The sequence below is a fragment of the Lygodium microphyllum genome, chromosome 6 (assembly GCF_053477565.2).
Source record: "Lygodium microphyllum isolate KBCC chromosome 6, Lygodium_microphyllum_v1.1.10, whole genome shotgun sequence".
Taxonomy (NCBI): domain Eukaryota; kingdom Viridiplantae; phylum Streptophyta; class Polypodiopsida; order Schizaeales; family Lygodiaceae; genus Lygodium; species Lygodium microphyllum.
Window position 1 is genome coordinate 146,854,170 of NC_141140.1, and position 72,089 is coordinate 146,926,258.

General features: G+C 38.2%; 1 pseudogene; it reads left to right on the forward strand.

Annotated features, from left to right (window-relative positions):
- The first annotated feature begins 16,502 nt into the window (after window positions 1-16,502).
- Window positions 16,503-24,245, forward strand: LOC148035265 (uncharacterized; annotated as a pseudogene).
- The last annotated feature ends 47,844 nt before the right edge of the window (window positions 24,246-72,089 follow it).

A 72,089-nucleotide genomic window follows, 5' to 3' on the forward strand; every position in this document is an offset into this window, starting at 1 on the left:
TTAACATCAATGGCTATTTGTCGATATTGCTCCGTAATCATGTTAGTATAATGCTTCATCATGTCCTTAACCTCGCCAAGAACCATTGGAAGCGCTCGACTCGTAGCCTTGATCATTACCCTGTCGTTCCATCGGCCTGACAATTCGATTAGGCACTAGTTGTTGAACCACAGGCATGGTATTAGGGTTAACCGTCTAGCTTCCACCATTTGGAGCCATTTGACTGCTCATAGGCATCGACATGCTAGGGGGAGCTGGTAATAAAGGCACATTCTGCATCATGTTCCCTCTCCCATTAGGTTTAGCCATCGCTATCCCTTGGCTACTACTGCCATTGGCCGTCGCCATATTATTTCCCAATGCTAGACCCATATTCAAATTGCCTTGAGAGGCATAGGCTGCTTGCAGTTGGGATTCCACTTCTTGTGCTCGTGTAATGGCAGTATCTATATCCCCCAAAGGGACATTACTCAACTGCAACTAGATATTAAAGTCCAAACCATGCAGAAAATATTGCAATTGGGCGACTGCGGGGATAGGAATAGAGGTGTCCAACTTACGAAAAACCTCTTTTATTTTCTTTGTGTAAGCACGAATATCCTCGTGTGGTTCTTGGCGGGTCACGTTGAGCACACGCAATCAATATTGCCCACCCCTTTCAGGGCAAAACTCCCTTCAAAAAGCTCCATAAAATGCATCAATATTCAATATGGTTTCGGCTTCTAAACCATGATATCATATGGCAGCTCTTCCTTTGAGAGTCATGTTGAAGAACATCATTAAATGTCCTTCTTCTTGAATGCGACAGTTAAACATCAGCTTTTGAAACTCCCTGATGTGGAGTTCCGCATCTTCCTCAACTAGTCCATTAAAAATGGATAGCTGGTAGCCTAGATCCGGCAAATCCATCGTTCCTGCAGGAATTGCAATAGGCTATGCCATTACGGAAATTGGATTTGCACCAGAAATAGGGGACGGTGGGGTTACACCTCCTGTTCTTGATGTAGACTGGCTTATGGAAGAAAGGGGAGCACTAGAGCTTCCACCTTCTCCTAACTTACTGCTTGTGGCACCAAGACCACTAGATCCACCCCCTCGTAAGGGTTCAGCACCGCTACGCTTAGGGGAATATCTCCTAAAGATTTCAGCACATGGCCTAGCTCTTTCGTCTCTCTCTTGCTTTTGGATTTCGGCTAGACGATGCTTATAGATGAATAACGGATCAATCTCAGTGTCCTTTGGCATAAACTGCTAACTGGTCCCTAGATAACCACGATTCGAGGACCGCCACTTCTAAGCGGCTCTCGGCAGATGCACCACTGATGGGACCTAAAATGGGCCGGCACTGACTCATGCACTAGCCGGACCTCTATCATGCGCTCAACAACCCTAAGGCCTCGCGGCCAGGAGTGTGGATGACACATACATCATCTTCCTAAACATCTTGCATTTGTATCACGTCTTGTAGTCCAACTCTAACCCAATTAACACTCCTCAGAGGGAGTCCCAACACATTGCCAAATAGCACGAAGCACAAACATAGGAGGTCCTCCCACGGCTGACTGCTGCTACCTCATTGTGACTCTCCTACACCTTGGGGATTGGCCCCTCGATGCGTCGCTAAACATATATGACATATGAACACAAACTTCTCTCTTTTATGATTCGCGTATTTCCAGGAGATATACCATGCTTCCTCACTTTACTTTCCCCTAGACCCAATGCCTAACCTACAGCGTGGGACAACCTTACTCACTCAACGTTGGTCATATCTCTAGAAAGCAATTGCTATGCATCTAGGAGGTATTATCTGATACATTTTAAATTTCATGCTTCATGCAAATGGTGAATGTCCACGTGCTCAAACAATTAAGAAAATCAGCATTGGTGCTTAGTGCAAAAGCATTCTTTCAATGAATTTGACTATTGCTCGTATGCTACATTGCATGAACCTAGCACCGAGAAACCCTCATGCTACTAGGTCCTTAATTTTTTAAATATCGACCAATCTAAATGGTATGTATAAAAACCAGCAAGCTTTTCATCATTTCATTCAACATTTAAACACTTTTCATACACTCTACCCCCTCACCCGTTTAGGTTGTGCATCGTGCATAGGTTTAGGGTTCATTTTCCACATTTTTATTGTATAAAAAGCCATAAAAACTCACTAAAACATAAAGGTAGGGCTGAACTGAGGCTAAACCTCATACTTCAGACCCCCCATACATCCACAAACATGAATCTTATTTTTCCTTAATTTTCGGCACTCAAAATCCATTTTTCCCCTATTTTTTCTATTTTTCTTATATTTTTTGCAATATTAAACGACTGAAAATACAAAATAAGTTGTGGGCTATGGCCCTTAGGTTCATTTGCAAAAAAAACACAAGTTTAGTTGGTGTGTCTTACTATATTTTCCATTGATATCTCAAAAACACCCAATTTTCCCATACTTTGCATGTTTTACGGGTTTTACACTACTAATTTAATCCACAACACTTATGATTTTCTGATTTTTTGAGCATAAACAGTTGAAAGGCCTTGCAAACAACATTATAATGCATAATCATCTCATGGGAACAAGTATTCATGAAGCAAATTGCATAAAAACACCATTTTCCTTTGTAAAAATAAGATTACCGTTCTTTGCGGGTTGCAGGTTTTTATTTGCCATATCTCGGGACTGATTTTCAGCCACCATTAATGCTCATGACAGTCCAAAATCAGCAATCTTCAATCTTCTTACACCACGGAGCAATCCGGTCTTCATTGGACAAGCATCCATCGTCCATTCTTCTTCTTCCTCTTCACCACATGAATTTGCCTTTAGGGGAGAGAGAGGGAGGAGAGAGAAAGACTGAAATCAGAATTCTTCACAGAGACCGTCAATGGAGGAGCAAAGCACGGCGATAGAGTCAGCATCCAGGGAGAATTGAAGCCCCATGATCACTTGGGTGGGTTGTGTTGAGCAGCCATGATGCCTCTCCATCCCTTCAAGCGAAATTTGCGCCCTCTTCCTTCACGCCTTCTCTCCACAATTCTTCATCTCTCATTTGCATGAAAGTTTCATGCCACATTTAAATTTGGGCTCCTAAGGGTCACTTGCCCATTTTGGCTAAATTTTGTCCACCCCTTCGCATCTTGACCAGTTTCTTGGCCATTTCCTCGTCCGGACTCTGAATTGAGCTCTGAAAAATCATGGGCGTCGGGCTTGGCATTCCACATTGACTAGTAACTCGTTTCAACCCGCACGACTGTCGAAAAAATTATGAAAAATCAACAAGTATCGCTCGGGCGCCTTTAAAGCACTTTGGCGCTTAAAATCGTCCTAGATCGAGCCGCCGCCTTCGACATTGAATATTTTTCCCTTGATATTCATAATTTTTAGCTATTTTTAAGCACTTCTCGGCACCAAAATTCTGCTCTCACCATCAATCTCAGCAGCATTAAGGGTAGGAACAACTTCCTATGGTATCGTAAGATTTTCTCTCATTAGCTCTACAAATGTTATCATATAATTTGCTCGTATCTTTTCAAAAAGAGAAATCATTTTAGAAGGATAGAAATGATTTATATTAAATTTTCAAAGAAGGTTACATCATGATAGAGTTTTTCGAATGGACTTAAGGAATCTAACCATGGATTTTAGATATATCTACTGACTCGTAATTCTTAATTGCTAGAATGGTAACCAAATTCATATTCAATGCATAGACAAAATAATTTCTTTTGTTGTAGGGAAAAAATACATGGTTTATTTTGGGATGGTTGGTGATTTGGGAGAGAAGATTTCCTTAATACAATCTAAGCATGGCATTTGGATACATCCATTGGGTAATAATTGGGCTTTGAAGAATGGATATCTAAAAATTAGTTATTTAAAGAAAGATCAGGAAGTCCATCTTTGACATAGTTGCGGTGTTAAAAGTGGCCAACAACTATGATTTGGTCTATTGGGATGACCTTTGTCGCTTCCTCGTAAATATATCGATTTAGTTTAACCTGCCAACCTGTAGTGAATAAAGTTGAATTCACTCTGGCTTCATGCAATAAATAAACCTTCACAACTTTGAGGTTTTCTATCCATCTTATCCTCTTCAATTGGTCTGAAGGAAGGCAAGATGGTTTGCACCGATATAACAAATTCCACCACTTATCATCGAGCGTCTTTCTCGGTATAGTGGAGAATGATCGTAGATGCGATCCAGAATTCACATTACTTGCATTTTCCAACCATAATCTATTCAATGCATTGCCGATATAAACATTGCTCGAAAGACTAGGAATTGCTTCAATTCTTTGTCTCTCTATGGTATGATTTAAAAAAAACACATATCAGCAATAGAAACATCTCACATCTCATACTACATTTATCAAGTTTTTTTAATTTCTTTTCGCTCTAATACCACTTGTGGCATACTCGCCTTGATTTCTTGATGCATAACATTTTAGTAGTTGCCCAGAGTTTACCTTCTAGCTGTCACTATCCATACTCTAATCAAAATGATTGGATTTTGTCCAACTAGTTAGCCGTAGGTCTACCCCGTAAGGGAAGCATCCTACCATTACCCCCACGGAGGATTGACCTAAAGATTCCTAATTGACCTAACAGTCACCTATCAACAACTAACTCACATCCGGAGGTATCCTTTGAGAGGCTTCTTGTCCCGAATGAGTGAGTAACATTACCCTTGGTTCATGGAGTACAACACTTTTTTCCAGTAGCAAACTAAGGATTTATGAAATTCCTCGCAGTGCTCTGGCACAGCCGCCATACCTTTCCCCCAAGATAATTTACAATTCGAGTTCTAAGACCAAACCCTAAGTAAGTTGGAGAATCGGCCCTTCCTAGTGTTTATTTTTGGGGAAACCTCTCAACTAACCGAGACCACCTGCCATAGGAATAGATTTGTCGGGAATCCATCCACCCGCTTCCCTCTATGGAAGTTCTTAGTTATCTAATTATCTACCACATTATGTGAAACATATAAAAATAGCTTCATTAATTAAAATCCATTTATGCACAGTTGTTCGTTTACGTAATTTACTCATGGACATACAATCAGAATAAAACAATTTCATTGATTATATTCCATAATGTGCGTTCTCCTACCCATCCAAGAGAAAATTTACAATTTCACATGCTGCCTCATCCGGCACATCTGCACGTCACCAAGATCAAATCCACCTATAGCTAGCGTTTATAGGTGTCCCAAGTAGAACTCAGGCCATATAGGGGACCAAGTAGCTCCTAGGTGTGAAAAAGAGATTTACTAACCAGAGCCCCCCTAGCACCCTATCCACCTCCTACTTAAATATGATCCTCGCTGGGAGACCTGTCGCCATCGAAGCCAGTCCATGCTTCCACGACAATAAAAACATCCCCTCTTGGTATGGGGATTCAGCACCTATCCTTGGGGGAGCTATAGGGATCCTTAATTTTAATCTGTTTTGATTCTCAATTTGATCACGATTTATAATCTAGAAGATCACAAATAATATTGATGTCTACAAGAAGTTATGACTTCAATCAATCATGCAACTTTCAAGTGATGCTTAATTCTAGTAGCAATCAATACTTGAGTTTCACATAATGAAATCCTCCCCTTGGAATTTAACTAGGGGTATCTAGATTTTGGGGTCTCTAACTTCCCAATTCTTGTAATCAAGTTTCTTGGCCTTAAGTCAATATTTCTCAAGAGACTTATCTTATTTCTATTGAATTTGGATATAACTTTTTAAAAAAACCTGTGGTATTGCGGTTGGTAAAGGATTGTTATCCGCACCCATGACTCCATAGTGACTCCGGTGCGCACAACTCCAACTATTGCTTCCATGTTAGTAGGGTTATTCACAATTTCTGCTTTTGAATTCTTTTTCTTCGAGGACATGACATAAATACGATTCGTAGAAGAATAAGAAGAACACAGCAGTAATACCGGTTGGCAAGGGTATAAGACTCTTGATGATGATGATGATGGATATTGCAAGATTCGATGATGTAGGCCTCGCGGATGATTATTCCTGCCTCATGGAGAGCAATACTTCACTCTCTAGTAGATGGAATAGAGAGGAGAGTAGAGGTATGATAGAATATGATAGAGTTCTTCAGTGTCTTCCCTTCTCGGATCAGAGTAGAAGAGGATGAGAGACCTTCGGTGTATCCCCTTCCTTGGGTTGAATGGAATGATGTCTCTTATCATGTGGAATAGAGTCTCCTCCTTCTCAATCAACGTCTCACCCTCAATAAGATTGCTCTTGTTGCTCTCTCTTGGTGGTCATCCCTAAGCCCTCAATTTATAGTTTTGCAAGGGGGAAGGGGTAGAAGAGAGGAGCTTGCTTTTTTAGCGATTTTTTATGACATCATCGATGACAAAGAGATAACACTTTCTTTTAGCACTTAGCTTTAAAGCTTATGCTTTTTTTTTCACTATTTTCATTTTTTTTCTACCCTACAACTTGTTTGGATTATAGCTTTGTCGTATAAACTCCAAATATAGTTGTCCGAGTACTCAAAATGATTGGAACATATTTGGTGGTCGACAAGCTAGCGCGGATAGAATTGCAAAAATTCATTAAAAATAGGTAAAATGACTATTTTTGTAAATTGTATTATTTTTATTCATCTTTTGTCTTGGACTACTTATCCCCTTCAAAATAAGTCACAATATATATTTGGATCCATCTAAAGTGAGGATTAAGTCATCTAAACATGATACTAGAGATTTCAGACTATTCTAGTAAACCAGTCTTACTTCTTGTAAATCTTGTAAAGATTCTGCAGTTTTTTTTCATGTGTGGACGTGCAACACCATGTATACGCACCTTAAAATAAACTAGGTAATGGGAACATTACACAACATGAGGACCATAGTGTGTGTGAGAGCATGCCCAACATCATGTATGCCAGGGTAGTATTAAGCCATTGCATATCACACCATATACTTATTCCATGGCCAATATGCATGGTCTTTGCCAAGGATACCCTAGGCATTGCAAGAGACTTCTTACAAAGGTTTGTCAAAAATAGACATGAGGGATATTTTTAATGCATCAACAACACCAATCTAGCAAGTCTTTTACATCCTTAAGCAACCAACCAAATGAAGTTATGGGTAGAGGGATGCTATCATCCCAGATCTTAAGAATAATCTAGATTGTTAAATGGTGGGAGGGCCTTCAATGCATTATCGCTCATAAATGACGACATCAAAACCAAGGCATACATGCCACAAAGTAAATAAGGAGAAGGATGGCTATTAATAGTGTAACCTCCTAATAGCCATAGTAGATTTTAGATCATGGAGGCTATGGAAAAAGCCACCTATCATAAAGGAAGCATTGAATGACCTGGGCTTAAATGTGGACCAGGATATTAACATGGACCTATCCATTAAAAAATAATGGAGAAGACTGCCTACTAGAAAATAAATCCATGGCAACAAGGATAGAGACCCACAAGGTGGTCCAAGGTGAGAGGAAGAAGTAGCCCATTAGAGAAGGCATGATCATACAAAGGTAGCTTAGCAAAGCTTGGCCCACATGGTTACATTGTGGGGACCCCTAGGGGGAGAGGGAAAGATGATGATGATTGCTCAATAATGGTTGGGTCATTGGCAGGATGAAGAAGATTGTTCGTACAAAGAGGTTTGAAAACAAAAGGGAGATCAAAAGTGAATGCGCTTGCATAAATAGCCAAAGAAATCCAAGGGAATCTAATGAGAGGGAGGTATTTTAAGCAGATAAAAAAAAGGTTAGCACATAGGAATATTAAAAAATATCAAGGTGCTTAATGCAAACCAACAAGCACCTATTTAGTGTGGGTCAAAGAAGGGAGAGGACACTTGGACTATAAGTCATGATCGACTTAATAATGAGTGACTGTTAAAGATCAAGGCCTATGGATTCAAATGAAAAACATAGCCAAGGAGGAAGGGAGGAGGGCAAAAATTTTTCAAAACATAGCCAAGGAGGGGGAAAAAAAATCAAATCATAGGGATAAATCATATTAAGCCATGTGCTAAAACTTAGCAAAAGTAGGTGTGCATTAGGAAAAACTCAAACACCAAAATGAGATGACAATATAGCATTATATTGTGTGTTTATGTGTAATAACAAGGCCAATTATCATAATTACCAAACACAAGTGCAAAAATACAATTTAGGATATTGTATATCACTATAGTACTTCATTTAGAATGTGTATATTGGCAATTTAAATAACTTGCACAACCCCAAGGTTTTCATTTGTTGCATGAATAGAGGTAATAATACATAGCTATTAATGTACTATATTAGGATTACCATAACAATTCATAGGATAATGGTTATCTTTATGTTGAGGTGAAGTGTGAGCCTAAGAGGCAAATATACCAACATCCTAGGGTCAATGTTTTTTGTTATCACCATGGAATCTCCTATCTAATAGAAACAACTCTCCCTTAATCATTACACTAGCAAGGCTCCACACAGTATGGGCTACACTAACATTGACTAGGGGGCTAATCTTGTTACATAAAGGATCATTGTCAATTATGTCATTATCTTGATTAGTGCTCCTAACTCCTAGACCACAAAGTAGTAAAATTTTGTGCCTTTGTCTACCATGTACATAAGTATGTGGCTACCTCCATCACTTGTGAAAAGGATCTTTTGGATATGGAAGATGCTACAAGATATTGGTATTGAATTTTAACCACACAAGACCATTATTTATTGCGGCAATAAGGCATGTGTTGACATTGCAACACATCCTTGTCTCAACCAAAACCTCAGTCACTTTGACATGCCACCTTGTTTGAGAGCTAGTTAAACAAGGATATGTCATATTTGAGCATGTCAACTCAACTAAAAAATTAGTAGACATTTGCAACAAACCTATTGCTCACAAGCATTGCACTCATTGTATGGCTCTTGCCCTTTCATGGAGCAAGAAATGATTAGTACATTATTGAATTATATGTGGTATATCCTTAACTTCATTAGTTTGATGTGACGAGTGGATGTAAAGAATGTAGGTTTGTAACAACATTAATATGATATGTTTTAAAATCAAAACAATGCAATTAAAAATGCCAATAAGGATTTATCATAGGAAGATTGAATCCTTAATATAGAATAAAAGATAGTAAAAGGTGGTAACGGTATGGATACATAATGAGAAAATAGAAGATAGTGATGTGATTATACAAATTGTATCAAAGGAAATGCTTGAAGTAGTTGGGTGTGGGAAGCCCCTTTTCAAAACATTCTATCTTGTTGTCTTGAGATATCCTGCCACAAGAATTCAACCTACATCTAATTACAACTAGTAGGTTTGACATCCATATCATGAGTAGTGGATTTTTGGATGAATTTGAGTGCTATCATAATTATGCTTGACAATTTGGAGGTGAACTTTTATATCATGCTAGTTGTAATATTATGCCTACTTAGACATGGAAATCCAATCAATATGTTCTATGATGGTTGTATAGTGAAGTTTGGCAAAGTCTTATAAACATGCTAGTGTACTTGTGTTAAATATATCCACTAGTTCATCGTAGCACTCTTTACCTCTCTTCACACATACACATGCAATACACTCAAGTTCTCACATGGTATCAAAGCCATAGCTCTCTTTACCTCTCATCAGACCCAAAATCTCAAGTCCTCTATGCTCATTTCAAACACATTCATTTTCCATTTACTTCAATAGCTTCATTCCCATTCATTGAAAGTCATATCTTTGATGACAAATCATAGTGGTTCGTTTGGCTCTCACAATTTAGTCATTGTGTTAGAGATAGCTTAGATTACACTAGGGTCATCAACTTCAATTCATCTATCCATTTCACGTAAATAATAATTGAGATAAGGTTAGTCTACTCAAGCATGCTTTACATATGAAAATTTAGGCAGTTGTAGTCAACATGCATCAAGCTCTAAGAAATCAGAAATATCTTAGACTGTACTTCGTTATTTCCCAATCTTTTTGGTTCAAAAGAAAACCTTATTCACAGCATTCCAATGCCCTTATACAAGGAATGTAAATTGTACCGTCATGTAGTAGCATTTGCTCTATCTCTGAGTTCGAGCAGTTTTAAATAGCTAGTTTTCAAGTCTTATGGTGATTCAAGCAACACAACCCAAACTTGGGCAAAATCCCTCTTGGGGTAATAGCACCAAGACCATTCCAATACTTTGAAAGTATTTCAAGCTCAAGCATTTAACCACCAAGTAGGTGTGGTTTGACAAATAGAACATTTTGATTGCTACAAAGCTTCAACTTTAGGATTTGAAGTTGTTTTTTTACTATGGCATCTATTCTATTGTGCAAAGGAAGTTCTCTTATTGACTCCCATCACGACATTAAGAGCACTTATGGGAATTGTCTACATGAGCTCAAAGTGTATTTAGCATCCTTAGAGGTTCAACTTAGGCTTACAATGTCGCTTGTAAGATTTTGCTAAGGTGTACCTACTTACATCATTGTAAATGCCTATTTTTCATCAATATTTTTTACAATGTGATCACATTTTTAAAGAAGAAATGAAAGCAAGCATTTCATGTGGTTAACCTAGATGATATTTAGCAAAGCATGACAATAGTGAAGATATCTTCCTATTATATCTATTGAATATTACACTTTCCAAACGTCCATTCACTTTTTGATCATATAGGTATTCAATTAACAACAATTATTGTAGGTTGTAGGTATACAAAAATTGCACAAACAGTAGGCTTGTTTTTTAATGGCTAATAATGACAAAGTCAAAAACTAACTCAATGTGATGCAAAAGGTGATGAATTTGTAGTGTATTTTCTACTTTGACTTTAAATTTTGTTACTTTGCTTTAAACCATAAGTCTCAAATAATCCTATCAAGTTTAGCACATATGCTTCATAACTATGGCTAAAACCACAACATTAACTCCTAGAAAAGCAACTCTTCTACAAAGCATCCATATCAAAAACAAAATATAGTGGTCTCTAATATGTACAATGCATTGTGCTACATAGTTATCTAGTTTCTACTTGTTGATTCATCCTTCTGTGGATTCTAAAAATCAAAAGTAGGTTATGTCAATCCACTATCAAAATGATCATACAAAAGAAAGCAACGTAAATAATCTAAAAATGATAAATGATATTGATTGAGAGAGAGAGAGAGAGAGAGAGAGAGAGAGAGAGAGAGAGAGAGAGAGAGAGAGAGAGAGAGAGAGAGAGAGAGAGAGAGAGAGAGAGAGAGAGAGAGAGAGAGAGAGAGAGAGAGAGAGAGAGAGAGAGAGAGAGAGAGAGAGAGAGAGAGAGAGAGAGAGAGAGAGAGAGAGAGAGAGAGAGAGAGAGAGAGAGCTAAGTTGCACTAATCATTTGAATGAACATGGGGACAATACCTTGCTTATCTAGATTTTGCAAGGATCCACTACAAGATGAAGTTGTTCACAGAATCCCCTTCAATCTAGAATAAACACATTGATTCTCTCCACCTTCTCAAGTTTGCAATGACTTGGTAGAATTATCCAACTTAAATGATATCCTTAATGACATAGGAAAATATAATGTGGTGATACAATCATATCTACTGTGACTAGCACTCTTGTGACTAAGGTTGTATCGTATGCTAATTGTACCTAGTGCTAATTGCATAATCCCTTCGTCTAATATAGGATTGATTCCTCCACACTCCGCCTCAAGCCCAAGTGATTGATGTAGCTCCAAGTAGCTTCCTAAAATACATCATCTTATATTTGCCTAATGACCTAGTAAAAATATTAGTTAATTGGTCTTGAATCTTTACACGAATTAAGTCTATATTGCCTACCAAATGATTTTTGTGAATAAAATGAAAGTGTACTTCAATATTACTTGTCCTAGCATGATAAACTAGATCATTGGTAAGCTAAACACTACTCTTGTTGTCACAATACAACTTAATTGCTTTGTCATTGGTGAAGATCCAAGTCTTGTAGTATCTCAAGTAACCAAGCCATTTCACATGTAGCTCATACCATACCTCTATATTATGCTTCTATGTTGGACAAGGCAAGTAGGTTGCTTTTTGCTACTCTAGCTAATCATTTTACTTTCCTATTCAAATGCATATCCGCCACTTCATTTTCTGTTATAAGGATATGTTGCTCAATGATTATCATTGCAATCAATATGCCCAATAAGTTTTCCACAAGCAAAAAAAAAAAGTCGTGTTGTGGCCTTCATATAATTGATGGTCCTTTTGAAAACATCTAAGGAGTTTTTGAGATTTTTGCATAAATTTTACAACTTGAATTGAATAGATGAGATCTAGCCTTGTAATATTGAAATAGATTAAGCTACCAATTATAGCTTTATATGCCTGCCATCAAAACTTAGATTTTGATCATTGTGTATGTAGGTGTATATCCTAGCATACCATATTTTGCTAATGTGTTAAGTCTATGCTGCCTTTGAATTAACCCGATGCCATTAGAGGTTCAAATAACTTCAATACAAACACAATAATCCTAGATCTTCTAAGTCCTTCATCTCAAACTATGTTAGCTCCATTCTTGTCATCACTAGTTTAGTGTTAAATCATCCATGTAAAAATGATCAAAATTCTTATGAAAGTAGACTATGTGAAGAAGATATTATCAACTTTAAAACCAATGCTTTGTAGATACTTATTCTTGGGCTTCATTGTTTTCCTATGTTTTGATGACTTGAATTGGGGTTGCATTTCTTAGTCCTCTTGTTGTGGCTTGTATCTAGATGGAATTTATTATTATTATGTGATCTTCATTGGAATTGTAGAGCCTTTAGTGGGTATGGACATCTCAATTATTTCATAACTTACCAACATATTCTATGATCTTCATTGGAATTGTAGAGCCTTTAGTGGGTATGGACATCTCAATTATTTCAATACTTACCAACATTTTCAATGACCATGAAATCTTGATAACGATTGGTGCTTGATGTGGTATAATCTCTTGATAAAGTGCTCAAGGGCTTGATTATTGGTTTGAAAAAGTCAACACGTACTCTCTTCTTCTTGATAGACCGAACCTTCTTGATGATAATAGCCCTTATGATGGACCAAATCTTCCATGTAGGCTTAGTAATGCCCCACAATCCCCCAACTTGTTTGCACTTGATTATGGAGTGGAAGCTAGTCTAGAATCCCAAACTTCTTCCATATTCCTTTGGCTAACAAGCACCCCCAAAATGTGAAACATGTCCTCCTCCTTCTTTCCATAGAAGAGACAAATAGGATTGCATTTGCTAAACCTCCTAACCTTCTCCTTTGCTATCCTTTGTGGGTAGTTTTTGGAATAGTACATGCCATAGAAATAGATTGAGCTTACTCAAAGGGGTTGCTTTTCACACCCTTAAGCTCTTGTGTGCCCACAGTTTAATCAAGTTGTTTGGGAAGAAATTGTCCCGTCGACTTTATACTTTGACCAACAACATATTGTCAATTTGCTCAAAGCTTCTCCACTTCTTTACTTGCACTCGCTTGCATTCCCAAAGTATTTCAAGTTAGCCAGTGCATTGCCAATGTATTTTTTTAATAAAGAATTCAAAGTTAAGAAAATGTTTTAAAATTTATAGCCTTATGTAGAAGAGTATCAAGCTCTTTTAGATATTTGTAGCTTAGCAATCACAACATTATAGCCTTCAAGTTTTTCCTTGGCTCTCAAAAGACTTAACATCCAAAACCAACATCAACAAGATAAAAAAGATCCATGGCTTCCCCTAAAATGAAAATTGGTTCCTTCAATCTCGTATGTTAATCAGGTGACAATTCTAACTTGCTACACCTCATGGACTATCGTGGACATTTTGCCTTTTTGACCAATGATCGCTAACTTCCAAGTAATGACATCATGCAAAGTGCATGATTAAGGCATTCCTAGACTTTATTCCACATCCTCCTAACCATGCTATGTAAATATGCCTTCATGGAAGGTTTATTTGTCTTAAAGCATTTACATCCCTTCATCTCATTGATATGAAAGGCTTACTAGCATTCTACACGCACTTTACATGCACGTAACACTAGCCTACTTCACACTCGTGTGAAGTTGTTGTACTACCACATGGCAACTTCGCTCAATAATCTATTTCTCCTCTTTCTCTCCCCTCTTTCCCCTCTCTGTTTCTAAGTTGTTTCATCTCCTCTCTCTCTCTCTCTCTCTCTCTCTCTCTCTCTCTCTCTCTCTCTCTCTCTCTCTCTCTCTCTCTCTCTCTCTCTCTCTCGTTATTTATAACGGGATGGCACGATGGCCATATTTAGGAGGTCTTACATGCTTCCCACATGGGGGGGCGAGAGTACTGTAGATTATCTACTCAGACCGATCGATGGGATGCATACTATCGAGTCCTTCAGCCTTGGGAGACTTCCACTCGGTGCCGATCACACCTTTCTCAGTTTCTCACTCCTCACCTCATTACCATCACCACCTGTAGATATCATACCCCACATGCATACTACCATACACTTCACTCATGAGCTCTCACATGTTTACTCACAGCATCTGGAGGAGCACATCACGTCACTTGATCCATACGCACCCCATGATACACTGACCACTGATATCACATGCATTTTGCATGATTCTGCTACACTCAGTTTTCCACATCACACATACACATACCCCCCTCGGACCGGTACCATGCCACAGAACAGGTGGTATGATGATGAGTGCAGAGATCTACGTCGACAGCTACGCGATTTGGAGGCCAGAGGAGAGATCACACACAGACAGGTGCAAAGACGCATGCATCGCTTGACCCCCGTAAAAAGCGGGAATAGGAGGAGGAGAGATATTGGGATATATACCACCTTCTTATGAGCAGAGATTGTGCAGAGGCATGGAGGCAAATCAGAGAACCACGCTCACCCACACCGATACATGACCCTGCAGTATGGCATGGATACGCACAGAGTTTATATCATGTACCCGCACAGCCCGTTGATACCCACACCATGTACATCGAGACCGGGTATTTCATCCTTTTTCACCACTAGTATGGTGAAACATGCTATCTCACGGTTACAGCATGGCCGCGCTCGAGACCAGTTTGATCTTCAGGCAGAGCATATTATATATGGCAGAGACACATTGGCTCCACTCATTGCTCACCTCTTCAACCGTGCATTGTCTGAGGGGTTCCCTGACTCGTGGAGACAGAGCACACCATTGTACCTATCCACAAGTCAGGGGACCCTATGGATCCTAACACGTATAGGACCATCATGATTGGGCTAGTTTTGGCCAAACTTTATGGCACGGTGATGGAGGAGGAGCTCAGCACGCTGGCAGAGAGAGAGCGCATGCGCGCACCCAGACATGCAGGGTTTAGATGGGCATTTTCTACCATAGACCACATCTTCACTCTCCGTTGTTTGATCGACCAGACACGAGTGAAGAAACAGAGATTGTATTGTTGCTTTGTGAATTTCCGCAAAGCCTTTGAGATGGTTCCGAGAGAGAGGCTTTTCAGACGCCTACTTGATCTGGGGGTGGATGATGACATGATGTGGGGTATTTATGCACTATATGAGCGGGTTACTAGTAGAGTCAGATGTCTGGGAGGTATATCAGATCCCCTTGTGAGCACCATTGGTGTGAAACAAAGATGCCCACTCTCACCGACTCTATTTGGGCTATACATTGATGAGATAGCAGAGTTTATTCAACAGCGAGCCTGTGGAGGTATAGATCTTAGTGGAGCCACAGTTCATATCTTACTATATGCAGATAACATTGTGTTGGTCTCAGATTCAACTCAGGGATTACAGCAGCATTTATTAGCATTGGATGATTTTTGCATACAGAGAGGCATGACAGTGAACCTTGGTAAAACCAAGGTTCTTATATTCCATACATCAGCTCAGATACGCAGACATAGTATTTTCATGGTAGCAGGAGGGAGTATTGAGGTCACTGGATCATATGTATATTTGGGAGTCACCTTTATAGCAGCTTCAGGGATTTTCTCGATGACACAGGCAGCTCGTGACCGCCTCACTAGAGGATACTCAGCATTGGCTTTATGGAGCGACAATGTCATCAGGCACATTTCCAGGAGCCCCGCACCAAGGGGTGGCTCTTTGATACTCTAGTCACTCCAGCACTGATATATGGAGCAGCTATATGGGGGCCAGGCCTTGCCGATTATGTATGGACATTGATGGAGAGACCTCAGGTGATCATGATATCTAGATTGATTCGCAACAAGGCCTCAGTCCCACATGACATTGTGCGAGCAGAGCTTGCCACACCGCCCATGCTAGTCAAGGCATTATTTCAGACAGTCTGCTTCCTACACAGATTTCAGGATATGGACAGAGATCGCATTGCATACAAAGCATATATGGCATCTCAGGAGATGGCTCGAGCGGGGGATACCACATCATGGTATGCACAGACTAGAGCTTGGTTTGACAGACATGGGCTGGACATTGATAAACTCCCACCTCTTCTATATGATACTCAGGCTCCCACTTACACCCTCTCTCTCTCTCTGAGAGGAATAGAATCATTAGACAGGAGATATGGCATATTTATATACAGAGGACATGGGTCAGCCTTGCACAGCCCCCATTGCCATCGAAGATGGCACATTATTATACACAGTTCTTGAGCATATCAGAGCAGGGATTCATAGAGATTCCGAGATATATGCAGATCTATATGCCACATCGATTGAGAGTTCTTATTGGACAGCTCAGGGTATCATCACATCAGCTTATGATTGAGAGTGGCAGAGCCAGTGGCATCCCACGGGAGGAGAGGATATGCCCCTTTGCAGATTAGAGGTGGAGAGTGAAGAGCATTTTTTTCTCATATGCCCGGCATACTCAGAGTTGAGATCTAGATACACATTGAGAAGCTCACTTTAGGGATGTATGACTGATATGGATCAGAGATCATTTGGCCGTTTTCTGGGAGAGGCATGGCACATCAGAGAGCAGAGCACACAGCGGGTCCCAGTCAGAGAGGGGCCCACCCAGACGACTATTACACAGTTCTTTCAGACAGACGGAGTGAGAGCTACTGTACCAGCCTCCAGCTAGACCTCCGGGCTCACACTACAGCAGGCTGAGGACCAGCGTACCCGACGCCGCACGAGGATACGTGGGTTTCGGACCCCACAGCCACACCGACAGGAGATCCGGAGGATTCTTGATCTACATCGACAGCAGACTGAGATCCGACGACACACGACACATTGGATCTCAGACCTCCAGTTTGCTCTTTCTCCACTGCCGATGTACCACATCCTGCATCCAGGAGGGATCACCTGCTATTAGCGACTTCGATGACTACTACTACATCCCAGGATAGCATATCTCCCTGCATCTGTTACATATACACATTGCACCACTTTATCACAGCCGACAGTTGTTCCCCTATCATAGCCGACATTTGTTCCCCTTTTATAGCCATTATCTGGAGTACCAGAGCTACATACGCACATACACATACACGACACTTATCACACTCATAGCACCGAATTTTCAGTTTCGAGTTTTTAGCTTTTCATTCAGCACTTTTATTTTGGATAGCTGGACCTCATCAGTTGTATCACAGTTTGTCTCATAGGCCAATTTTGGTCTTTAGAAGACGTTAATATAACTTTCTTTCTTTCTCTCTCTCTCTCTCTCTCTCTCTCTCTCTCTCTCTCTCTCTCTGTGTGTGCTACCCCCACCCCTGATTCCCTATGTTTAGATACTTATTTTCCACTCCCTCTCTCTCCCCCCAATTCTTTCTATAAATTTTCTCTCTCTTCCCCTCTCGTTGCCTTTTGTTTTATTCTATTCTCTCTCATCTTCTCTCTCTCTCTCTCTCTCTCTCTCTCTCTCTCTCTCTCTCTCTCTCTCTCTCTCTCAAATTTATAAAATTTCATCAAAGAAAGATAGATATACATAACAATCTCACCTAAACACATGCTTGCTTCACCTAATATTTAGAAATGGCTTCCTCCCCACCTCTCTCTCTCTCTCTCTCTCTCTCTCTCATCAAACTTAAAACTAAAAGTTTTTTAAATAAAATTTGCAACAAAAAATGCCAAAAAAATACAAGCAATCTCTTCTATACACCATAAACGTTCACCCTTATACAAAGGCAAGAAATCACATGCTTGCTTTGGGAAATACTTAGAAATAGCAATATTATACTGAAAAATGGATCACAATTGAAACAAAGACCAAGCACCACAATAGGGCTTTCTCTAAGCATGAATCATTTTTATCTCCAAGTAGGGCATTCACAAGTGAAGTAGAGGCTGCCATTATCATTTGCCTCTTTCTACCAACCATGCCATGAAGGAAATGTAAAAGACATCCTACTTTCCATATTATCATTTGCCTCTTTCTACCAACCATGCCATGAAGGAAATGTAAAAGACATCCTACTTTCCATTAGCAAGGCCACGAAGGTCAAGTTTAACACATCATACTTTCTATCCACACACAGGCACTCGATGACTGTTTCCAAGTACCACATGTGGCTGATGTCAATAAAAAGAGTCATTGCCTTAGAAGTGCCTAATAGAAACAAAACTCCCTCTTCTTCGAGGAATCATTGGAAAATCACCATCCTCAAGAAAAACATGCAAAGATGAAGCAAGGGTTGATTCCATAGTTTCTACTACTGGTAATCACATGGGGGATGTAATAGTCTTACCCCTCTTTGTACCACATGCATCTGAACAAAATCTCTAAATAAGTACATGGAACAACTAAAAAATACAATTTCGTTCCCAAAATAATAATTATTGGCTGATGTTGATGCAGTGTCACAAAACAACCCAAATTCTTGAACCCATACTCAAACCTCTTATGGTATCTTGTTAGTGTGAGAGAATTGAAACCTCTTCCTATGGTCAATCTCATACATATACAGTGCCACAAAACAATCCAAATACTTGAACCCATACTCAAACCAATGCCTTGGTATCTTATTAGTGTAAGAGCATTGAAACCTCTTCCTATGGTCAATCTCGTGCATATGCACCCGAAAACATTACGTATACCCACAATGTATACTTCAATAAAAACTGGGAGCTTAATGTCTATGTTGACATCATCATGTAAACACTCAACAACTCTTGCAAGCATTCTTCTTATGATATTATCCCTCATTACTACATGCAACATGCACTATAGCTCCTTTTGATAGTCAGAAGAAGCCGAGTAACAGCCCCACTCTAGGGCAGGCATCTGTAATCATGCTCATGTAGAGGTGAAGCATACTCTTCTTAGTAGTGCTTCAATGCACATCACTGGATCTTTTGAAGTACATCCATGTACAAAATCTTTGTGGTCATGTTTCCATCATTGTCACCTAATAGGACTTTCACACCATGTGAAGATTTCACCCTTGAAAATGCAACATACAACTAACTATGCATAAATACTGGGCTTTTTAAATAAAGCCCAACAATGGATATAGTCTACCCTTGTGACTTGTTGATTGTCATATGAAATGCCAATTGGATGGAAATTTGCATTCGTTTCATAGTAAATAGTAGTTGTGCAACATTAGAAATAAAAGTAATCCTAGGAATAAAAACTTAGTCACCCACGTTTGCCCTTGTTATTATCTTATCATCTGTCACCTTTATATTGAAGGCCTTATAAATCAACCGTGTACCATCACACAAACCCCTTCTTAGGCTTGGGTTTCTAAGAAGAATAACATGTGCATTTACCTTTAGCAATAATGAACAAGGAGAAAATCTAGCTCCAAGATTTGATATGTTTAAATACTCAACGGAGTACAAAAATGAGTCATCTATTTCTGCAATCAAGTTTGCACTATGATAGTGCCTAACCTCCCCTTGGCAAAAATTGCAATGCATATTCATTCAAAGTAGCCACCTCCATAATCCATGATGCAAGCATAGCTCACTCACTAAAATACGTTGTATAGTCACCCACACTAGATACATCACCATAAACACTACCGATCAAGGTTTCGATAGAGTGTCCATTTAACACCATGCCAAGTGGAACACACAACTTATCATAATTTTTAGCAATTTCCACTTCATTCTCTATTCATTGAATCTACAAATGAACCCATTGTCCACCACATTACCAGCCGCCAACACTCACATATTCCTAGATAGCCTTAACACCCTCACATAATGCCATAAATGAGAGTAACACAATGCATCATTAACAATATCCTTACATGTTCCTGTCACCACAACTGGAAAGACCTATCTAAAATCCCCTCCAAATAAAACAATCTTTCCATCAAATGGCATATCACAGCTCATAACGTCTCTCAAAGTTCTATCAACTACTTCAAAGGCATATTGACGGGTCATAGGAGCCTCATCCCACAAAATAAGGCTCGATTTTCTCAACAATTGAGCAATGTCACTTTTAACTAAAATGCTACATGTGGACAAACTATTTAAGTCTATTGGGATTTTAAGCCATGAGTGAGTTGTATGACCACCTAATAGGAGCAAGGCAGTAATGCCGCATGATATTGTTGTCAATGCTATATGATCACCACCACTACGCACGTTCGGAAGCAAGCACTTATGCAAAAAATTCTTCCTAGACCCATCAGGGCCATTAAAAAAGAATAAATCTCCAACATTTACATCAACATCATCCATAACTGCACCATAGGCAAATCTCTGTCCATCGTTCAACATTGCCTCCATAAATTAAAAAACCCTAAACTATTTTGATGTGTTATATGCATACTCATCTTGCAAAAGGGGGTTACCATGCAACCAAGAATTTGGCTAATGGGGTTCTAGGTCCTAGAGATGTGACAAAGCCATATTAAATGCCTTATGCTGCAAAACACTAAGAGAGGCGTGCACACATTGTAGTTGCAATCTATGTAGAATATCCTCTACCATTAGCACAAAAAATCTTTCCCATAATTGGTTAGGCCAAGCTAGCTCACAAAAGACCAAATTGCAACAAACAAACTATGAAGTTGAGCATTGGTTTGCATGGAGGAACACATAACATACTCATCATCACTCTCTAATATACCCCTTGCAATGCAAGTATCCTTGAGTATCATAGTCCACATTGTCAACATCATGCAGATCTTCAAAAGAGGTACACTCTTGACACCCTATTAAAAGCATTTGCAAATAGTAAGGCTCACCATAGGTAGGTGCCACAAAATACATTCGACCACATGGATTCCCATCTTCCTCTTTGTCCACATCTTATGTTGTGCATTCCACACCCACTACATTGAAATGTCTTGATAGTGGACAATTCTAGCCTCCACATGAATGCGATTGCATACAAACCATTCAATAAGAGTAGTCTTCTAGGGGGTCTTGATTTCGCACAACGTCCAATATATTATCTGCATCTCAAAACACCACATAATTCCCACCAAGAAAGTGCACCTGCAACCGCTATATGTCATGCTTTTCATTGTGCAATGGATAATCATAGATTTGCCAACATGCCTCAAAGGAAAAAACATATCTTGGATCCAAATAACTCTGGATCTCATCCACCTCACAAACACTACCACCATTTTGTGCTTAATCAACCTCGGTAGAAACTTTGATGGTTGCATAGTCATACCCCTTGTATGTTGGGTGTAAAGGCCCTTACACTACTTCCGTGTGTATATTAATTTACACATGTGAACTCATCCTTGCAGGTGCAAGTGTATCGTACCTTAAGTCTAAATATAATCTGTTATTATATATGTGTACCACACTGGTACACACCTATCCTTCGACTCTCACTCTCACTCACTAATCATTCAACTATTGTTGCATCTCCATCTATGCACATACTCTATTTTTCTTCCACTCGCACTCTTCAAATTGGTATCAGAGCAATAAGAACCAATGGACAGGCAGTCATGGAGGACTGATAGTTACTGCAATCAGTGTGTAGTTGTTACCATTGTGACCGAGTTGTGATAACACCTGTAACAAGGCTGACAAGTTGGCAAAGTCTATCGAAGGCTGGTTAACTTGAATGTTGATAGCCGACCATATTATGCACACCAAACGGACTACAATAGGCCAGGATTGCGGACGACAGCCTATGCAACAGGCAACGTGCAACATGACACAAAACAAGTCAACGACTGGGGCCATTTCATCATTTTTTCAGACATGTTCTTGACATATTTAATTTCTTGGAGAATCAAGCCCTTATTTTAAGGGGTGTTTGTGCATGCAAGCATAGAATGCAAATCCGTGTAAATTTACACACTTGAAAATTTGGGACTTTCCCCAAATTTGGTGCCAAACATGCATAACAGTGAGTGTTGACTCATAAATTGCAAACATTGGATGCACATGCCTCAAAATTTTGGGGCTTTTCATGTATAAGTGAAATTTTGCTCAATTGAGCCAATTTTATTGAAATTTATGCACTCTTGGACCTCAAATTTGGGACTTTTACAGAATTCATGAATTTGTCCATATTTGATACTCAGTAAGATATTGGGGCAAATTCATTGCAAAATTTTGAGGCTTTTTGTATCGATGATGCACTTTGAGTTGATTTGAGTCTTGATAATGAAATTTGCAGTGGATTCATTGCTAAGTGGGAGAAATTTGAACTTGGGTTGTTTTAAATGTTGTAAAAGGGCAGATTCTCTTGGTATATGTATTCTTGAATGCTCATTATGCAGTGAAATAGTGGTATATAGGACGGCACTTGGCTTTATTGCATTTGGGCATTATGGTGATGTATTACTCAAGTGGGAGCTATCATTCATGCAAATGTATCATATTTGATTCGTGTACATGTTGTAATCAATACTTGAAATTGAAATGGTAGCAAAACATCTACTTCTTGGAAGTACAAGTGTGTGTACTTGCTGTCACATTCGGCAACTTTGCTAATTGGCTGAAAGTATTCAGTATTTTATTACTGAAGATGGCTAGCAATGCATCTACATCCAACACAAAGAATCTCTTTGAGATTCATAAATTTGATGGCAATGGCTTTGATATTTAGAAAGATTGTATGCAAGGTATACTCTTTCTAAAGGATTGTGATGATGCCTTGGCAAAACATAAGCATGTTACTTTGCCAGATGAGGATTCGGCTAAAATAAATAAAATGTTCATTACTTACATTAAAATGGCTGTCACAAATGATATCTTGGTTGATATCAAGGGATTTTCTACAGCTTATGCAGTTCGGAAGAACTCAAGGCTACATATGAGAATACAACTCTTGTCAATCATGTGCATCTCATGCGAAAGTTGGTAAACTTAAAGTTTGATGAGTTTAAGCCTGCCTCAGAGCATTTGAATGCTTTCATTGGTATTTTGAGTCAATTTACAAGATGTAGGATTGCCATCTTTTGATCCTAAATTAAGGGCTATCTTATTGCTCATGGCTTTACCCAATTCATGGAAAGCATTGGTTGTAACCTTGAGCAACAACCCCAATTGGACATTTGATGGTATGCGTGGTTCTATTCTCAATGAAGAGGTTAGATGCAAGGTAAGTAGGAAAAACAATGGATTGGCCTACAACGTAAAAGGAAGAATTGAAAAAATGTCAAATGTTGCAAATAAGAATAAAAATCATAGCAAAAGTAAGAAAAAATAGCAAGATGTCACTTGTTATCAGTGTGGTCGGAAAGGGCATAAAAAGCCTGATTGCATGTACTTTAAAAGAAACAAGAATGCAAGAAGCATGCTAATGCAAAAGGCAAAAAGAATGAAAAGGATGGTAGCTCTAAAGAAACAAAAAAAGTAAATGTGGTATCTAGTGTTGTTATTGAGGAGACAGAAGAAGATAAGATGCCAATTTGTTGGTTGCATCTTCAGATCCACATGCTATGATAGTGGAGGACATGTATATCACTAAAAGGGATATGATAGATGCTTTGTTGTCAGTTTATGATGGTTTGTCACAATTATGAATTGTTGACAGCGGTGCTTCATTTCATGTAACTCCATCTTTGGAGAGCTTTTCTTCTTATGCAGAAGGTAATCTCGGGAAAATCTATCTAGACAACAACCATGCATGTGATATTGAAGGAATGGACACCATACACCTGGCTCTTGAAAATCATCAAGAATTGATTCTTCATGATGTTACGTATGTACCTGGCATTAAGAAGAGTTTACTTTCTATCGGGCAACTAGATAACAAGTGTTACTTCACTACTTTTGGTGGTGGAATGTGGAAGATACAAAAAGGTTCTATGCTAGTCACTAGAGGTGGTAAAAAAAGAACTCTATGTTATCTTTACGGTAAGGCACTTTGTGGAAATTTTGTTGCAATTTCTTAAGTGCAATCACACATGGAGTTATGGCACAAGAGTTTTGGACCCAAAAGGGTTTGCAAGCACTTTCTTCACTTGGAAGAGTTGATGTGAAAAACTGAAAGCTTGACTTTTGTGATGATTATGTTTTGGAAAAACATGTAAATAGTTCATACTCTCATGGAGCCTCTAGGAAGGCATGTGCCTTGGATTTAGTTCATTTTGATGTATGCACTCTCATATGGTTTCTATTGTTTTGTATCTTTTATTGATAGCCAATCTAGAAAGTTGCGGGTTTACTTGCTTAAACAGAAAAGTGAGGCATTGGGATGCCTTTAAAAAGTTTCATGCATTTGTTAGTACTCAAAAGGGTTTAAAATTAAAATGCATAAGAACAGACAATGGGGGAGAGTATGTAACTGAAGAATTTAGTAAGTTTTGTGATGTCAATGGGATTAAAGGGGAGCTTATATCTCCTTAAAATCCGTCATCTACTAGTGTGGCTAAGCCAATGAATTGCACGTTATGTGAGAAGATTCAGTGCATGCTGTTCACTGCTAATCTATTGCAATCGTTTTGGGGAGAGGCACTTAAAACCATAGTGCATATTTGCAACCAATCTCCACATTGTGCACTTGAAAGTGGCATCTTTGGTGGGAGCCTTCGCTCAACCACCAAGACCCGCGGACCGCTTATTGTTTCAAGCGTTCCAAGCCGAGCACTAATGGCTACCTCTCACATAGCCGACGCGCCATCCACATCTACGGGTGTAGTGAGCTTACCTCCATGCCGTTTGAGTTACCTCCTCTCCCGCGCACTTTGGTAGCTCCACGGTCCAAGTGCAAGCTTCAAGCAAGCTCCACGCTCCAAGCTCCATCACCGCAAGCAAGAGAAGAGAAGAGAAGAGAAGAGAAGAATAGAGGAGAAGATGGAGAGCTTCTCCACCCCACGGTCCCTCACCCTCACGCACTCACTCCCTCACACTCCCTCTCTCAAGCACAAGCTCAAGAAAGCAAGAAGAAGAAGAAGAAGAAGAAGAGGAGAGCTACTTTTGGCCACACACAAGAATGAGCTTCTCATTCACTTTTCAACTTTATATACACAACCCTAAATCCCTTTTGGGCGGTCATCCCCTTTTCCCTTTTTTACATGGCCGTAGCCTAGGCCATTTTTCCCATTGTCCTTCTATCTTCCTAGCTTCCTTTCCACCGCCCATCTATATTTACAAATTGCGTGGATGAGAGCCCGTCGCTCCTTGAATTAAACCATGATGCGCTTACGCTCTTTTACCAAATTTTGGACTTGCCCTTTTCCTTGTGTGCCTTTGTCTTCCATTTCTCTTTGCCTCGGCCTTTGTCTTTGTCTTTTGTTTTAGCTTTCCGGATTTTCCACCACCTGGCACTCTTTTACAAGATTTCAGGGTGCACCTTTGTATGCCATTTGGCCAATCGCTCCTCAGAGACTGTCATGATATGAGCCCCTAGTTCGGCCATTTCCATGCGGCTTTCACACCAACGCCGCTTAAACCGACTCCGGCCTGCTGACAATCGCTTTAGTTTCTCTATGTCTACGAGATTCGATTGGCAGAGCACCTCATTGAACGAGATAGTTAAGCGTAGTTCGTCTACTTCCTCGCTCGAGATGAGTCGCAAGCGCTCGTGCTGGAGCTTGCTATAGTGCTCGTCAAGGTCTTCTTGCTCTTCCCAAGATAGAGGGAAGGGCAAGTAGTCTCCAAGCTAGGGAATGCGCCCATGTCTGTAAGGACGTAGACACGTGCAAATACGTTGAGCTTAGCATCCAACTCAGCTAAGCATTCTACGACACTTCTCTATTCAACGAGGGCTTGCTCGTTTGCTATCTCATGCAAGGTTCTAGGAGTTTGCCTAGGCTTTAGCATAGCTAGGGGTTCGGGCCTAGATGAGCAAGATTGGTCAACACTAGGATTGCTCATGATCTTGGGGTTTCCATGTTTCTCTAGAGGCTCCGTTATTGCATCATGGTTCTCCTTGGATGTGACTAGTGTGAATTCGTCACCCCGTTGTGACAGTGTTGTATCCACTCTTGATTTGTCAATGCGAGTTCTATTGTCAGGGGATAGAGTGTTGGAAGCAGCCATTGATGATAACGACTGTTTTGATTTGTTGGAGCACATGGATGTGTCTAAGGTCTCGCCACTATTAGGAGAGGCATCAGTGGGCTCATTGGTGGATGGGCTCGATGCTTTATTTATCAGCTCTCCAACACTCTTCGTCCCAATGTTCTTGGGGTCCACAACTACGTGCAACTGTTGTTGTTTTCGTTGTTTTCTCCTCTTTTTCTTGGTCAGTGCAGGTGCATCTCTCCACGACTCAGGACCCTGGACTAGGTCGATCGTTGATGTGGTCGGTTGGGCCTCAACATTTCTTTTCTCTAGTGTGTCCTCATGGGACCTAGTCGTGGCCTGCGGAATAACCTTGCCAGGTTGCGTGGGTACAACTGTCTCCCTTTTGGGAGAGTCTGGCTCTTCAGTCAATTCCCATGTGTTTAAGCCCTCCAGCCCAGGCTTTAGGCTTTTTGGAAGTGCTGGAGTTGTTAATGAAGTTGGTTGCGACACCTCCTTCACGGGTAAACTACTAAGGACACGTTCCGCAAGGGGCATTGTCACGGCCAAGGGCTGTGACGGCTGTGTTCCCTGATTTGAAGTACTAGCAGCTAGTTTATTGAACTTGCTACTATTGGCGGATTGCAGCGTCTGGTCCTTAGGGCGATCGGAGGTGGTCGCGTCTTTTGTTGCCCTTTGAGCATTCATCCGTGTAGATTGAGAATGGGTTGATCGGGTCACATTGGGTTGCATAGGCATATCCTTGGGCCGAGAGATACGGCTAGTGTCATGTTCCCCCTCTTAGATATTTGGAAGCTTTGATGGAGATAGAGATTGGGAATGAGCAGCTGCCATTGACGACCACTGTTGTGCTTCTTGTGTCCGTTTGGAAAAAGAGGATGTAGGAGATTTAGGACTCTTGGTTGGACTTGGCACTCTGGCTGAATGGTTTGCTCATGATGGTTAGACGATTCTGTCATTAGCTTTGTTGAGCCATCAGTCTTATCATGAGCGATGTTGTGCATGTGGTGCTCATCATTCTCTTGGGGGGTCAAAGGCTCCTTGGGCACTAGTGGACCTTGTGCATGCTTGATAGTTACCTCCGATATCTGCCTGCTAAGAACAGTAGGTTGAGAATCTAATTTTTGATAGGTCCTGTTCGGTTTCTTGATTTCAATCATGAGGGGCTCAATTGCTCCAATATTTTTGGTTCGAGACTTAGATTTTCGTTTAGGTTTCCTCCTATGCCTCTTTGTTTTTGACATAATTTGGGCTTCTGGTAGAGGTGGTTTAGCAGGGTGTTTTGGTACCCAAATCCATCGGTTACCTACGTAATACCCTTGAGCACGTAGCAGCACCTTGGGTATCCATCGCGGCATTGTGCTGGCCCTCCATCGATGCCTTCGTCTATAAAGCTTGGGCTTCCTTTAGGGTCTCCTACGATATATGTAAGTCCCAGGCCCGTCCTTGGCATTGTCTCTTGACCTTCTTGTTTCAAGCATGGCCTCACTCATTAGTTCTCGTCATTCGACCTATGCTTGTATCAACTCTTTCAACAAGTCCTTGCTCTCGTTAGTAGGCTTGATTGTTACGTCAGCACCTTCCTTGCCTTTCCCTTGAGGTTCGATGAGGTCACTCTTGCTAAAGGTTGTGACTATCCTCACACCTGGTAGTGTCAGGTGTATTCTCTATGCTACATAGTCAGCCTCACATTTGGTCGCCCTTTTGAAGGGTCTTCCCAGGAGGGTCTTCTTACCATATTTAGCACTATCTGGAGGAACATGAAATAGGATGGGCAAGCTCTCAGTTTCGATTGTTGCAAGGATATTGCACTTCCCTATGAGTGCTTATGGAGATCCCCCGCAAGGGTTAAGAGTTGCATTAGTCGGTGTCAGCTCTGGTTGGTCTAGTAGGGTCCATGCCTCATAGGTCAAGACATTAAAATCAGCTCCTTCATCAATCAGAGCATCGATGGTATGTTCTCTTTTTGCGGTGAGTTTGACCCTAAGATAAGCAGGTGGTACTATGTCTTCGTGTTCCGGGTCTTGGCTTGTAAATTTAAGCCTTCTGACAAATGCCCTTGAGTCCCCAACTACACGACCAGATGTGGATTCTCTACTAATGTCTTGGTTCGTCAGTGCGGTGCCATTTAAGGAGCATCTATTGTCAGGACTGTTGTATCCAATCATTCTCGCTATTGTAGCTTGCTGTTGTTGCTCTTCGCTTTGACTAGATGCAGTCCGAATGCAACACTATGTGTTTTTGTAGTGTGGCATTTTTTCCCTTGTTGGCTAGATTGGCCCATTGAGGTTCTAGGGTCTCTGTTTCTCTCGGTCCAAGCATGGGCTTTTGGTTGCTCTTTTGTCAGTGAGAATCTATATTCATGTAGAGCCATTACTACGCTAGGGTCGAATTTGGAGGACCTATCACGGCGTGCATTTTCTCTCCAACCTACTTGGGGGAGGTGCGGAGGGGGCAGAGCTCCCTCTGTGGGGGTCCGAGGGGCAGTCCCCTCCTCGACCCGTAGGGTCATTATGGTAGCACCATGCGCAGCTTGGAGGATCGTTCCGCCAAATCTTGAACCACTTGCTCGAGGTTTCGGCCCAGTGGTGGATCCGCAATGCGCCTTTCGCTCTATGTAGCCAATGGGGTCAATTTTGGGGTTTGGAGCTCTTTTTCTAATTCGTTTCCTCGCTCGTTTTTGGGTCTAATCAGGCTTTCCCACTCGGCGGATTGCATCTAAGTCCCTGGTCTCGCAACGGCCTGCCTCTAGCTACTAAGCGGCTGCGCCCCACGATTTTGCCTATTTCGTGTGCCAGAATCGAGTTCACAGTGTCCTAAGGGCTTCTAACAGTTCGCGCTGCTGAGTGTTGGCTGCGTCAGGTACAGTTTTCTGAAAATTTGGTCAAACTGCACACTCAGCCCAATTGGTCCGAGTTGCAGGATCCAAGTGCTTGATTCGGCACGTCCGAGGGCCGAGTGGTAAGGGTTGTGTGTGACTGTCCGAATGAAAAATTCGGCCAGTCCGACCCTGGGGGTCCAAGGGCGGAGTGGGCCGAGGCTGGGTCAAGGGGCCGAATGGCTAGTCCGAGTGCTCGATTCGGCATGTCCGAGGGCCGAGTGGTAGTGGTCGAGTGGATCTAGTCGAGTGGTCCGAGGGCCGAGTCTGGGCCTCAGACCAGAGTCGTCGTGACTCAGACGCACTGAGCGCCGCGCATGTTTTCGTCGACGCTCACAAAATTCGTCGTGCAGGGCGCTGGAGGCCTTTCCCCTTGTCGAGCAGCTCCAAATTGGTCCTACTACTGTAGGGGAAGGTGTAGAATTACCTAGGCTAGCCAACGATCTCTCCGATGCCAAGATTGAAGCGGATTCTCTCACCAAGCTTTCCTCTTCTCTCCTACTCTCTTGAAACCCTGCAATGCACAATGTGGCCTTTCTTGCCACTTTTGGCACTTATACCCTTTTCCGAGTGTGGTATTGGCACCCCCAATAACTCACTTACTGACTTTAGGCATCACAAGTGAGTTTTTTACCACATTTGCACAATTCTTGCCCTGTTTTGCAACAGTAACCCTAATGCTTATTTTCTTTGTTTTTCTTTGTTTTCTCCTACTCTAATGCATCCAAATCACAAAGTAAATACCTACACTACTCCATCTCACAACATAACTCTCAAAAAGTAAAAAACCTACTTCCCAAGGAGATTGAATACCATCTTCAACCCCCTCACTACCTACCTAACTCAAGCACCGGTTCGGGGAAACCCTTACTTTGATGCTCAATTCGAAGCGCACAAGTGCTCAAGGCTTGAATCCGTTGGTTCTGGCAACGAAACCAAAATGTGGGAGCCTTCGCTCAATCGCCAAGACCCACGGACCGCTTATTATTTCAACCGTTCCAAGCCGAGCACTAATGGCTACCTCTCACATAGCCGATGCGCCATCCACATCTATGAGTGTAGTGAGCTTACCTCCATGCTGTTCGAGTTACCTCCTCTTCCGCACACTCCGGTAGCTCCATGATCCAAGTGTAAGCTTCAATCAAGCTCCATCCTCAAGCTCCATGCTCCAAGCTCCATCATCGCGAGCAAGAGAAGAGAAGAGAAGAGAAGAGAAGAGAAGAAGAGAGGAGAAGATGGAGAGCTTCTCCACCCCACGGTCCCTCACCCTCACGCACTCACTCCCTCACACTCTCACACTCCCTCTCTCAAGCACAAGCTCAAGCAAGCAAGAACAAGAAGAATAAGAAGAAGAGGAGAGCTACTTTTGGCCACACACAAGAATGAGATTCTCATTCACTCTTCAACTTTATATACACAACCCTAAATCCCTTTTGGGCGGTCATCCCCTTTTCCCTTTTTTACATGGCCATAGCCTAGGCCATTTTTCCCATTGTCCTTCTATCTTCCTAGCTTCCTTTCCATCACCCATCTATATTTATAAATTGTGCGGGTGAGAGCCCGGCGCTCCTTGAATTAAACCGCGATGCGCTTACGGTCTTTTACCAAAGTTTGGACTTGCCATTTTCCTTGTGCGCCTTTGTCTTCCGTTTCTCTTTGCCTCGGCCTTTGTCTTTGTCTTCTGTTTTAGCTTTCCGAAATTTCCACCACCTAGCACTCTTTTACAAGATTTTAGGGTGCGCCTTTGTATTTTAAAATGCACCTTTTCCCTTTTGCATTTGCCTTGGACTTTTTAAGGTTGCCCCTGCGCTTTTCTTCTTTCTTCTATCGGGCTACCCTTTTTCCGCCTTTGCCCTACTTCTTTTTTATTTCCTTTTACTTTCGTCATGTTGGGGTTAACAGCATCCGTGAAGAGGTTTGGTATGGCAAACTTGCTTCATATGACCACTTAAGGGTCTTTGGCTCTGAATGTTATGTACATGTACTTGTTAATAGCATAACCAAACTTGACATGAAATCTCATAGAGGCATCTTCATGGGTTATGGAGATGAAGGTGAAATGGGCTATAGAGTTTAGGTTCTAAGCATAAAAAATGAGCTACATAGCCATGATGTGGTATTTAATGAGTCAAATTTGCCGATAAATGTCACATCTAATGACTCAGATAAAAAGAATGTGAAATTTTAGCACAATCAACCACTTGAACAGCCCTTAGCCACTAATAATTCAGCTCCATTTGATGATGGTGATGCTAACCAATGTATCATCATTGAGGTAGATGAAAATGGACAACAAAGGGATGATGAAAACTAGCTTGGGCAACAAAATTAGCATGTTGAAAATGAATTACAAAAGCCTAAAAATGTATTACAGAAACGTGAAAATGTAGTTTAGCAGTCAAATAATGAGATCATTGTCATTCCTTTGGACGTGGATCCATTACATGATAACATAGTTCATTGGGTAAGAGGGTCTACTCATGTCAGGAGACCTATATAAAAGTTTGATCCCTCTTTGGACTACATTTTTCTCACAGACGAAGGTAAGCCTCTTGCGTATAAAGAGGCATTATCATGTGAGTTAAAGAAAAAGTGGGGGCTAGCTGTGCAGGAAGAAATGAAGTCATTTGTATCAGAATGATACTTGGGATTTGGTTCCATTATCCAAATATAGGAAAGCTATTCCTAACAAATGGGTCTATAAAATCAAGTATGTGGATGGAAAACCAAAATACAAAGCTAGGCTTGTGGGGCTAAGGGCTATACACAAAAAGACGGGATTGACTTTCATGAAGTCTTTTCACTTGTTGTCAAAATGACCACTCTTCGGCTATTGTTTGCCATTGTAGCATCTATGAATCTTAAACTTGATCAAATGGATGTTAGAACTGCATTCCTGCATGGTGATTTGGAAGGAGAGTTGTATATGAAGCAGGTAGAAGGCTTTGTTATACAAGGAAATGAGCATTTGGTGTGTAGGATTTAGAGAAGCTTGTATTGCTTGAAACAAGCTCCTAGACAATGGTATAAAAAGTTTGACACCTTCATGCTCTTACATGGGTTTAAAAGAAGTAATTCAAATCACTACTTATATATCAAGAAGGTTGATGATGGAAGCCTTATGATACTTGTGTTTTACATGGATGATATGCTTATTGCTGATAAGCATAAAAGCCAAGTTAATTCATTGAAAAAACAGCTAAGTTCAACCCTTTCCATGAAGAACTTGGATACAATTGAACACGTTTTGGGCATGCGTGTGATGAGAGATAGAGAGCAACATCTCTTGTTTCTTTCACAAGAAAAGTAGATCAACAAAGTATTTGATAATTTTTCTATGGATGATGCTAACTTTCTATGTTTCTATGGATGATGCTAAGCCACTTAGTGTTCCTTTACCACCATATATTAAGCTTAGCAAAGCAAATTGCCCATAAGATGATACAACAACTAGCTCTATGAAAGGTGTTCCATATTCATCGAAATGCAATTCACTCATGTATGCTATGGTGGCCACTAGACTTGAGATTGCTCATATAGTGGGAGTTGTGAGCAGGTTGATGTCAAACCCTAGCAAAGCACATTGGGAGGCAATGAAATGCATCTTATGGTACCTTAAGGGCACACAAAGAAAATGTATTTTTTATGGAAAGGGTATGCTAGATTTGCAGGGGTATTGCAATGCAAACATGTCAAGTGACTTGGATACTCGCAAATCTACTAGTGGGTATATATTTACCTATTGGTGGGGCACTTTTTTGGTGTTCTAGATTGCAAAAGATGGTAGCATTTTCTACCACTAAGGCTGAATACATTTCAGCCATCGACTTCTGAAGCTTTGAAAGAAGCTATTTGGCGTGGTTGTTTGGTCAATGATTTTGAGTTACCCACCAAAACACATGTACTTGGTGTTAAAAGATCCGGATATAGAGCATGACACAAGCTATGATGGATGAAAGATGAAGACCAAACTCATAATGACATGGACAAGAAGAGACAAACTGTTACATAAGTGAATTAGGTTCCAAGATAGATTAGCTTGGGCTCATCAACACAATATTGTATAGGATTGACAATGACAAGACACTTAACTGAAAGTACAAAGCATCATGACATTGTATTCATTTCATATTCAAGTACAATGCTTTATAGAGTTTGGGTTGTTCCACTTTCCTCACTGTGCATATGGGATTCATGACAGCTCTTTCTGGAGCATACGTCATTTGTCTATTTCTCAACACCCCCCCTCAAATGATGAATCTCTACCCTTGCTGGCTTTTGCCCCCCTGTATGTGTACATGGACCAGAAGACTGTATGCCCAAAGAGTAGTTCTTTATCCTTGGGAAAATTCAAGAAGCCAAGCCTAAGATACTCCGGACGTTACAAAGTCATAAAGGCTCTTGAACCTAATGCTTATAAGCTGCAACTTCCTAAAACCCTAAAAGTTCATAATGTGTTCCATGTAAGTCTCTTGAAGCCCTGTGTACCTAATTCTGATCATATTCTTGATGATTAACAAGTTGTAATACCAAGCCAAGGTTTACTTGAACTTCAACTTGATAGAATCCTGGATGTAAAAGAAAGAATCCATAGGAATAGGATCCTTAGAGAATGTCTCATCCAGTAGAAGGATTATCCTAAAGAGGATGCCACTTGGATCGATGAGGTAACCCTTATGAAAGAATACCCCAAGTTTCTCTCAAGATGAGGACATCTCGATTTCTCTAAGGATGGAAAAAGGTAATGTCCATATTACTTAGTTTATTTTAAGATGCGTATACGTGGTGTTGCACATCCACAGATAGAAAGAAATTGCAAAATCTCTACAGGATTTACAGGAAGCAGGACTGGTTTATTAGAATAGTCTGAAATCTCTAGTATCATGTTTAGATGACTTAATTCCCACTTTAGATGGATCCAAATATATATTGTAACTTATTTTGAAGGGAATAAGTCGTCCAAGACAAAAGATAGATAAAAATAATGCGATTTACAAAAATCATTATTTTTGCCTCTTTTTGATGGATTTTTACAATTCTGTTTGCAGTAACTTGTCGACATGATATGTTTGATCATTTTGAGTATCCAAATGACTATATTTAGAGTTCATATGACGAAGTTATGAGCCAAACAAGTTGTAGGATAGAAAAAAAAAAGCATAAGCTTTAAAGCTAAGCGCTAAAAGAAAGTGTTCTCTCTTTGCCATCGATGATGTCATAAAAAAATGCTAAAAAAGTAAGTGTGCTTTCTTTCCCATTGCAAAACTATAAATTGAGGGCTTGGGGATGACCACCAAGAGAGAGCGACAAGAGCAATCTTGACAAGGGTGAGACGTTGATTGAGAAGGAGGAGACTCTATTCCACGTGATAAGAGACATCATTTCGTTCAACCCAAGGAAGGGGATACACCGAAGGTCTCTCATCCTCTTCTACTCTGAGCCGAGAAGAGAAGACACTGAAGAACTCTATCCTATTCTATCATCTACTAAAGAGAGTGAAGTATTGCTCTCCACGAGGCAAGAAGAATCATCCATGAGGCCTACATCATTGAATCCCGCAATATCCATCATCATCATCGAGAGTCTTACACCCTTGCCAACTGGTATTACTACTATGTTCTTCTTCTTCTTCTACAAATCGTATTTCTGTCATGGCCTTGAAGAAAAAGAATTCAAAAGCAGAAATCACGAATGGCCCTACTAACGTGGAAGCAGCAGTTGGAGTTGCAAGCACGGGAGTCACTAATGAAGTCATGGGCAATGATAAAAACCCTTTACTAATCGCGATACCACAGGTTTTTCAAAGAAAATTTATATTCAAGTTGAATAGGAATAGGATAAGAACATCTCATAGGCTAGAAACTGTTAGGAGAACTATGAAAACCTAGAAAAGAGAAATGATGAAGAATTTTAAGATTAACCCCATAGAAAAGAAGACTAGTGAATTCAAGATGAATTTACTAAGAACGAAACCTTGAAGAAACTAGCCAAGGATATAGTTTTAATCTAGAAGCTTTGATAAAAGATTTTAAAGACCGAAAATATATCTAAGTTGAAGAAACATACTTAAGATCAAGAAACTTGGTTATAAGATCTGGAAAGTTGGAGACCCCAAAATCTAGATATCTCTAGTTAAATTCCAAGGGGAAGATTTCATTATGAGAAACTCAAGTGTCAATTGCTACTAGAATTAAGATCACTTGAAAGTTGCATGATTGATTGAAGTCATAACTACTTGCAAACATTGATATTGTTTGTGATCTTCTAGATTAGATCCTGATTGAATTAAGTATTGGAACATATAAAATTTGAGGAGCCCTATAACTCTCCCAAGGATAGGTGTTGAATCCCCATACCAAGAGTGGATGTTTTTATCACCGTGGAAGCATGGACTGGCTCCGATGGCGAGAGGTCTCCTAGCAAGGATCATATTAAGTAGGAGGTGGATAGGGTGGCAAAGGGGCTCTCTGGCTAGTAAATCCCTTTTCGCACATAGGAACTACTTGGTCCCCTATATGGCCCGAGTTCTACTTGGGACACCTATAAATGCTAGCTATAGGTGGATTTGATCTTGGTGACATGCAAATGTGCTGGATGAGGTAGCACGTGGAATTGTAAATTTTATCTTGTATGGGCGGGAGAACACACATTATGGAATATAATCAATGAAATTATTTTATTTTGATTGTATGTTCGTGAGTAAATTACGTAAACGAACAACTGTGCATAAAAGGATTTTAATTAATGAAGCTATTTTTATATGTTTCACGTAATGTGGTAGGTAATTAGATAACTAAGAACTTTCATAGAGGGAAGCGGGTGGATGGATTCCAGACAAATCCAGTCCTATGGTAGGGTGGTCTTGGTTAGCCAAGAGGTTTCCCCAAAAACAAACACTGGGAAGAGACTCAAGGAAGGGCCGATTCGCTGACTTGGGGTTTGGTCTCAAAGCATGAATTGTAAACTATCTTAGGGGAAAGGTATGGCACCTTGCCTAGAGCACTGCGAGGGATTTCATAAATCCTTAGTCGACTATTGGAAAAAAGCATTGTACTCCATGAACCAAGGTTAATGGTAGTCACTCCTTCTGAACAAGAAGTCTCTCGAAGGACACCTCTGGTGGATGTGAATTAGTTGTTGATAGGTGATTGTTAGGTCAATTAGGAACCTTTAGGTCGATCCTCCGTGGGTAACAGCAAGATGCTTCCCTTGTGGGGTAGACCTAGGTTTAACTAGCTGGACAAAATCTGATCATTCTGATTAGAGTATGGATAGCAATGGCTAGAAGGTAAACTCTAGGCAACTACTAAAACATTATCCATCAAGAAATCAAGGCGGGTATGTTACATGTTGATTCCTCATTCATGCTTAACAAAATGTCAAATTCATTTTTTAAGAAAATAGGTTGCCTATTGCTTGTAATAGTGTACCCTACCTATCTTTCATCCCCATATAGCATAACAATGATCATCGATGTCTACAACATCATATACCCATCCCCATATGGCTTGGTCTCATCCTAATCTAGATTAGAGAAGCTATGTATGATATAAATCCTCCCCTATCTTTGCCATGATACACCCATGAAAAATAAAATGTAGGCCACACATTAAAAAAGTCCAAGCATACTCGATGGGATGTCTAATACATCATAATTTGGTTCTGCCCTAACATATAACTAATATTGTATGTTGAAGACTTGATCCCCCACCCAAAAAGAGGTCCCCAACTATTCTTGATCCCCCTCATTGGTTGCACTCTACCTGTTTTTCTAGCTTCCACAATTGAGCTAATTATTTCCCTTGTTTATTCTTTGAGTTGGTTATATTGATGGACTCCACTAAGGTAATCCATGATACGAGCAGATATGGATAACAATTGTTGGTAGGCCTCTGACACTTGTAAAATGCATCAATATTTCTAGTTCTCATTGTATGTTTTTGTATGGATATAGGTAACATGCTTGCCTCCTTACTCCTATTGCGGTGTGCATTATTGGGTCACTTTTTGCAACTTGTTTATTTAATACAAATGTTATTGATCATTATTTAATTATGGTCCTATTGCTATAACTCAATGATTCATGGTGAGACTGATTTGTTGTATTTGAATGCCTATTATCTATACATTGCATGCGATTGAATATTCTAATAGCTTTATTTTAACACATACACTCGGAATGGTGCTACAGTAGCCTCTCCCTATAATTCATTCTATATTAGTCTATATTCTATTCCTTGTGGTTCGTAACCTTGCATCCAAAATAAGCAATATTGGTTATTGGGATCCCCTACCTTCCCCCTCTATCTTCATCCAAGTCATATTATACTACATTAGCTCTTTTGATCTTCATTGTGTTATTATTCATATTAATCTAGTTGTTGTGTTCAAGAAAAACTTGACTTAGAGGAGCTACTATTGTTATAGTTGGATGGTTCCAACTTGTTAAATTTGTTCAATATTTCTCTTTCTAATCTAGTCAATGTCATTTCCAAGATAAAAGCTCTTGCAAACAATCTAGAGTCTTGGAGAAAAGAAGATGAAAGGAACCTCACTATTCATGGAATCTTCTAAAGTTATCATCAATAATATTTTTGGCCCACACCAACATAATATTCTAGGAAGACAGTCAAAAACCTAGAAGAATGGTTGAAGTTGCCACTCCATCCCCCAGTAACCTTGTTCCAAGAAAAGCATTGCTGCCTATTGAATATTTTGAGGTAAATGTTGAATTCCTTAACACCACTTGGGAAACTCCCTAATGGATTAAAGAGCATGAGCAAGGCTCATATGTTGATGCCTTTATTCCTCCATGCTTTCTGGAAATTTATCTTCATGCATGTAGACACAAAACTTGTTCCTATTGGGTTTTTATCCTAACAGGCCCAATCCCTACTAAATGTGGCTCTTGTTGCTATTGGGAGAAGAAGATGCCATTATGGTAGAAAATGAGTTCTCTTCCCTTCCACATGATGGGGTATCATCACTTTCAAGAACCACTATTCTTAACAGTCCCCTCACCATGTGATTATTTGATCATAGAAGGTGCAACCAAATCAACTAAGTTCAGTGACAATAATCTTGATGCTAGATTCCTATATGCAACATTCAACTATTTATACCCATTAAATTTGAGTCTAGGAACAACTCCATTCTTTAGTTTGATCATGTGTTGTGGCATGCTATGCCCAATGTTAATTCCATCTTCCAAGGAAAATCTCTTTGAGAGTTAATGTTACTATTCTTTATATGGATTGTATAGAGGCACACGATGCAATAAAGATAGCATTGGTTTTTTCTTATTTTACGAAAATAGACTACAACTAAAGATTTTACAATCAATAGAAGTGCACAAAGTATCCTTGGCAATCTAAAAGGGGATAGAGTTTGTCTCATTGATACATGTCTCATAGCAATGGAGCAACAAAGGCTCCAACACTATTAACAATGTCAATCCACAACGTGGTTCCCAAAATTCTTCATGCGGTAGTTAGTGCCCTCAAGGCCACTATTGTCCAAAAAAGTTTGGAACCAAGATGATTTCTGGCTTAAGGTAGTCCTTAAATAACATATAAAAGAGTTCTAATAGTCTAAAATGAAAGGGGGTGTTGCTTAATGACTATAGTTCTATAGCTAAGAAACATTTATTTGAATAATGCTATAAGTAGCAACTACTCAAATGCATGGAAGGTTGATGTTCCAAACATACAAGATCCCTACTAAGTTATTGCGTACATAACTTTTTGTAATGGCCTTTTGAATTGCATCAAGCCAAAAGTTTCCCTCCAAAAGTTAATTGTCTTATTAAACTTGCCCCTATCTCCTACTATTTTTAATGAAATCAAGATTGGATGGAAGTTTCAATGTTTAAAGAATTCCCTTTATAAGCCCTCTTCTACATCTGCTAGCAATACCTATTTTCGTAAGTGCCATAATATGATAAATCTTACTACTTTCCAAGGTTCCAACATGTGGATACCACTAATATACAGATAGTTGTTGATAAACATATGATTGTTGTACTTGAAATTTTCTTAATCATATTCCATTAAAAAGATATGGTGTGGATATTGCTAAAATTGCAATGATGAAGGGCTTTCTTCAATTTGTGGACATTCTTGGGCTTGATAAAGATTCATATGTTCACAAATTTGAGTCTTATGTCTTGAATAAGCTATTTATGGCTATGGGGGAAATAGAACACGTTGATGTATATAAACTTGATAACACTATCTTAAAAATACTTGTTGACAACTTCTTTATATCATAGGTGGATAAGTCTCCTAGCAATCCATCCTTCTTTTGCAAATATCTAATTACTTCAATTGTGAATGAGATATTTGATGGGGGTGATTTTGAGGAATGCATTTGATTGTTCTAGCTATTTTTACAAATGTGTAAGAGAAACTTAACATATTTAACTTCTCTCCATCTAAAAATAAGGAGAAATTGCCATTCCTCATGGGCATTTTCAAAGCCCATAGAAATGAGTTTAGGTGGCTCACATATGCAACAAGTTGTGTTTACTCTCAATATACCTCTCTTCTCATGAGCATTCTAAGTAATTGTAAGGATGCATTTAAAAGATTTTTGCAAAACTTGAACAAAAAGATTGCTCTTATGTCAAGACATAAGATCCAATCCTTTTCGATTATAAATCCAATAAAAAAACGTTTATTAATTTTCTTGATAACATATTTAGTGTATGTTCAATAGCCATCACTAAATGGTATAACAATATCCCTCGTGAAGGTGATAATGGCCTTATCACTGTTATCAACGATATCATTAATATGTCCTTCCAATGCAAGCATGCAAAACCTTATCACTTGGAAATGGAATATGGAAATGGACCAAGGATAGAACTTCCTAACATCTGTCATTTACAAAGGGATGTTGTGTATATCTTAATTCATGGATTATTAGTAACATATTTATATCCCTTGCCGGTACCATGAAGAGGTGAAAAAGAGGTATTCCTATGGGCTTCATTTGTTCATCACTTTGGTGAAGCCCTATATCTACCATACTTCAAGTATAACTTTTGCAAGGAACTTGATAGAGCCAGTACATATGAAATTTTGAAACATTTTTCCCACACATTCATGTATTATGATGACCTTGTTATGGTGAATGTACCCAACCCTATTATATTATTACAAAAAAACTCGAGCTCCACCTTGACAATATGTAAAGGGGTTCCTCTTAATTTTGACCACTCACATAATGTTTTCTTCCATTATGATATTGGGCATTATATTTCCATTGCTACACACTTTCTCAACATGAAGATATCATATAATGATGGGAACACTACCATAATAGCACATGAAAAAAATAACTCCTTACCCTTTTCATTCAACCAACTGATTGCTTTATCACATGTATTCTTAACCACCATGATTTTTGAGTAGATACAACTTATTGCACATCATTGAACTTGTAATGCATAATCCAAAAAGACAACAATGCACAAGTTAGGAGGGTCTGTTTTGATACATGCAAAACCAAACAAAGATCCAGTTGGTGAAAACTAAAGTAGATTTCCTATGTTGCAAGTGTCGAGGGCTGGTCTCAATTGATATCCATGTCATTAACACTTACAAAGTTGCTTAGAGGACTACATAGGATATATGAGATATTTAGAGGAGATGCTAAAAGATGTGCAACATTGGTTGGCTTCTTGTCCTTTGAGAATGAGTAGGAGGATTGAGCTCTATTGAGAAAGTATCTAGCACTTGTGAGAGGAGTAACTTGGCCAAATTTTTGAGCCTTCCTATCAAGTACATGTATTGGCTTGTAGAGTTTTATATGGTGACTCGGTTTTAGGTTGAAAGAGCATACTCCTGAATGTGTTAAGAGACTATAATTTCATAGCAGTAAGTATGAAAGCATCATGGATTGAAGCAGTTATTAAACTTGGAATTTAGGGCATGGAGGGAGTAAGAGAAAAAACTTATATATCTATAGCTATATATCTTTGAAAAAAAGTGGTGTTTAGACCTATTGGAATGGTATTATAGCACCAAGATTGGATGGATAACATGGTTTTGACAATGGATGCATATGACCCAACATCATTGTGTAATGAGAATGTGAAATCAGGATGCCTATGTCTGACAACATTAGTGTGCAATGAGAATGGGGATGAGCATTATACATGCTTTAGTAAGAAGCAATCGGCCAAGGAACACTAGAATATGTATGACTATGTAATATATGGCAAGAAGGCTTACCACAATCAATGGAATAAATATGCAGTTAAAAAATTTAGGAACTAGGTAGAGCAATCTTTGTAGATATGTATGATGGTATCCAATGTGTTGTGGTCCTAGAAGTAGGTGGAAAATACAAAGATGATAACTGTGGATGATGCCTATAAACAACCCACATTTTTAAAATAGAGCAAGAGGAGGAGATCATCCAAAGGAAGGAACATGTTGAAGCACAATAGATTATATAATCAAATGCTATAGAATCAAAAGAATATTGTAAATAATTAGTTTGGGTACAACTTATAAGCAGCATGTATTTCAAAAATAGAGCGAGATGAAGGGAGATCATGCAAAGGAAGGAGCATAGAATATTAAATTTAAATGACATAGAATCAAGGAAATAAGGAATGAAACAAATATTATGAGTGCAGATAGCTCATAAGCAGAGCTAGTTGTAGGCAGCAACAAGCATTGCATTGTTAGGCAAAACCATAAGGAAGTTCATAGATTGGCAATTTACCTACCCAAAAACTAAGAAATAGATTAGCTCATACTCATCCGAGGACTCAAGGGGAAGATTCCTAGAGTATGTTTGATAGGAGAGCCTCTTGTTAGGAGAAAGGGGGTGTGATAAAAGGGTAGCTCATCTTATAAAGAGCCAAGGGGTTCCAATATATGTGCTTCATCCTAATACCCCCACCCCTTGCCTTCCACCTTTAAAAAAAAAGAAATGGTTATGTTCACACCTAATTTCTCTTTGGACTCATGTATAAGCACCCTACTTGGAAAAAGCATTTAATGAATAATATGTATACATTGAAGGACATAGATCCAAGCTAGAGAGAGAGAGAGAGAGAGAGAGAGAGAGAGAGAGAGAGAGAGAGAGAGAGAGAGAGAGAGAGAGAGAGAGAGAGAGAGAGAGAGAGAGAGAGAGAGAGTGTGTGTGTGTGTGTGTGTGTGTGTGTGTGTGTGTGTGTGAGTGTGCATGCACACACATGCACATGTGTTGGGGGTATATCAACATACATACATACATATGTAGATACATGTATGTTTATCTATGTTTACATATGAACATACATATATATACATGTGCGTGTTTTACCTCAAAGCAAAAACTAATGTTCGCATGGATCTTATAGAAAATTTACCATCCTAATGATCATAAAAAAGTATAATATTAATAACAATAATAATGAATGTGAGTGGCTACATAAAATGGAACTTGAAAATCCTCATTCTAGATGTTTGTAGTATTATGAATTTTGTACAATAAAGCAATATATAAGTATATTTGGAAGAGAGAGGAACCATCTATTACCTACAAGCCAAACATGTAGATTATTAGTAAGAACTAAAAGATCTAATCCCACACAATAGGTGTCGACACTAGTCTCTAGTTGTTACCCATGTTGCACTTTCAAACATAAGATTATGTTATTTAATTCCATTAATAAACCTCAAGCATGTATGGGTCGAGGTAGATCATAAAACAAGAAATTGCAACTAGTTTATAGAAGTATCAAGAAAATGCTATGAGTACAAAGAAGACATGTAAACATGGAACTAAGAGAATGTAATTTATAGCCATGCAAACATTAATAGCTTGTATCAAAATTCCATCAAGGAAGTAAAAACTCAATGTTCCTCTTATCTTAAGAACTTGAAGAAACATGTGGATTCTACCCATATGCATATACTTTGCATGGTATATTATATATATCAAGCTCTATTTGGTGCTATACATAGCCTATCATTGCTAGAGAAGAAGTAGCTTACATTCTTACATATATTTCAATCATACAGGTGTGAAAAATATTCAGAGGCAAACAATAAAACCTATTGGCGTGGATTGTAGAAATTACATGGCACACTTGATAGAATTTGAGCAAGAAGTAGAGAACACACAACAAATATGAGAAGAATAGAGATTGCTTTAATTTTGAATGAGCTAATATAAATATGGCTTTGTCCACGCATGCACTTCCGTTGTGAAGCTTAGATGGCAATCTAAACAAATGATAGGCGAAGAGCTTTAAAGGGGTCTTCCTTTTATAGCTTGGGAAGGTAGTCTGGTCGCGACAAGTCTAACTATATTATGAGCCTTCCTTAGTCGGCATTTTTAGTATTTAGTATTGCCATGAAGGTGCCATATACTAGCAATACATTCCAAGGCTTTGGCGCATATAATGATGGCCATCAAAGGCTTTAGTTCTTCCTCGAGGCGCCAAACTATTGGTAGGTCATTATTGCAATAAAGAGGAGAGATTAAGATACCATGATATTGTTAAGTATTATAGATATTAGAGCAAATTCCATCAATGCAAAGCAAAAGCAGTCTTAGTCAATCAAATTTATCACAGAAGAAAGGAACTTTGAAAATTATTCCATTAGAGTGCTCTAGCAATCTACAATGACATCCATTCTCCCCATAGAAATTCAAGCACGAGAAGATGAAGTAAGCATCATCACACCATATAGCTGCTTAGCCATGTGTCAAGAGTAGAGTGAGAGTGTGATATGTATCCCTTTGCAATGAAAAAAAGGCATCCTTTATATAATACAAAGGAACCAACATTAACATTCTAGGGTTTTTACAAAGAACCAAAAAAGGAATCCGATACAAATCCCATTTAGTGTCCCTACTCCTACTGCCCTTTGACTAATGTAAGCATCATGTAGATGCATACTTTGAAAGTACTCGATGGGACCATCAAATACGACAAGCTAGGGGGGAGGGGGAATGTGTGGGGTAATTAAATCCATTGAGAGCATAACCAAATGAGCCTAATCATGCCAAATGGGTGTGGAACAAGGGACCACTACCCATTTGTTGAGGTCCCTGGGATACACACCACACTACCAAGTGGATAGTGCAAGGAGTTGGTGTACATCTAGTTTAAGAGAAGAGGATGTTCAGCTAATAGGATACCATGTACCAACTTCCATAGTTTAGCCTTTTTGAAGCCATTGTATTTGTGAACCTTTGCACAAGAGTTCATAAGTGCATGTAGGCATTATCTACTTGGCTATTGGAATATAATCTGAGGCTAACTTGTGGCATAATAACTTTAAGAGCCCAAGAGAAGGGTCTATTTTCCACTAGGACGTATATATCTCATCTTTATTGTATGCATTTAAAAGGAAGGTTTTCATTTTTATCATAAGTTTGAATGCACATAGTAGAATGAGTGCAATAGATGGCCATATTAAGGAAGGTACTAGAGATGGATACAAATGGCATCTATTGAAGAAATATTAATTATTATCAAAGAATTCAAACTGTAGAGGGATATTTGGGTATATCCTAAAGGGAGAGTGACAAACTTGCTTGAAAATTATGGTAGAGTTTGGAACATTGACTAAGAGGATGTCATCATAGAACCTAAAAGTACGACCAAAGTGTTCTAAAATATCAAAGTGTTGCTTAGCCAAATCCTTGAAAAATTTATACTCAAATAAGAAAATGTATAAATTGCAGGATAATAGAGAATGATTGAACCCCATAGGTACACCACAATGTTGCCTTCTAATAGATCTAGATAAAGTGATGAATGTGTTGTTAGTAATCAATGCATTCATGGAATGACACTCTTTTAGAGTAAAAGCATCATAATTATTGCTCTTAGGAATTCTCTAGGATGCAAAATCACCATTCCTTTCATCAAAGATATACATAGCTTTATTGAAGGAAAAATCCATAGAAATGCTAATATCTTCAATGAGGCCATTATCCCCATAGTGTGGTATATTCTCATAATATTTCGAGAGATTAGCCAAACATAAATAAACCAAAAATCTTGTATCTTCAATCCTATACTGAGGAATACATGTTTATTAAGTTGGCCGACAATATCTTTCATACTATCCTTACAGAAATCAAGAATATAGCTCAACTTATATATAGAGCATAAAGAGAATGCAATAATATTGATCCACATGATTTCATTTTGATGTACTTTGAATATTCCCATGAGATAGGGTAAGCAAGGTGGGTCAAGCATAGAAAAGCCATCCTCTTAAGAAAGATGTTGAATAGTACTAGTAAGAGATACTAGATTCACATCAGCATCTTCAAATAATTGCCTTAAATATTTTCATGGAAAGCTCATGGATATACTTTTGCAAAAGAAAGAAGGTTTATTCATAACTTTGTCAACTTTTACAATGTACAAATCTCTACAAAGCGTCTTCAATTCATGTCCACAAACCTCAAAATTGGTTAGTTCAAAAGTCAATGAACAAAACTTGTTCTCTAAATAGTTATCAAATAAAGGCAATCGACTACTATCATTGATGTTGAAAATGTGACATACATCCAAAATCCATCCATTAGCAATTTCTTGGTTTCATAAACATCAAAGTATCTAGAGGGGATATGGTTAAGTCCATTAACAAAAAGCTTTCTTAAGGAGATGCCATGGATAATGTACAGAGTGGTGGTACCAACATGTATTAAGTTATGATGGTAGAAAGTACCAAAGTAGTTGTGGCAATAGCAAATCATACTACTTGATGTGAAAGTAATTTTAAGGCTATACACCAAGGACCAAAGAGAAGGTAAGAAGAACTACTTTAAAACTACGTCGTGGAAGAAGTGGAGTGGGATAGGTTTATCAACCAAAAAGAAGAACTCTTTGCAGCATTTGCTAGGAAGAATTTTATCAAGTAATCCATTGAAATAAGTAATATGGATGTGTTTGGTACTAGCTTTATGAGACACTGTATGAAAATGGACCATGTTGCTATTGAATAATTACGTGTACAATTCAATCAAAGAAAAGCTTTTTAACCACAGAAGAACATTCTTCCATAGAATACCTTTCCATTCTAGGCTGCCAGAAACTATTCTATTAGATGCCTACAAAGAAAATGAGGTAGTAGTATGACTCCCAAATTTTCTAGCTCAGTAGTGCACTTGAGGGCATGTACTATCCCTACTAATTGAACTTGAACCCTGAAGAAGTGGTGTATTATATTATGGGTTTTATGTTGATTGAAGCACCTCTTAAATAAGTTTGACCCCATCTTCTTTCTTGTTGCCAAGGAGATTATCCCCATATTTAGATAACATTAAATTCCTAGCTGTTGTAAGGAATAGGTCTCTATTATAAGAAGATACATAAAAATTAGTGATCCACCCAACAATTTAGCCAAAAAAATAACTTCAACATTATTCACAATGAATATGGAGCCTAATCACAATTAGAGAAGAAGTATCTTATATTATAGCATATGTTTTAGCCACATACAACTATAAAAAATGTGTAGAGGTTTACATAAAGCCTATTGATGTGGACAGTTGGTAGTACATGGCCAAATATATGAGGCCTTATGTATGTAAACTGTATGAACAAGCACCTAAACTAAAGCAAAAAGGGATGCTTTGGAGCTCATTGAGTTACAATAAATCCTAAGGTATACATAGTTGGTATTACATGGCCAAAATGAGGTCGCGTAATCATGCCCACAATGAGTATGAACTACTATCTATGCTAGATAACACAAGAATCGACTAAGGCTTTTATTCTTTGCCAAAAAAAAAAACCATAATTTGACAAGCTAGCTATATAAATTCATTTGTAGATGCATTAAGTGCATCATAGCCAACAAGGTGTAGGGCATTTTCAGCATTCAATATCTCCATGAAGGTGCCATGTACTGGCAATACATTCTAAGCATTTAGTGCATATACCGATGACAATCAAACGCTTCGATTCTTCCCTAAGGTGCCAAGCTATTAATGACTTATCACCACAGAAAAGAGAAGAGATTAAGATACTGTGATATTGTTAAATACAACATATATCAGAATAAAGCTTATACATGTAGAGTACAAGCAAGGCATAACTCAATCTTAATCCACCAAACCTATCATAGAAGAAAGGAGCTTTCAAGCTTATTCCATGAGAGTGGTCTAGTAGTCTACAATGGCATCCATTCTTCATTAACATTCAAGCATGAGAAGATGATGTAATAATCATCACACCAAAAAGGTGCTCAGCCATATGTCAAGGAGTAGAGTGAGAGGGTGATGTGTATCTCTTCACAATAAAAAAATGCACTATTTATATAATACAAAAGCAACCAACCCTACCCTTCTAAGTTTTTACAAAGGACCAAAAATAAAATCCAATACAAATGCTTATCCCATTTAGTGTCCCTATCCCTAATTCCCTTTGACCAATTCATGCATCTACATAATGTATACTTTCGAAATACTTGACCCAAACATCAAATATGACAAGCTAGAAAAAACAATTGTGTGTGTGTGTGTGTGTGTGTGTGTGTGTGTGTGTGCGTGTGCGTGTGCGTGTGCGTGTGCGTGTGCGTGTGCGTGTGCGTGTGCGTGTGCGTGTGCGTGTGCGTGTGCGTGTGCGTGTGTGCGTGTGCGCGCGCGTGCATGCGTGCGTGTGCTAGTTACAAATCCCATCAATAAATTGTACTATATATATTTAAGAAAAGAGTATGAAAGATATATATTATTGTAAATTATTTTGATAGTCATATTTCCTAAACAATACATTTTCTCTAGAAGAATATGCTTCTATGTACTAAAGCTTGAACTATGAGAAAGATATATTCTTCATATGGGCTCTTGGGCAGCTACAATTAGCTTCACTTGGTATTGTAAGGCTAGGAACTATATGTGCATCCATGTAAAAGAAGAAGGTTAGAACCTAGACTTCTAATGCATATTACAGGTGTTATTATATCAATATCAATGATAGCAAGTGGTAGATAATGCTAACAAACCCTAAATCCTGAAGTAATTTTGGAATATGCAAAACATCAAGGGACTAAGGAACACACTTAGTCCCCTACTAAGTCAATATCATTCCAAATTTATTAAAACCATATCAGTAGACTAGTTAACAAAAAGGGTTATAGCTTCAAATCATATATTGAACTAGAAGGGGTAAAATATACAATGAGTACTACTTAGTGGTTCAACTAGCATAACATTTTTTTACTAATGAGTTAAGTATAATGGTTGTTAACCTAGTGGGACATACATTTGAATAATCTACCAAAGCAATATGTCAGACAAGATTTTGCAAGCAGAGAAACTAATTGAGGAGAGCACTATTTTCTCTTTTTAGTTATCACACTGGATAGCCATTTAAACTATCATACTAAATAAGCTCTCAACTGGATTTTTTAGGTTATAGCAACTAGTTTACCAAGGCCCTTAGTAACCTTAATATCCTGAACAAGTAGTATCTCAAACCAATAGTATGTTATCAAATGAAAGAATTTTAGCTTCAATTCTCACAGTACGGAGATACTTGTTTAAAAAGAGAAACTAAAATTTATAGCTTGTGTTGTTACTAACCCTACCAAAGTGTTGTAGAAGCAATACATATACCTACCACACAACTTTAATTGTTGGAATAACTGGTGGAATATCATTTTATTGATCTACCATATAGAGGGTCAAACTAGTTAGAATACCAATTCAAATCTAACCATTCCCACCCACCAAGATGAGCAACAATCAAGCTTGTTAACATGATCATATAAATGGTCACTAAAATATTGATAGGCACTATCTCTTCTTTCAATTTTCAAACTGAGAAACACTTAGTTTTGGTTATTTAGTTTATTGAAATCCATGTTCATTAGGGCCAATTGTATCTTGCTAGTGAAAAGCTAGTGTATCAATATCATGACCAATTTTTGGTAAGCACAAAAAAAAAAGAGTATCCTTGTGTCCAAAGTTGAGCATTTTTGCTATGCATGCCACCAATTGAAATGCAATGTATCAATAGCTTCTATGCTGAGATGTTCGCTTTACCATTAATTGCTGGAATAACTATTGGGATATGACTTTATTCCTTTACCATATAGGTTAGGATCAAACTAGTCAGACTACCAATTCTGTGCATAGACCAACAACTAGTCATATTGAGAGGCCTTATTTGCTCTTCCAGTTTTCAAATTGAGAAACACTCAATTTTGGTTATTCAATGTACTGAAATACCTATTCATCACAGTAGCTAACAATATCATGCCAGTGAAAAAACTAGCATATCAATATCATGACCAATTAATATATCAATCATAAGCACACTAACCAAAAAGGAGTATCCTTGCTCTTCAATTCTAGAGTTAAGCATTTTTCCTATTACACTAAGATGAATGCTACCAATTGCAAGGTATTGTATTATTGTATCAAGAGCTTATATGTCGAGATGCCCTCTTAAACCCTACCAAAGTGTTGTATTTATATACATATTTATACAACATTACTTGCTAGAAATATTGGTGGGATATCTCCCGACTACTTTACCATATAGAGCATTAGTCAAACCAATATGACTACTAATAATTGAAATTAGTCAACTCCAATGAAAAAGCATTAAACTTGATGAATAGGTGCAACCTAATCAAAAGGAGCATTCGTTTTCTTTAATTTGCATGCATAAGCACACACTCTTGTCACCTGTATCATTCTCAATAGTTAACTAGGCTACCAAATCAAATATATTGAATTCAAAAAATATATATTGTAGTTAATAGCCATTTACAATGAAACAGGAGTTCCTTGTTATTATTAACCTTGCAAAGAACTTGGACATACAGTTGAAACAACCATTACATAGTAAAAAACCAATCACACTAGTCAAAAACCATCCAAGATAGTCACCTTGATTAAAAGTAGCATTAGCTTAATTAGTCAAGCTAATCAAGTTAGACTAGGTAAGATGACCAAAAAGAGCATTAATGCTTTACAATTAATAGATGTACGCAAACTTTTATTGCTAATCGCATGCTAGAGGGTAGCCAGTTAGGCTATCAAATGAGATAAAACACCAGTTGCCCCTTGTATGCCAAAGGATAGCTAATTAATCTATTATTGAAATATAAAGCCAATCATATTTGCCCCAAACCAATCATATAGACTAAAATTATCATCAGTCAAGCTGATCAAGTGCCATGTTAAGGCAGGTTAGCTTACCAAAGGGAGCTCATTGCACAATAGTATATAGATATAAGTATACTTTATTTTGTCACTTATATGCTAAAGGGTAGTGAGTTAGGCTATTGATTGAGATAGAGCACTTGTGAAATAGATCAAAGGGAATACCGATGCTCTATAGATTAAAAGGAGCACCAAGTACTAGTCAAAATGTTCAGGTGATATGCTCAACCAGTCAAACTGACCAATAGGAGCACTAATGCCCTATAAATATAAACACACGTTATTGCCACCTGTATATCAATGCTTTGTACAAAAGGTTGTTACTAAGATACATCAATATTGGAGTTTCCATACTACAAATTACTTCTTTTACAAGCTAGCCAACTATGACTAGTTTTAGCATTAATCATGTTTAATATCACATAGAAACAAGTGTATTTATACTTAGTCCATGATTTGAAATACATTAGAAGCGATTGATTATGAATTGAATTAAAAGTCATATATGCCCTACATACATCGATCCATCATCATTTAGTCTGACATCAGTAGGTCCAAAATATTCAATCATTAACATGGTAAGTACTAGTAAATGTGTATTACTCAAGATGAATGTGCAATCAACCCATTTGATATGGATATGTATTCATACATGCATCCATATATGCAATCAATAATTATTTCTTAAATCACAAGACAAGGTCCATAGTCATAGAGATTCTTTAACCTTCATCTATTGTGATTAAATTAATCTATCCCATTTTCATATAAATTAAAAAGTATCACAATTTATAAACTTAGCTAGTTTTATAATCAAGCTCCCATAATCCTTTCAAAGGCAGCGCGTGCCACCTTGTAGGTATTTTTGCTAAAGCAATAGATCCATGAGCACTTAGGTCTCCACCAATAGTTTCAAATGAGACAATGAAGAAATATAAATGTTTTAAGCCATGCATGTATGAGATTATGCTTCAATATTACATAAGGAACTATTCATATAAAATGTTATCAAGTATAAAAATATAGCAAACAATTATATTAATTCCCAAAACTGAGAGGTTGATGTAGAATGTAGCATAGGCATTGCTGGGAGATGTCCACCATCTTGAGAAAGTCCAAATTAGAGCAAACAACAACAAAGAGGAAGGAAGCCCGAGTGAAGAACATGATGGAGTTTGCCTCATATTTACAATGTGAGATTATCCTATAGATGCAAGCATAGATTAGTATGATGGGTATAGATTGATTTATTCATGATCAAGGAATCCCCTACCAATTGAGGGCAAGGGAGAGAATCATGCAATTAAAATAGTTATGGTGCATGTGCTTTGCTTTACCAAAAAGATATTATGGTAAATGTGTGCGTGCATGCGTGTGCGTGTGTGTGCGTGTGTGTGTGTGTGTGAGTGACCCCACACATGGGGGTAGGGCCGCAAGGTGGGGAGCAAGGCCAACCAAGTGGTCCTACTCCCCACCAAAGTAACAACATTAGAAACATCAATACAAACACCTAGAAAATAACCTTACTTTACAAAAGTAATTATATGCTTGGTTATTGTATCTTTACAAAACCCATTTTTTTGAAAGAGGAAAGCAAGATGTAAGAGATCCTAAAATACTATAAAAACCAAAGAAGCAATATATATTATGGGCAGTACTTGAGAAATGCAAACCTTCTATGCAGTGAATTTAGGTTTATTAGTGTGGGCATGCATGCAATTAATGCTTTAACAAGGCACATTGTCTTTTTTCCATGTAGCAGATGAGGAATAATCACCAATGTAAGGCTTGGAAAGTTTGATTCAATGTTTAAAAATGTGGTACCACTTGTGTTATGTGTGTCTTTGATGGATATGATGTGTAATAGGTAAATACTAGTAAGATCCTCAGAATCCAATAACTTGTCCTTTTTTAGACAATCAATAAATGAATCGCTTTTTTATAATGCATAAATAATCCATAAATTGAAAAGTTAACTTGAAAGCTAAAAGCATATCAAATTTCTTGAGTCTTGATTTTTTTTTTTTACAAATTAAATTTCAAAGAATCAAAGATATAAGTTACACCAGAGTGGTGAACAAGAATATCCCATATGTATTCCTTTAACTTGTTGTTTGATGACATGTCATACTCTGACAAAGCAATGTGTAAGGACACCTTGGTTTAATTCAATAAATTTTTTTAGAGATAGAAAAAACCATTTAGGTTTTTTGGTCATTTTAATTGTGCTTGTTGACTTTCTAAATCCAATATACCCTAACATTTTGGTATACTTGATTAGGCCAATGATTGCTTCTGTAAGACTTTTTGGTCCAAAATGTGATATAGCTTCATAACAAGAAGTGATCTCAAATGTTTGGATGGAATAGATTTAATTTGGTGATTTAAAAAACATATTGGTTTTGAATAATCCAATACGCATTAGTTTGGATTTTTGAGAAAGTAGCAATATTTTTATGCAAGCTCTTAGTATATTCTTGGATACACAAGTCCAAGGCTTTGAATGTTTTGGTTAGCATTGTTGCTATTGATGAGAACATGAAGTCATGCACATTAGTAATTCAAAATCTAATGATGAAAAAAGTTGTGTAGCTTGTATAGCAGATGATTTGCATTGGTCCACATCTTTTGGGGATAGGCTATAGATAAGAGCCAATGATTGGATAAAAAATGGGCTATAATGGTTAATTACTTCAAAATCCCATAATTTATGTTTGAATCAAATAGAGTCAAGTTCAAGCTATCGAGGGGGGAGGAGTGGGATCAATCTAGCAAATACAGGGGGAACAATTCTATTTGATTCTTTTTGAGTTACTTTCTCAGTAAGAGAGGATACGGTCCTCTCTTCTTTAGGGACTAGGAGATTTGGGTCAATCAAAGAGATATCCTTACTTTCAATTGCAGTGGAAGGAAGGGGAATCGAGGGTAGGTCATTAACTTGGCATAGTTTATTTACTATACCAGGTAAATAAGATATATAAAATTCAAGATCATAGGCATCTATTGGGAATTGAAACCAAAGCCTTGTGAGATTGCTAGTCAAAGGCTTTGGCTCTTTACAAATTTTAACCAAAAGTGCAATCCAATGATTCACATATGTGACTTTGAGGGTTAAAAGAGTTTGGTCAAGTAGTGCTTGGGCTTCAAAGTCTAGGAGTTTTTGATGGAAGTCAGAGCCCTTAAAGCATGCCAACATGGATTATATAGCAATCGAAGGAGGTTCAAGTTTAGCTAGAGTGGCATTGTACCCTAGCTTCACTAATGAAGGGATCCATGAATACTACAATAGCCAAAACCAAGGTTAAATAATGTTATTAAAAAAACATACTTAATTTCTTTAATATCTATAGTGTTAACCTCAAAGGCTAACCAAGAGTGTGTGTTTTAGTTACAAATCCCATCAATAAATTATACTGTACATATTTAAGAAAAAAGTATGAAAAAAAACACATTCATCATAAATTGTTCTAACAATCATATTTTCTCAACATTAATTTTTCTCTAAAGGAAGATGCTCATGTGTACTAAAGCTTGAACTATGAGAAAGCTATATTCTTTGTATGGGATCTTGGGCATCTGCAATTAGTTTCACCTCATATTGCAAGGTTAGGAACTATACCTGCATCCATGTAAAAGAAGAAGGTTAGAACCTAGACTTCTAATATGTATTACATGAGTTATTATTCCTAGCCACTTGTTATCAATGTCAACGATAGCAAGTGGTTGCTAATGCTAACAAATCCTAAATCCCGAAGTAAATTTAAAATATTCATAACATCAAGGGACCAAGGAACACACTTAGTCCCCTACTAAGTCAATATCATTCCAATTTTATTGAAACCATATTAATAGACTAGTTAACAAAAATGTTTATAGCTTCCAATCATGTACTAAACTAGAAGGGGTAAAATATACAATGAATAGTGCTCAATGGTTTAGCTCTATCATATGATTGTTTTACTCATAACAAGTTAAGTATAATGGCCATTAGAAGTAAAGAACTTGGTGGGACATACATTTGAATAATCTACCAACGCAGTATATTAGACAAGCTTTTGCAAGTAGAGAAACTAACTGAGGAGGGCATTATTGGCTCTTCTTAGTTATCACACTAGATACCCAATTAAACTGTCATACTAACAAGTCTTTAGCTAGGTTTTTAAGGTTGTAGCAACTAGGTTATCATGACCCTCAAGAACCTTAATATCTTGACCAAGTAGTATGTCAAACAATGATATGTTATCAAATGAAAGAATTTTAGCTACACTTCTTAGAGTACTTAGACACATGTTTAAAAAGAGATATGGTAATTTACAGCTTGTGTCATTACTAGCCCTACCAAGTTGCTGTAGAAGCAATATATATGCCAATCCACACAATGTTAATTGCTAGAATAACTAGTGAAATATCACTTTATTCCTCTACTATATAGATTAGGGTCAAACTAGTCAGACTACCAATTCAAATCAAACCATCCCCACTCATCAGGAGGAATAGTAGTCAAGCTTTTCAACCTGATCATGTAAATTGTCACTAGTCAATTGAGAGGCACTATCTGCTCTTTCAGTTTTCAAACTGTTTACTAAAATCCCTGGTCATTAGGGTCAATAGCATCTTGCCTGTGAAAAGCTGGTGTATCAATATAATGACCAATTACTATGTCAACCCAATAAGCACAAACAAACAAAAATGAGTATCCTTGTTCTTTAAGTCCAAAGTTGAACATTTTTCATGTGCATGCTACCCATTGAAAGGTAATGTATCAATAGCTTGTATGTTGTTGGAAATACTAGTGGGTTATCTCCCAACTACTTTACCATATAGGGCATCGGTCAAACCAATTTGACTAATAATTCAATGAAATTAGCAAAATCCAATGAAAAAGCACTAAACTTGATGAACATGAGTAGCTATCAACTAGTCATACTGATTAACCAAATTGTTAAGTTAGACAACTTGATCAAAAAGAGCATTTGCTTTCTTCACTTTGCTTCTCGATAGTCAATTAGGCTATCGAATCAAAATACTGGATTCAGAAAAATTAGTGACAACTGTAGTTAATAGCCCTTTGCATTGAAAGAGGAGTTCCCTATTATCAGTAACCTTGCAAAGAACTTGGACATACAACTGAAACAACTAGTACCACAGTCATACTAGTCAAAAACTATCCAAGATAGTCACCTTGATTGAAAGTAGCACCAATTTAATCAATCAAGCTAATCAAGTTAGACCAGGTAAGATGACCAAAAGGAGCACCAGTGCTCTATAGTTAGTAGATGTGAGCAAACTCTTATTACTAACTACATGTTAGATGGTGGCTAGTTAGGCTATTAACTAAGATAGAGCACCAATCATAATAGTCAAACTTGTCCCCATTTCTCTACAATTTACAACTAGAAGCATACTTTATCTCCCCTTATATGCCAAAGGATAGCTAGTTAGTCTGTTATTGAAATATAGAACCCATCATATCTACCCAAACTAGTCATACACAGACCAAAAGTAGCATTAGTCGAGTAGCTGACCCAGTATTATGTTAGGGCAAGTTAGATGACCAAAGGGAGCTCATTGCACAATAGTATATAGTTGCAAGCATACTTTATTTTATCACCTATATGCTAAAGGGCAGTGAGTTAGGCTATTGACAAAGATAGAGTACATGTGAAATAGATCAAAAGGAATAACAATGTTACATAGATTAAAAGGAGCACCAAGTACTAGTCAAAATGATCAAGTGATATGCTTAACTAGTCAAATTGACCAATAGGAGCACTAATGCTCTACAAATATAAACATATCTTATTGCCACCTAAATACCAATGGTCTGTACAAGAGGTTGTTACTAAGATACATCAAATCTAAAGTTTCCATAGTACAAAGGGCTGTTGCTGAGATAGAGAACTAGTCAAATTCGACAAACCTACCCCAAATTAGTCACACAAATAAAAAATAGTACTAGTCAAGCTAACCAAGTAATATTTTAGAGCAGGCAAGCTAATCAAAGGGATCACCATTGTTCTACAGTATATAATTGCAAGTATACATTATTACCACTTGTATATCAAAGGGTAGCCACTTAGGTTGTTAACTGAGATAGAGCACATGTCAAACCAGTGAAACCAATCAAATAGTTCACGAGGAGTACCAATCCTCTATTGTTAACCCTCAGACAAACAAGGTGGAAAATTGGGAAAATCTAAAGCAGAAGATAAGGTCAAGGCAAAAGTGGAATGGGAGACAAAAGTGTGTTAGGAGAAATATGGAAACACAAGAAGTGCAAAAAAGTCCTGAATCAAGGAGAAAGGCACACAAGAAAAAGTGCAAGTCAATGCTTTTGTATAAGAATGCAAGGTGCACCACGGTTTATTTTAAGAGTGCCGGGCTCTCACCCGTGAAAATTGTAAAGGTAGATGGATGGTAGGAAGGAAGCTAGGAAGATATGAGGACAATGGAAAAAAGGGCCTAGGCTATGGCTAGCCATGTGAAAAGGGGATGACCACCCAAATGGAATTTAGGGCTTTGTGTATAAAGTTCAAAAGATGAATGAGAGCTCATTCTTGGGTGGGTGGCAAAAAGCTTCTTCTTCTTCTTCTCTTCTCTTGTCTTCTTATGAGCTCTTGAGTGAGGGAGTGTGAGAGAGTGAGGGAGTGAGTGTGTGAGAGTGAGGGATTGAGGAGAAGAAGCTCTCCATCTACTCTCTCCATCTTCTCTTCTTCAGTTCTCTTCTCTTGTCTCACGCGACTATGGAGGATGGAGCTTGATGGAGAGGGATTGAGGTTGCTTGAGCTTTCCTCAAGGATCATGGAGCTATCGGCGAGCAAGAGAGAGGAAGGTACTTGATTGAGCATCAAGGTAAGCTCACTACACCCCATGGGTAGGGATAGTGTGTTGGCTATGCCAGAGGTAGCCATGGCCACTCAACTTGAAACACTTGATCAATAAGCGGTCCGTAGGTCTCGAGGGTTGAGCTAGAGAGCTCCTACATCTATTGATCAAGAGGAGAATTAAGCATTAATCATACTAGAGATAGGATAGTGAAGACATAAGTTTGTTTATAACCAACATTCTTAGGGTATTCTTATTTTGTAAGACATATGCTTTCAACAATAATCCTTGAAGTATAGTATGCATATATTTTTTTTGATTCCTTGAAGGCATTATGAGCTATTGGCTCTATTCTATTCTATAGGGATCCTATTTTTCCCAATTTTGGGTTATGTAAGAGATGCCTACTTAGGCCAACTTCTTACTCACATATTGAGTGTGCACATACTACCACTCAAATATTGAGAGGTACCCAGAGAATTTTTCTTGAGGTAATAATTGCTGCTTTTATATGCTAGCCAACTATGAATAGTTTTAGCAATAATCATATTTAATATCACATAGAAACAAGTGTATTCATACTTAGTCCATGATCTGAAATACATCAAAAGTGATTGCTTTTGAATTAAATTAAAAGTCATATATGCCGTGCATAAATCCCTTCCTATTCTACATATCCATCATCATTTAGACTAACATCAATAGGTCCAAAATATTTAGTCATTAACATGGTAGGCACTAGTAAATGTGTATTACTCAAGATAATGAAGCTCAAGGATTCCTTGGCTTTGGCATTACAACTTGTTGATCATCAAGGATATGATTAGGGTTGGGTACATAACCTTTTAGAAGGCTAATATGAAATACATCTTGTGAACTTTCAAGTGCGTGGGAAACTGTAACTTATAAGAATTGAGTCCTAAATACTTGAGAATTTTATATTGTCCACAATATCTTGGGCTTAGCTTCTTGAATTTCCCCAAGGATAAAGAGCTCTTCTTAGGATGAACACGAATGAAAACCATGTCTCCTTTCTTGAAGATTTGTTATTGTCTTCCTAGTTCATCACTATATGCACTTTGTCAATCCTTGGCATCTTGGATATCTTATCGAATAGCCTTAACTTGTTCATTCATCTCTTCCAACATCTTCTTGGTAGCTTCTACTTTTAGGGTAGGATTAGAAAAGTTTAGTAGGAATGGGGTCACCTAGATGCTTTGATGATGGGATGCATTGTAAGCAAACTCTACCAAAGGTAGGTATTGTATTCACCACTTCTTAGCTCCTTGTTACAGTAGTAAGCTATAAATATGTATTCGATAACTTGGTTGACTTGCTCAATTCGTCCATCAGTTTGAGGATGATAGCCGATGTTGAAACAAAGTTGGGTACAAATGGCCTCAAAAAAACTCTTCCAAAAATGAGAAGTGAAGAGAGAATCACAATCATTGATGATCCTTTTAGGCAATCCCTGCAGCCTAAAGATCTCCTTTCACAAAGATCCTTGCAATATTTGAAGCTTTATGGTTGGTTTTAACTTGCATAATGTGAGCAACCTTAGTTAGCATATCCAGGATGACTAGGATTGAATTGTATCCTCCTTGGACACAAGGTAACCCAACTACAAAATTCATGATGATAAATTCCCACTTCATTTATGGGATGTTAAGTGGGTGGAGCTTTCTTGGCATCTTGATGTGCTCAACCTTGACGCGTTGGTAGCCTAGGTATTCAATGACATATTTAAGCACATTTGCATTGAGCTTTTTCAAATGAAAACTTCTTCTTACAATATTGAGAGTCTTTGCATAGCCCAGATGTCCTAAGAAAGGAGAATCATGGGCTTCCCAAAGTATCTTCTTCTTGAGGTCTTGGCTTCTTGGGATGCACAATATCATCTTGAAGTAGATAAGTCCTTTTGTAGAGAAGTTCAAATACTTAAACTTGAACTTAGGGTCCATCTCTTTGGATAGGACTCCTTTTATCATTTGTTGGTACCTTGGGTCCTCACATGCTTCCTTCTTAGCCTATTCTATGATTGGATTACTAGGTATTGACACCATTGCTATCATAGATCTTGCCTATACTTGATCTCAAAGTCATTCTCCTGCAAGACTTCAATCCATTGTTGTTGCCTCATGTTTAGATTTGCTTGAGTAAAGTTCCATTTGAGACTTTTATGGTTGATGACTAAGGTAAACTTGTTGCCAAGTAAATAGTGTCTCCTTAGTTTAAGAGCATAAATTACAAGAAGTAGGTCCAGATCATGTGTAGTATAGTTCTTCTCATGAATTTTTAGCTTCCTAGAAGAGTGTAGGCTATCAGATGGCCTTCTTACATGAGAACATGGCCTAATATGAGAGAGCTTGCATCAATGAAAAATTTAAATTCTTGGTCCAAGTCGGGTAGTTTTAGAATAGGAGCTGTGATCAAACTCTTTTTAAGCTTTTCAAAGCTAGATTATTCAATGGGAGCCCATACAATGGCAGTTTGCTTCTTGAGTAAGATGTAACAATCAAGGCATAATCCTTGATAAAAATCATGTGCCATCCTATGAAGTCGAGAAAACTTCAAACTTCCTTAACTATTGTTGGGGGTGACCATTCTTGTGTCTTTGACATTGGAACGATCTACTGCAATCCCTTTGTCAAAGACTATAAATCCAACGTACTCAATCCGCCTTTTAAAGAAGGCACATTTCTTCTAGGCATAAAACTTGTACGTCCTCATTGTTTCAAGGACAACTTGGAGTTGCAATTCATAATCTACTTCTTTGAGTAGGTCAGGATGTAATCCAAGAAGACAAAAATGAAGTCATCAAGATAAGGCTAAAAGATGTCTTGCATAAGCTTGTTAAAAGTTGTGGGTGCATTGATTACAATGAATTCATGATGGCTATACCTTGTATTAAGTGTAATTTTTGGAATGTCGTCTTCTTTGATCCTTATCTGATAATAGCCTAATCATAGATTAATGTTTGAGAAGATCTTTGCACCTTGAAGATGGTCAAGTAATTCATCTATCCTTAGGATTTGTGAGAGTAAGATTCTAAACACCCAAGACATGCTAGAAAAGAGTGGAACGATGCAAATTAGAAGTGGAATTTAGAGCCTGAGGGAAGCGGAAGACGCGGATTTGAGGATTTTACGTGACCTCAAAGACTGGAGTACAAATTTTGACCTTTGTAGCGGTTGTGGGATTTTCATAATTTTCTTGAGTGTCGGATCAAAGTAAGATGACTTCTTGGCCATTTAGGACCTCAAGTGGGGCACACAGGATTTTTTAGATCTCAAATCGATCACTGGACGATGAAGAAATTGAAGCTGAACACCCTTGGGGCCCTTAGGCCCAAAATTAACCAAGTGGGGGGGTTGTTTTTTGGCGATGGTTAATCAAAACAATGCCATTCTTGGCAATTTGATGGATGGGAGATAAACTTGGTCTTACTCTGTATTAGGCCAATGATATCATAGAGGTGCTAAAAAAAGGAATTCCTGATCATTCAATCGAGAAGGCATGGCTTCATTGCCTCATTCTCAAAGTGCAATCTTATCATTGATCAATGGACAATTGTATTGGCTAGGCCAAGTTATCTTATTGAGAAGGTGTGGCTACAAGGATGAGATGCACAAGGTCCTAATGGAAGAACATTTGGGAGTCACAAGAGGACACTTTGATGGAGACTCAAATATGGGAAACATCCTATAATCTTAGTGATGTGGCCTAGCATCTTTCGCAATGTAGCAAAATTTGTGAAACATTGCTATGAATAGCAATGCATGAAAGTGCTTGTCCATAAAGATAAAAATAGGACTCATAGAAGTTATAGCTCGCTAATACTTTGAGGAGTGGGGGATCAATTTTGTTGGACCTATAAGTCCTAAATCTCACTACTCACAAGCTAAATATAACATTGTCACAATTGATTATTATTAAGTGTGCTGAGGGGCAAGGGCCACTCAAAAGAATGATGCTAGGATAATGGACAACTTCTTGTGGGAGTAGGTAATCTCTAATTTTGACTACCCCCTTGAGATTGTGAGTGACCAAGGAACACACTTTGACAATGAAGTGATCACTTATCTATTATCAACCTTCATAGTCATTTATCCAAACTCATCTCCTTATCATCCTCAGGCCAAGCGGAAGCCACAAACAAAATCTTGATCGATGTGCTAACCAAACTACTGGTAGCCTCTTGTTGTGTGACTAGGATAACAAGCTCATGTTAGCCCTATAGCCTACAAGACATCAATTGGATAAGCCCCCATTCAAATTAACGTATGTGATGGTAGAGAATCTTAGACCAATCACTTTAGTGGAACTAAAACACCTATTTAAAAAAAGGCTCCTAGCAACATATGCCCTAATACATGGAGGAAAGGCTAAATTGAAGGCATGGTTTAACAAACATGTTAAAGGGGGGACTTTGAGAAGGGTGATGGCTACTCCATTAAGGGCCATAAACAAAAATTGTAGTTTAGAGACCTTGGTCCTTTGTGTGTACTAAATTAGTAGAATAAGCAATGTGAAGCTTGAGACTCTAGAAGGGGAAGGTATTGGCCTTTTTGATGGAAGTCACATCAAAATATATTATCCACCAGCTCCATCGATGATGCTACTAATCACCATCATATGTGTTGTAAAAATCACATTGGCTGACCCCAAATACGAGGAACCTATAGAATTGGTTTACCTTAGAATCAATCTCATTACTAAGAGAGAGCATAACATTAATGTTCTGATAGAAAGGAAGATGATCACAATGTCTTCATACATGAATATTGGACCAAATTTAGGAAATCTCCATTGACATTGACCACTACAAAAGTTAATCCATATGGGGGCACACCTTACACCCTCTTAGGGAAGTGAAAAGTTATGATGACCACCATTGAGATTGAAATGGTTTCTAGCATCCTCCTTTTGTTGCCTAATGCAAAAAAGAACTTACTAGGTCAAACATTCACAAGACAAACCAAGTGCCTAGTTGACTACAACACATAGCCTAACACTACCTAATGTTAGGATCACCATGGCTTTTAGCAAGGATGAACTGATTTCTTAAAAGAAAGCATTGCCATCAATGTCCTCAACCTCACCCATTGCAACTCCTAAGGAGGGGGTAAAACCTTGCTCAATGAATTGTTCAAAGCACATCCAAACCACCATGAACCAGTGAGAAAGTCCATAAAACCAACCACAACCTATCAAAAGTGGATACTCAAAGCTAAACATAAAAGCACATAGGCTACTTCTCATGCTAAATAAGTGCAAAAATCTACCCCATCCTAATCGAGAGAGAGGTGTCAATGATGCACAAATGTCAATACAAGATGGGTTCAGAAAGCTTTACTACTTTAGGCTCAAGACTATTATGCAAGAAATTCATGGATTTGGTTGTTGAAATCTTCACAACCAATTTTTCCCCACTATAGATGCAGTAGCACTAGCACTTGGAGCTAACTCTTCTCGATCATGACCACCAACATCACCCAAACCACAAACATGATCGTGGAATAAAACCATGCAGCATAAGACCCAAAAGACTAGACCAACTTTTATATATCGGAAGAAAATACTTGTAGTGGCAGTCTACTAATTTCATCAATTGTTCTAGAATTCCAACAAAAATGCTTGTCATACATGTTTACCACAAGGAAAAGCTCAAACCTTTAGCATAAAACAACTAGCTATGTTGTGATAGAGCAAAGAAATGCAAGGAGCCCTCAATGGCTCCTAGTTGCCTCATAGCCAACCATTGGGACACCTCACCGTTTTAGAATGAGATAGGCCGAATGACACAATTAGTAGATGATAATGTTTCATCCACTACAACAACCTTAAAAGCCTATTAACACCTATTGCAAATGAAGCTAAACCATTACAAGTGACCTTCCATACTAGAAACTAATATGGTTGTCAATACATGTGAATATAATCACATACATTAAATCATTTGATAACACTTGCACCTTATTCACTCACAAATTTGAGAGGCTAGATCTAGATCTCCTAGATGAGAGTGGTAAAGGCCTTGAAATGTTTGTCACACTCATGGGAAGAGTTTAGGTTCATATTCATAATAAAAAAACTTCATGATTCCCAAACAGCTAATTGCAACTCAAATCTCATGAGAGAAAAGGCTCTCATCAAGGGTAGATTAATCACATCCTTCAAACATAGCTATACAGTGACAACACCAAAGAACCTAGAGGATCTTGATCACTTGCCAAAATTCCAATATATCTTCTTGCAATAATAATTCATTGTACATGTAAGGTTGGAAAGGGTTAATTGTCAAATAATTATCAATGTTGAATAGTGTTGCACCATCAAGTCAAACAAGTATAACACGGCCTATGTTGCCCCTGCGTCATTTTGAATACTTACTATGACTTGGAATCAACCCTAAAAGACAATATAATGCTCCACCCACATCTATATCAGATTTTAAGAAGCAAGGAATAGATGCACATAGCTAGCAATATATGCTTAGCAAACTTCCTAACTGATATCATGAGCCACATCATACATATTGACACGCAACCATGTGACAAGGATCCTTATGCATTGCTCAAATATAATCCTCACTTCTTTGAATGGTTGATGCAAGGTTTGAAACCTACAACTAAATAAAATCCCATTCAAATGTACAAAAATAAGCACCCATTCCTTGATGACATAGTGCTCCACCCATACCTAAATCTAATTTTAAGGGAAGAAGAGCTACACATAGCCAGCATGATAAGCTTACTCAAACTTCCTAACAAAAGTCCTACCCCACATCACATATATTGGCATGAGACCCTATGACAAGGATCATTATGCATCACTTGAATATAATCCTCACTTCTTCAAATGGTTGATGTGAGGTTTGAAACCTGTAACTAAATAAAATCCCATTCAATTTAAGCACCCATTCCCTCCCTTTTTATGTCAACTATATTAAGTAATTTCTAATTTAATTAGCCAAAAAATAGATACATACATATCATAAGGAAATTGTTTAGCACCATTGAAAGGGAGGGGAGGGGGAGTTCAGAATGAGCATTACAAACTTCAATCTTGAGGGAAATTAGAAAGTAGCTAAAATTAGCCATGCCTCTTGAGTATTGATTACATATTTTTGTGTGCTTGAGATCAAATTGTAATTTTTTATCTAATCAATACCCTTCACCCTACTTGTCTTCCTTTTGAGAATGGTAGCCCAAGCACCTCCTTAAGCAACCAAAGTCATCAAAGACACCAAGACTAAAGATAACAACAATGATTTCACTCTAGAGAAACAACAACGATTCGGCCTTCATGTGTAATTATGGATATCGGGTATCTAAAGATTCGCCTCTTGGGAAACTTAGATAGGATGATAGAGAGTAGTAGCATGGCTAAGAAACTCATCTTGGATTGTGAAGTTGCTACTTATATCAAGGCCACAGATGTGGGCTAGTACAAACATTGGGATGTGTAGCCTTTCTCCAAACGAGGCCAAAACTAGCACTACCAATTGCTTCAAAGAAGAGGGGCTATAAGAAGACTCTACCCACTAGCTTTTACATCTAAGTTAATGGAACTTGCCCTAGTTTTGGTAATAGTTAGGTGGAGTGAACAAAAAGGGATGAATAATGATGGGGTCCTGTTTAGTGTGATTCAAGATGAAAAATTGAAAGTTACAATCAAAGCATTCCACACTATAGTCACTTATAATAAGATAGGTACATTAGCCAACAAAATTCTAAGGAGCTCATAAAAGACATCTTGATCAAAAACATCACCCGATAAAAATTTAAACCACTACTGGATTGATATCATCATGTATTCACTTACAAAGGACAAGGGAGTACTACAAAAGCTCTTAGGAACACTAATGGGTGTGGAAGCAAGGAATGGTACAATAATGTATGGGTTTGCACTCACCCAAGTGATTTGTGCTACCTTGGGAAGACCAACTACTAGAATTTTCATAGTTGGATTATCAACAAGTGTAGAATAAGGAAGTGTGACTATTGCTACTATAGCAAACATTGTTATGCATGATATAGAAAAAGACAATATGAGAAGGCAAGGTTGAGTAGGGCAAGTTGTACGAGAATGAATGGAAAATTTAAGGGAAGTAGAAGCCGAGGCTAATAAATGAACAAAGGACACAATAGAAGAAGAAAGAAGAGAGAAGAGGACAAATGCATGACGGTCCAAGAAGCAATGAGAGCTTGATCTCACATAGACCAGGCGGCTCTAAAAAATTTGCAACAAGAATAATCTGCATGCTTCAAGGATCATGAAGATGTCCTTCATAAGCATGCATTTTTTATACCAAGAAGGCATGCGTAAGAGAGAGGAAGAGTCACTTTAAAAGGATGAGGAGCTATGAAAGAAAGAAAACTTAATAAGAAGATTTTATGCACAACATGTAGGGAGAACTGAGATTTCTAGCAAGGGGAGGTCAAACTAAGTGAAGGACCCACAACAAGTGCTACCTACCCTCCAAACCATATGAGCAGGGCTATTTGTGGAGAAGGCTACCTCTAAAGGAGATAAGCATCAACTGGATAATTCCACACTTGGCTCACATGAGCAAGGTAGTCGATTGATGTAAGCATGAGGAGCACAATAACAAATGTGGGAAAAGCTTAGAGGGAGAAGGATCAAGTAGTCATGGATAACATAAAATTACAAACCAAGTTGGACAAAGTGATGGAGACTTACCAGGAATTCTTGAAGCAAGCCACACAACAATAGTAGGTACTCCACAACTAGTTCTAACGTAAAGATGAAGAGTTGGAGAGTAAGAATAAAGAACTAGAAGAGTTAAAGGTCCAAATCCAAGGCCTAAAAGTGATGAAAAAGTAAGCAAAGGAATCTAGGGTGCAATTAGCAAAAATTAGAGGGCATATTGAACAAGTTTAAGAAGAAGAATCAAGGTGGCAAGTTTAAGAAGAGGACTTGTTGATACTCAACAAGCTTTCACCTAGCTACAAATCAACTTCATTGACTTGCAAACCATGCTAGAAGCCAATCTTGTAGAGGTAGTAGTTAGAATGTAAGAAGGAGTTGAAGGGGCTCATGTGGCCATACTTCAGTGCATGGTTACAGATCTAGCTGGTGCCCTCTTTTGAGAAGGTCAATACAAAGGACTAGGTAGTCACATGCAAATGAATCATCTCCGTCCAACAAGAAATGCACCACAATGTTATAATGACTATAGTAAGATCCCAAATAGACCAAATAGAGGAACTAAATGCCTAGCTTAGAGTTCCCACTATATCCTTGGAGAAGATTGATTTCACAGCAAAGTTCAAGTTGATTACCTATGAGCCTTATAAGGAGAGGTTGGTGGCCCAGCTTCATCATGCAAGGTATGATTATCGAAAATTCAAGGACATGGGGTTCTAGTGCCTACCTCCCTATCATCAAGTGAAGATCACTAACTACCAATGGAGGAAGTCTTGGAACCACCCTTGATTATGAATCCTTCAATAGATCTAATAGAGCCCTTAGATTATGACACACCATCAAAAGGAAATACTAAGACAAAGTTCTAGATCAACAATAGGTCTCAAAAGTTATGCTAGAGCATAAGAAGCTTATGAAAGAATTTTGAAGGCATGGAGAGCCCACAGCCATACGAGGTGGTGGATGTTCCATTGAACATGTAATTGATAGAGAAGCAAGGTGAAATTCTGGAAGAACTTGTATTCATGTACCACGGCAATAGAATAACATTACAATCACCTTTGGCTTTAAAGTATATGAAGACTCCAAATCCGAAAGGTCCCTTTTCTTGAAAATTTCATGTTTACTTGTTGTCAAAACAAGAGAAAACACAACTCAAAATGGGTGGATTAGTAGGATGTCAAGAGCAGGATTTCCTAGACTTTCTCGAATGAATTGTCACCTCACCCTGAGTACCACACCACACATTATAACCATGCATCAATTGAGTCCTCAAGTGTGGGACAATACTCTAGGCTTGCATAGGGTTTGAATCTCTCAACTACATCAACACATGCACATATCATTGCACCAATAGAGGTAGTCATACCCCAAGGAGTGCACACAATTGTGGGCACATGGAGATCTTAGTAAGGAAACCTCCAACACCAATGGCCTACACTATAACTCTTTACTGCAAACAATAGCTTTTGCACCTAATCTCTAAGCTAACACAAGGTCCTCATCACCATGGTCCTCATCACCATTAGAGCATGAGACCTACCACTCCTCCTAAAAAGTGCCAAATGCTTTTATCACACTTTATTAGCCCATCAACCAAGTGCCATGTGACTATCATTCGGGTAGGAGGGGGTAAATTTTACTTGATTACAACAAGCCAGTGGTTAGGAGGAGAGAGGTGAGTGACCAAGTGAGAGATGGTCAACATCAGATGGTCGGGGCCTCTTGCAATAATAAGAGCTTTATGCTTGTCTCATTGTCGAGCGTGGTTTCGACTCAACAATTATTAAAGGCATGAATGGTAACATTAACTAAAATGGTGAGTTGATTGCTTATAAGTTGAAATTACAATTAAAAACTTGCTAGAGAGACTACAATCTTAAATATCATTGACTAGAATATTGTGGACCTTTAGATCAATCACAAGGACATTGAATCCAACTAACTTTCAAACTCACTAAAGGATATCTAGCTATCAAAGCTAGAGGACTATCTCATCTTTCTAAAGGGAACCAAGAAACTAAGATGTTTGAAAACCCACATACCCATGGAGCCCAAGCCCTTACAGGTTGAGCTAGCTTATAGCTAGGAGGGACTGGTATCCCAAACTTTAATATTGACTCAAACCAAAGCCCATAGGTAGAATGCCCTTACCGTTAATAGACCTTTGCATCAAGACCAAATAAGACACCTTGACTATCAATAGATCCTAAAAGTCAATCTAATCCTTAATAAGAGTGCTAGCAAGTGCTCTTTATGGAACAAGAAGATCCTTAGAGACAAGTGGTAATTGACCAATTCCCTTGATAAGAGACAACTCATAAGAAAAGCACCAAGGGAATCTATAGGAAATAAGCTGATTAACTAACCAAGATTGTATGAAATGAGTACTGAAGAGAAACTAAAAACAAAACAACAAGATAAAACAACTTTTAAAAATAGAAAGGCAAAGCAAAAGCAAAGAAACTTAAATGTACATTGTTCTTAAGGAGCTAAACTCACTTGCAATGACTTTAGAGACTTAAAATAAAGTAGGCCATACAAATAGGAATGAAAATGGTCAATCAAGGCAAACTTTACACTATACTTAATGTTTGTATAGTTAGAACTAACCGAACCAAAAAGTGTCTTCACTCAAAGACAAACTCTTACAAAGAACTCCCATCCCTCTAATTTATGACCTAATAAGGACACTTATAAACTAAGAACAACAAGATCACATGTGGACAAAGGTTGAAAGAATCAACTACTTATGTGAAGCCTTGCAAGCTATGCTCAATGAGTTTCAAAGAGCTTGAAGGGTAGAACTTGGAGGAAGCCCATTGAATGTGGTTCTTGCAAAATCTAAAGCTATGCTCAATGAGTTCCAAAGAGCCTCAAGGGTAGAACTTGGAGGAAGCCCATTGAATGAGGTTCTTGCAAAAGCTAAAGCTTCTATGGGAGCAATTTAGAACATCATAGAGGAGTGTTAAAATTCACTTGATAGTAACATGAGAAGAAAAGAAAGCTAGATAAGGAAGTAGCAAAATAATGATAGGAATCGAGGGACAGTTGGTATAGATAGTTGAGAAGTTACAAGGGATAATTTGAGAGCAGACGAATGAAGCAAGGAGAGTGATTTGTAGAGGTGCGGAGATTCGTGGGTAGTTCAATCCTTTGAGATCTGGACACAACCCTCTTCTCCAATCTCTCTCTCTCTCTCTCTCTCTCTCTCTCTCTCTCTCTCTCTCTCTCTCTCTCTCTCTCTCTCTCTCTCTCTCTCTCATATATATATATATATATATATATATATATATATATATATATATATATATATATATATATATATATATATATATATATATATATATATATATATATATATCATGCACTAGAATTTATGAGTAACCTCAAGCCTTAGAGCTAAGGCTTTATAGCTTTCTTTGGAATTATCCAAGAAGGCATAAAAAAGGAACTTAATTGCAAGTAGTGTGTGACAAGGCTATTGAATCGCTAATCATGCATGAGTTTCATGAGACCATCATGGGATGATCACGCTACTCATCGTGTTATGATAGGGTACATAGTAGTAGAGTTCATGGATGGGCAAAATCAATCGTGCCAAGAGAGGAAGTAACTACTATATGAAATGTGTTACTATGGGATGAAGGGATGAGTTAGAGAAGAGCTACTAGCTCTAAGGATCGGTCAATTAGAGGGAAGGGCATAAGATATTGAGCTTGCAATATAAAGACTAAAAGAAGCTAGGTTAAGAAATAAAGACAGGTTTGACAACAAGCATAGATTGTGACCTAGAGCTATTGAAGAAGGAGATTAGGTACTTCTTATGACAATAGTTTGGATAATCAATGTAGTGCCATCAAGGTCTCTAAGAGATGGTTTGGTCGCTACATCATAAACCATGCACATGATACTATAACATATTCAGTTTACTAAGTTGGATGGTGAAGGTAGTCATAGCTAGAAAATGAATCAAACTATTTAAAAGGGGAGATTCTTGTTCCACATTTTCTTTAGCTATAATAGCAACATCATGATTTGTGCTTAATGTTGTTGGCCCCTCAAGTTGACCTCTCCCTGAGCTCTCGACAGTCTTGGCTACCTTGGCACTCATCTCAAATACTCCTAGCATTGGATCCTTGGCTTTGGGCATTGATCTGAGCATGTACACCTTTGTCATTAATTATAATATACAACAGACCTACATTTTAATCTATGCACAATAGGACCTCCTATATTTACTCTCTGCAAGAAAAGTGTCATTTGTTGTAATATAAAAAAACATGTTGTTTACTCTATGTAAGATATACATGCTATTTACTTTATGTAGGATAGATTTGCTATTCACTATGGTGCAAGACAAACCTACTATTCACAATGTTACAAAAAAACATGGTGTTCATTGCATTGAGGATAGACCTGATATTTATTGTGTTCAAGAAAGACTTGTTATTCACTATGGTGCATGACATACTTGTTGCATACTATCACAGCAAGTTATTTGGCAATGAAAGTCTATGCATATTTCCATTAGATGATATTCGAGTATTTTAGTGGATATATTGATGATGGCAGATGTATGACTTTGATGCAATCTACCCAAATATGCTTATGGAATGCCTTAAGTTTCACATTTGATCTAGGTTACATGTCTTGGAGCTTTGTTAGTTGCTACATTGATCAATTACTTACAAGCTTGAAGATTTTGATCATGGCTATACACTCGATGTATCTTGGATGCTCAAATGTCATGCACATGGTGTATTGAGCTTGTCTTACTTAGTTGGCATTTAGTTCTATTCTAGTGGGAGTCACTTGTGGTACTTGGATATTTTGCATTTAGTAGAATCAAATGCCAAAATAATGATGTAATAGGCCCAGATCTAGCATGTCAAAATCTAAACTCAATCCAATCTTGAAATCAACAATATGTGTCTCACTAGGACCAATGATCAACATGTCATCGACATAAACCACAATGAGTAGAGGCACATCGCCCTCATGTTTGACATATAAAATGACTATTCTAAAAAGCATATGTAGTCAAGTATGCATGTATCTCCTCATGCCAATCTCAAGCTACTTGCTTGAGACCATACAATGCCTTTTTCAATCCACATGCTTTGTTTTCTCATGCCTTCTACACAAAACCACAAGGATGAAAAACATATACTTCTTCATTTAAATCACCATTGAGACATGTAGTTTTGATGTCCAATTGATGTGCATTCCAACTATTATGAGCTCCTAATGCACAAATGCTATGAATAGTTTTCATATGGCAAGTGGAAGCAAATGTCTCATTAAAATCAGTACTCTTCTATCGAGCATAAACCTTTGCCATACGTCTTGCTTTGTAGCAATCAACACTACTTCACACATTCGCATTTGGTTCACACTTCAACTTGTAAAACCACTTGGTGCCAATGGCATTCTTGCTAGGGGGGGGAATCACATAAAAACTAAGAACCATTTTTTATGATAGCATCAATACTCAAATTACATAGCAACCATCCAATTTTTTGAACTTTGTGCAATGCATAATAATTTGATGCATAAGAGTTACTATGAGAGCTCAAATGAGTATGACTAGCCAACGATGCATCGAACTTGCACTAGCCAATTTGGTATAGTTCTAGATTGCTCAATCGCTACTCTCTCATTAAGAAGTGCATCATTCGGATCCATATTAAAAATAACATAATCTATGATATCATGAAAAGCCTCCATAGGTTGAAATCTCATTTGGTACTACACGTGACTAAACACCACTAAAAGGGGCATCAAAGTGTCATGGATATCCTATCAACATACATCTCTCTTTGAACATGAAAGTCAATACTAAACAACATCTTTCACAAAGAAAACATCATGCCCCACCAAGATGCGCTTACATTCTGGATGGTATAGCATATAACCTTTTCTTTCATTACTATATCCAACAAAATTGCATTTCACAACCTCGTTATCCAACTTCTTGCGTTGTTACACTAGTGCTGAAGCATAAGCCAAGCAACCAAAAAACACACAAATAAGCCACATATAGTATTTTGCTATGCCAAGCCTCATATGGAGTGATAGATTGCAGTCCCATTGTGGGACACATAGTAAGTATATAGGCTACACATAAAATAGCATCAAGCCAAAAACTATGTGGCAAAGCTTGACTCTTAATCATACATCATGCCATCTCCATGAGCGATATGTTTTTCTTCTCAAGTATACCATTTTGATGTGGCATATAGGGCTTTGT